The sequence below is a fragment of the Lepidochelys kempii genome, chromosome 7 (assembly GCF_965140285.1).
Source record: "Lepidochelys kempii isolate rLepKem1 chromosome 7, rLepKem1.hap1, whole genome shotgun sequence".
Taxonomy (NCBI): domain Eukaryota; kingdom Metazoa; phylum Chordata; order Testudines; family Cheloniidae; genus Lepidochelys; species Lepidochelys kempii.
The window spans coordinates 10,681,846-10,744,642 of NC_136386.1; the positions used below are offsets into that span (position 1 = coordinate 10,681,846).

At 42.2% G+C, this 62,797-nt stretch overlaps 1 protein-coding gene across 2 annotated transcripts; it reads right to left on the reverse strand.

Annotated features, from left to right (window-relative positions):
* Positions 1-12,692: 12,692 nt before the first annotated feature.
* EIF4E3 (eukaryotic translation initiation factor 4E family member 3) lies at positions 12,693-42,184 on the reverse strand. 2 transcript variants are annotated; one of them, XM_073351116.1, is made up of 8 exons: positions 41,937-42,184; positions 24,065-24,137; positions 19,808-19,902; positions 19,428-19,460; positions 18,363-18,423; positions 16,815-16,881; positions 14,317-14,472; positions 12,693-13,328 (listed from the first exon to the last, which is right to left on the reverse strand). In XM_073351116.1, the coding sequence occupies exons 1-8, from the start codon at positions 42,104-42,106 to the stop codon at positions 13,282-13,284; spliced, it is 702 nt and encodes a 233-aa protein (XP_073207217.1). In that variant the 5' UTR covers positions 42,107-42,184; the 3' UTR covers positions 12,693-13,281. The 2 variants fall into 2 exon arrangements, with proteins under 2 accessions (XP_073207217.1, XP_073207218.1); XM_073351117.1 differs by lacking the exon at positions 19,428-19,460 and having other exon boundaries at positions 41,937-42,183.
* Between the last annotated feature and the right edge of the window lie 20,613 nt (positions 42,185-62,797).

Genomic DNA, 62,797 nt, shown 5'->3' on the forward strand with positions numbered 1-62,797 from the left:
ACAGCACCTAGCACCTTGGAGTCCTGGTCCAGAAGTGCACACTCATTTTGGGTGCCCCCTACTCAAGAGGCAGGGCTTGTCTGCTTGTGGGGCTGAGCACCTGCAGCTCCTGTGGACATGAGCTGGATTTGTCGATTAGATGCTTGGCACCTCTGAAAATTGGACCTCTTTCAGATGCCTCCCATTTGGGCACCCAAACAGAGAAGCATCCAAAAACTGAATGAATATTTCTGAAACTGTGACCCTAAATAGTTACACTGGTGCTAGGGAAGCTACTAGCTTGATATTAACTTGGGGAGCGTATGCTGATACAAACTATGCCCCTGACCCTTCAATGGAATTCACTCATAGGGAGCCAAACCTGTATGAAGCCTTACTGAAGTCAATGGGGCCCTGCCTGGGCAAAAGAAACCATGCTAGTCGACCCCTTTTGCAGGGCTGGACCATACATTAAAATATATTTTAGGTCCCCTCCCCACAACACCAAGCAATCCATCACATAGAAGTGTGGTGCTGTAACTTGGGGATGTGCCAAATCATTGACTGAGGTTTTGGATCTGTACCAGCAGGCCTGAGAATCTTTGCAGGCTCCCTGATAATGTAGGAGTTTCAGAGTCATTTGCCACCTGCCACATATTCTAACTGACCCAGGCCTGTTTAGTGCAATTTTGAATCCGTAAAGGCACCTGAACCCCGTAATGACTTAGACCTCTTTGTGCCTCAGTTTTCTTACTTGTAAAATGGGGACAATATTTATCCCTTTCCAAGTGCTTTGAGGTCTACGGATGAAAAATGCCCTATGGGAGCTGGATGTTATCATTAATAGCACAGTGCTTCCCTATGGGATTTCAAGACAAACCTGTCTCCTGCAGTGGGAGATTTCCAAGTTCCTGCCATCTCAGATGATTTCCCTGGGCATCCTCAATCCTGGGAACGCAGCCAAAGGCATCCTCATGTGATTCCGGAGATGCTGCCTGCAACAGGGTGAAAGCTGTCAGTGCCTATGGTGTGTACAGCGGGTAAGGCTTTGCCCATCCCCTGCAACTTTGTATTAATGCTGCGCTGTTAGAAGCCAGTTGGCTTTTGTTTTTTTAACTGTTCAGCCTCTGCTATGGTATTTCCAGGCTGTGCCAGCCACAAGCAGGAATGGTCCTCCCTGTCCAGCAGCTGTCACGGGATGTAGCAATAAAGGGGGAGCGACACATACTGTGTGCTGAAGCTCACGGTCTCAGCTCTTTGTCCGCTGGGAGGAGCTGAAAGGTGTAGCCACAGAGGGATCTGGCAGGCTGTTCATATTTCCAAGCCCTTTGAGGAGTTAACACACACAAGCCACACAGACGCTTGGCCACTGTCTTGGTGGCAGGTGCCTGGGCTGGCAGAAGCACAGAGGTGCTGCACTAAAGCATCAAGACAATGAAAATGAACCTTTCACTTCTGCATTGGTGGGCTTCAGCAACGTGGAAGCAAAGGAAGGCTGCAGTGTGGCTTAGTTCCTGGATGCTCTGTTTTAAGTGCTTTCCTCAAGACAATGGCAATGTATCAGAAAAGAACTACCAGGCCTGGTGAGGGCATCCTGAGCTGTGGGGTGTTGTTTTATATGGGGCAGCTATCACTTGTAAACAGGGCTGGACTACCCAACAGGCAGACTAAGCAAGTGCTTAGGACACCAGCAAAGCAGCGGGCACCAAAAAAAATGCGATTTTTTTTTGGAAAAAATTTGATATTTGATATTTCAAAAAAAGCATTGAAGTAGTCATCATGGGAAAAATCAGAACTTTGTTAGACTTCTTTACACTCCACTACACACTCTTCCCCCATTTTTCTGTTCTCTTTTTTATTACTTATCCCCACCTAAACCAGGGGGGCGTCCTACTAACGTAGATCGAAATAATGAGAGGAAATCAGATCCTGTCATGTATTGCAATAAATTTATGTTTTATTATTGATATATTCTTCTGAGTTATACGTACTTGATTAGTTTTTTTCTTTCATATATATATTTTTATACACACACACACACACACACAGTGTACATTGTGTAATTTGTTTTTTGTTTTTTTAAGTTCAGATAACTGAGATAAGGGGCAGGGTGAAACGTAACCAACTGAGTGGAGCACAGAAATGTAAACTGGTGGAAGAAACAAAAAACTAGTGAAATTTTCCAAAATCGTCCAAAACTGACATAATTTTTCAAAGCAAATCCATCAGAAGCAACATCTTCTCACAGTAGCACAGACATCGTTCCAAAACCTGTTGGTGTTTCAGAGACTGACCCTTCTTCTATTGGTGAAACAAACACCATTCCAGAACATGTGGATGTGTCAGAGACTGTAACTGATCATCCTACTCCTGGTGGTAAAACAGACTTTGTTCTAGAAGGTGTGGATGTGTCAGAGACTGAACCTGCTCATGCTGTAAATAATAGGAGAAAAGATCCTGGTATGTGGGTTGATTTCACTACCGATGATGTAGCTTACTGGATAGATTGTGGACCAAATGACTGTCAACACCACACTGGGCCATTTGAGAAATCACGTTGGACTTTTACCAATGGCAAACAAACAAGATATTGTCCACAAAAAATATTTTTCGGCATGAAAGCGAATGGTGAGAAATACACTCGAGAATGGCTACTGTATTCACCATCAACAGGGTCTGTGTACTGTTTTGTTTGCAAACTTTTTGCATATAAACCGTCAACATCCCGGTTTGCTGCAGATGGATTTAGTGACTGGCGGAATACGGTTTTAATTGAACAACATGAAAATAGCACTAGTCACAGAGATTCAATGTTGACATATTTAAATCGAAGACAGGGCTTTGGATTGACACAAAAATTGGAAGAACAAATTAAAGGAGAGCGTGTTATACCTGTTATTCAAACATTAGCTGAACGTGGTCTGCCTTTCTGGGGATCAAATGACACATTTGGATCATTGCAGAATGGAAATTTCTTGGGATTGTTGGAGCTTGTGGCTCAGTTTGATCCATTTTTAGCAGGCCATATCTCAAAATATGGGAATGCTGGCAAAGGTAACCCATCATACTTATCCAAGACAATACGTGATGAACTCATTGGTCTAATGCGTGACAAAGTTCGTTCAGCTATTGTGGATGAAATAAGTACTGCTGCATACTTCAGTTTATCTGACGACTCTACACCTGATCTTTCACATATTGATCAGCTGAGTATTGTACTAAGATACGTGATTCCCACAGATGAAAACCAGTTGAACGATTTATAACGTTCCTCAATTTGAAAAGCCACACGGGTGACGAAATGGCAAATCAAGTACTGCATTATCTGTGCCACGCTTGCAAAATAGATTTCTCAAAGTGCAGAGGTCAATCTTACGACAATGCTGCCACCATATCAGGGCGTAATCAAGGAGTGCAGAAGAAGCTTTTAGAACAGAACAAATGTGCCATATTCACACCACGTGCTGCACACTCTCTCAATCTTGTTGGCCGCAGTGCTGGTGATTGTTGTCCGGTGGCAGTAAGTTTTTTCTCAACAGTCCAATTACTTTATACATTTTTCTCTGCCTCAACAAACCAATGGGCAGTTCTTCAAACATGTTTGGGCCATGATCGTGTGTTGAAATCTCTTTCTAATACTTGTTGGGAGGCACACGCAGTGGCAACAAGTGCAATTCTGGAGTCCTACTCAAAGATTGTGGATGCATTAGAAAGTATAGCTGAAGACCAATCACAAAAGGGAGAAACTATATGAGTGGCAGAAAACATTGCAAACAAGATGCAAGAACTAGAGTTTGTATTCATGTTGACCATATGGAATGAAATTTTACAACACTTTGACCACACAAGTCAAGCTCTCCAAGAAAAAGAATTGGATTTGAAAACATAAGCAGACCTCGGTCAATCATTAGCAGACCACTTACACACTTTGAGGAATGATTTCGAAAGATTTGAAGACATATCAAAAGATATCTTGCCTAATACTAACTACAAAGAAGCCCAGTCCTGCAAGCAAATCAGGAAAAAACAAGCAAATGATAGCAGTGCAACAGAAACAGCATTGAATCCTAGAGACAAATTTTGCTTATCTACTTACTACGCTATAATTGATACACTTGAAGCTCATATGAAGAGGAGAGGTGAAGTGTACAAAGAAGTATCAAGTAGATTTTCTTTTCTAAACTATATGGACTTATCTGATGAACAATATTCACAAGGCTCCCAAAAGCTAGTTGATTCATACCCTGTTGACTTGAACATGAATCTCTGTGGAGAAGTATGGCAGTTCCACGGTTATATGTGCACAAAGTTTAATGAAACAGGAAAAATGAAATTCAGTCACATTGATCTTCATGACACAATACGGAAAGATGGAATACAACGTGTATTTCCAAATGTAGAGATCGCACTACGTATTTTTCTAACATTGATGATTACTAACCGCTCCGCAGAACGCTCTTTTTCTCAGCTGAAAAGAATAAAAAACCCTTAGAGAACAACAATGTGTCAAGGACAGACTTGATTCACTTTTTCTATTGTGTACGGAAGCGGACATGCTTCGTCGAGTCAGCTTCAATGAACTTATCCAGAATTTTGCAATCAGAAAATCTAGAAAGAAGCTATTTTAATTTCAGCATACACGTAAGTTTTGTGTCATTTTGAAAAATAAAATTTTATTTTACGGTATAGTATTGTTTTTATTTTGAATTACATATGCGGGGGGGGGCACCATAATCTTTTCAGTGTTTAGGGCCTCTAAAGGTCTTAATCCGGCCCTGCTTGTAAAACTAACCACTGTTTTGATGCGGCACACGGACGTCAAGATTTTTTTTTTTCCAACTACGAAGCATTCCTAGGACCTCGGCCCTGGCTTGTAAACCTGGTGGTGAGTGATCTCTGTAGGAAAGAATGCCCCACTACATTATAAAAATTGTTTGATATGCTGATTACACAGATTCACAACCCAAGAGTAAGTGGATTCAGCCACTCCCTACTGATAACCCTGCCTTTCCTTGCAGACTAGGAGCATGAACATGTTCCAGGCCGCCTTGCGTTTCAACCTGTGGTCCGCAAACCGCTTGGGGTCCGCAGACTAGGTCTAAGATTTCAAAGGGGTCCGCACCTCCATTCAAAAATATTAGGGGTTTGCAAATAAAAAAAAAGAGGCTGGAAACCACTGGTCTAGTGCCATTAATATTGTGACTCTCCTGTTCCCATACAAATTACTCAGTCTGCAGAAGCCGGTATTAAAAAACAGCACAACATTTGAGAGAGTTGACTTGGAGGAGACAAGTCTCAGTATGCAGCAGTGTCCTGTTTAAATCCATCATAACTGCAGGTGTGTAGGGCCTCCTGTTGAAGAAAATGTAATGTGTTTTATAAGTTACATACAGGAATCACTTCACCTGGGTTTGAGCCTAGAGATGAGTAATATGTTTCATAGCGCAAAACTCTGCACAACACTTCAGTGCGAATTGTGTGAGAAAACTCTCTCCACCACTGAGTTTACACAGGGCAAGCAAAAAGCAGTTATTCAGACTGAAATCTGGCTAGAACACCAGGGCTAACGCCATTAAATTTGCAAAAGATCGGTCAGGATTTTTTGAACAAGGAATACATCCCTCAGTATTAACATCTGATGGCGCAAATAGCTCCGCAGAGTCACTTATAGTGCCTTCTAGCACCATGCTGGGACACACGGTTAAGGAGAAATACTTACTGTCTACAACTTCCTGCAATCCCCTGGATAAAAGACTGGCAGCCAAGTACTGTCTTGGCTTGATTTTGTTTAGTTTATGAGATCTGATAATAGCCAGAGGCAGTACTGGCTGCAGGTACCACGGCATAACAAGGCTACCAAGGTGAGCCAGTTGGTAATAATACTGCTCATCGAGACATTAGTGAACAAAGAGGTTAACTGATATCAGTTGATGGAGGAAGAATAACTTGTTCAAGAAATTCAAAACCCAAGAACCATTTAAAATGCTGAGAAGAATCCATACCGAAAGCTCTTGCTCCAACAGCAGGAGAAGGGGAATTCGTGGTCAAATAATATTGCTGAAAAAGTATACATAAAACAGACACAGCTAGATACGTTTACGGGGAGGGAGGATTAAAGGATAAGTGACAAGCGGGGAGTTGAGGTTTTGAGGCAAAGTGGCCTTTTCCTGCCTCTTCATTCTTAGGTCTTCACTGATTTCATCAAATAAGTGGTGTTCAGTAAACTGCTCCTTATTTATTACAGTAGAATCCTGTTAAGTAGGCTTCCCCAGAAGACAGCATTTCAGCCCCATGAAGTGAAACTTACAATTAACAGTCACCATAGTAGCAGTAATGCTGCTGTCTAGAGCGCTGAAGAGTCCCTTCAGAGAGGCCCAGGAAGCTGGGCGGAAGCACGACCAGAGTCACAGCTTAGAGCCTGGCCACTGGCACATGGCTCGGTGGGCCAGCAGCCAATAAAGCTGTGAAAACAACAGCTGTATAAGACAGCCAGGTAGCCAGCGATCCTCATTCTGCACGTATCCCCGCAGAGGAGGATTCACAGCTGATAGAGGAGCCCGGTCAGAACAAGCGTGAGACAAACACCAAAAATCCCACGTATCACTAAAGCATTCAGCAGGACGCTCATCAGCTTTAAACGCCGCCACTAAGAACCAGCTCTGCCGGGCCTCCCTCGGTCCTCTGGAAAAAGCCTACTACTATTATTTATTGTTTGTATTATCGTAGCACCTGCGGCCCCAGTCAGAGACCTGGACCCCTTTGTGCCAGGTGCTGAACAAACAGAACAAAAAGACAGTCTGTGTGTACAAGTGACAACAGATGGCTACAGACAGATGGGCGACTACAAGGAAACCCTGAGACCAGATTGTCTACAGTAGTCAGGACAGACACAGGGCGGGGGAGGAGCTGTAACAAGCAGAGTGATGGCAGCAAGTGTCATGGGAGTCCAGAATTTTCCGGGGTTGGGTGGGGTTTACTTAGGAGGGGATCAGCTAAATGGAAAGAAGAGAGAAGTGAAGAGTGGATGGGGGGTAGGGTAGAGAAGAAGAGAAGGAGGGGCAGATGTAGAGTGAAGCTGAGGTGAAGAGATGAGGGAGGGTTGGAGCAAATTGTCCATCAGCACAGGGCAGAGAAAGTCTGAAATTCCAACAGCTCTGCCCTGAATGCCCAGAGGCGTGGTATCCAGTAATCCCTGCTTTGGCTGCTCCTGTTCCTACGGGTTGGAGTTTATGCAGATTTCCCAGTTACCTCGAGCATAACGCAGAGGGACTTCTTGAGCTGCTCATGCATCACTAATGGTCAACGGGCGAGCTCTAGAGCAGGCGAGAGCCTGGACAGCTTCTCAAGAAGGGCCAACCTTCCCTTACAAGTCCCTGCCACCACCCATTCCTGGGGCAACTACCACAACGGAGTATACTTAAAAATAATCATCCACGGCTGTTCCTCTCACCCCTCTTCCTCTGTTCTCCTCACTGCAACTCCTTCGCCTTCCCGCCCACTTGCTTTGCTTCAGCAGCAGGCCACAGGCCCTTCCCCTGCTCTCTCCCACACCCCTGTGCTCCACAGCATGCCAGCAGGAGATCCGTGCTTCTGTTCCCTCTGCACACGGCAGTGCATTCCCCCCTCAGAACACCAATCCACGTGGCTCCCTTTCTCTGCCTTATGCATGTGGTTCCACACTTCTCCAGCCAGTGTAACTACTCCCTAGCTAAGCTCTTCTCTTCCTCCCACCCCTGCAGAGATTGCTCAGCTCCTGGGTTTCTCTTCCGTTGGAGGCTGCAGTGGTAACCTCTTACTCAGATGGTAAGAACAGTTCCCAGAGAAGGCAACTCGTCATCAGCTCCTGACAAGAGCAGCAACTCCTTTGCTTTTGTTTTTTTCCATTCCTCCCTTTCGAGAATATTTATAGATGATCTCTGGTGCTATTAATACTTAGCTGATCTATCAGAATTGGCAATTTGTTTTACTAGGAATTTGTTCATGGTCTATTTTGAGATTCTTTTGAATAGTCTGGGGTTATTTTACAGCAGTGCACTGTTCGTTTAATCATGTTCAATGAAGCTCAACTCTAGGTACAACAAGAAAAATACTTACGACACTTATGGAGTGTCCACTTTTCTGAACATTACTGTAACATATTTCAGAAAACATCAGATAGGTCAGTCTGAACTAAAGACCAATTGACTCAAATTCTGGAAGCTCGCTTGACTGAGGCCTGGTCTACACTATAGTGTTAGGTCTACATAAGGCAGCTTATGTCAACTTAATTATGGCAGTGTACACACTACAGCCTTGCTCTCCCCGATGTAAAGTGACTTACTACACCGACATAACTGCAGCTCCACGAGAGGCATAGGGCTTATGCTGGCTAGTTAGGGCGATTCAGGGTCTGTGGAGACACTGCGTTACTTACTTTGGATGGTGGCTGTCATTCTGGTCATAGCTCCCCTATCTCGCTTGCGCCTCCCAGCTCCCTGCTGGGCTGCTGCCCGGAGGCTCTCTGCTTGGACCCCCGGTTGCTGCCCAGAGTATTTCCACTCCCTGCAGAGAGCCTGGGTGCTGCCTGGAGGCTCATGGCTCCCCACTGGAAGCCCCCCGGACTCCAGGCAGGGAGCTCCCCACCGTGAGCCTGGCGAGGCAGCCAGGCTCCTGGCAGCAGGGAGCCGAGAGCCCAGGGCCAGCAGGGCTCCTGGAGGCAGGGAGCTGAGAGTGGAAGCTGAGTTCCCGTCTAAGAGGGGCAATGTGGGGGGCTGAAAGTCAGTGGAAGCGCTCCTAGTGAGGACATGTGCCACGGATAGAATAGGGTAGCGTGGGCATCAACCACTATAGTAATTGCTGCGGTGGTTGTAAGTCGACCTACCACAGGTTGACTTAAGTTTCTAGTGTAGACATGCCCTGAGCATTGCAAGCATAAAAATACACATAAAATGAACATCAGTGTTGTCATGTAGACTTACATTATGGATTTTGATCCAACCCTAATTTTAATTTATAGACACGCAATTTAATGAATTGGAGCCTAAGCACTACATTTTAGAATGAAAGGATCCTTACTAATTTCAGCCCGGGAACCAAAGTTACTCTGTGGATGTTATGGAAGTTATATATAGGGTTTATTAAAATCAGAAAGAAATGTGAATGAATGAAAGTGGAAAGGATACTGACGGTCTGGCTGAAATATTAAAAAACATGGAAATCTATAGTTAATGATTAAGCCTGTTCTAATTAGTAAAAACAGGAAGTAGTATACCCACTTCCTCCCAGAAGTATGCCCAATATTCAGCTATACTGGACAAACCGAAGATATATTATGCTGCTTGCAGGATAGCTGAATGTCTAACTTCCACATAGCTTCCAACTCATGTTAGCTCAGAGACTCAATGCAATTCCCTAAGTAGAAGCATTGTGCTAGGCTGGCAGTGTTCAATTGCATTATCTTGCAAACATTAATTAGTGTTGTCTCATTGAAATCAATGCACATATGCACTGTATAGAATAAGCACTATGCAGGACTGAACCCTATTTTACCAGTTTATGCAGGACTGAACCCTAATTTATCAATTTATTTAACCTTGTATTAAATAACCCAACGAATTATAATATTAAAGTAACAATAAGAATTTTTGCTACAAATCACAAATCAAGCAGAAAAAACCCAAAGCTGGTGAGTAAGCAGGAAATCATATACTAGGCCATTATATCGTGGGCATTCAGAACAATGCAATCTCTAATAAATTTCACACAAATTAGACACAAATGAGTACACTTCAGAGGGAGAGAAAGGTAAATTTCTTCTGCCAGTCAATGCATTTTCAGCACAGCCTCAAAATTCAGTACTAGAATAAGGTTGCTAACTACTTTCTTTTTAGGATGGAAAAACAAATACGAATTGCAAGCACGCTTAGGGACTGACATCAAAGGGAGTCTTTCCACTGACTTCAGTGGACTCTGGATGGCCCATATGGAGATATGAGATAAGGTGGGCAGAGGTAGGCCAAAATACGGACCTACTAACTGTGACAATGTCTCTTGCAATGTTCCAGCATAAAGACTTTTAAAATAAGAAAAATGTGGCATGCCAGGAAATGTTAAACTACATGGTATTGGCATAAGGACAGTTTGCTTCAATAGGATTAATAATCCAAAACGTCAGATTAGCAGATTCTAGTTATTTAGCCGAATTCTAGTTACCTGCTGTCAGTAGGTGCACTTCTATTAAAGTCAGCAGAATGGCAGCCAGCCGGGAATTTAGTCCACAAAGCAAATATGGGGTAGAGGGAATTTGTTTCCAACAGGTGGAAATAAATGAGGGGTGATGTGAGAGATTAATTTCTGACTAGAATTTCAGTCACATTTCCTCCAGAGTAATTCAGAAAAGTATTTCAGATGGGGGAGAGGTAATCATTTTTGAAAGTCACTAAGAATTTATTTGCATGAGTTGTCTGCCCTCCCTACTTTCTCTGAAATTGATTTGCAACTCCATACTGTACAGCTCAAGGTTTTTCTTTTTAGCTGTCCGTATCCTGCAAATCTGCATACATCAACCTATGCAGAACCAGGAGCTCTGGCTTTCCGAGGCTTGGCTCTATTCATTTCCTGGGGGGAAAAGCGGAGACTACTCTCTCATACAGCATAGGTAAAGATAAGGGCCTTTTAAGCATGTGACTAAATCAATCCCTATTCAGCAAGTCACTTAAGCAAATGGAATTTAAGCTGGTCCTTAAGTGTTTTGCTGAATCTGGGCCTAAGAAAATAAGCAAGACCCAGGTCACCTGGTACACAAAGAACATCTTTGAATTTCTACAAGACAGTCTCTTCTTTAAAGCTACTGTGTTATCAAGAAATCTTAGAAATAATTTAAACAGCTCCTTTAGTTTGAAGTCTATTGTAAGTTACAGAGTAACAGCCATGTTAGTCTGTATTCGCAAAAAGAAAAGGAGTACTTGTGGCACCTTAGAGACTAACCAATTTATTTGAGCATAAGCTTTCGTGAGCTAAAAAATGGGTGTTTACCACTACAAAAGGTTTTCTCTCCCCCCACCCCACTCTCCTGCTGGTAATAGCTTATCTAAAGTGATCACTCTCCTTACAATGCGTATGATGATCAAGTTGGGCCATTTCCAGCACATTGTAAGGAGAGTGATCACTTTAGATAAGCTATTACCAGCAGGAGAGTGGGGTGGGACGAGGTATTTTTTCATGCTTTGTGTGTATAAAAAGATCTTCTGTACTTTCCACAGTATGCATCCGATGAAGTGAGCTGTAGCTCACGAAAGCTCATGCTCAAATAAATTGGTTAGTCTCTAAGGTGCCACAAGTACTCCTTTTCTTTTTATTGTAAGTTAAATATTGAATTTTAAAATTTCTGAAACAAATTTAAAGATTTCAGACAGATATGGGGTAACCAAGAGAATTCAACTTAATGGAAGGAAATCCTTGAAATCTGTAACTAGACTTTAGAATAGCACAGGTGTTAAAGCTCATTTAGACAAACAGTAACTAGTAAATTTCATATTCTGAGACACTGAAACAATGCGAACTGTAAAATATCAAGTCATTAACATAAGCATAAAGTCTCTCTGCTTTTATTTCAGAACATCAAACTACATGCAAAGTTTAATAGCACATATAAAGAAATACAAGTCTTTCAAAATAAAAAAAATCCTAAAATCAGATTTACTACTGAAAATACGAGACAGTTCTGATAAAGATTAATCAAACATTCCCTTTCTTCATATGTTAACAAAAATATATATATTTGAATTTTTAAAAATAAAGATTTTGATGTATGTTCAGGATTAGATGTATAGTTTCTTGGAGACGAATTTTCATCTGACCATATCTAGTTTAAGAAAGCAGTTCTAGTAACACAATCTCAGAAAGCAATTATTGAAGCGAGTCTTTTGATTTTAGAAAAATTTTGTTTAATAATCCTCATTAACTGCACAATTATAATTCATAAATACAGATGAAGTAAAAAAATTCAAAGGGAATTTTTAATTTATAAGTGTAATTAATTCCAATGGTTGCCTCTTAATATACTAAATATGTGGAAATCAGTGCAATCTGAACAATTTCCAAACAAACACACCAATCCAGTAATACTCAGTGGAGTATACATTCATTTTTACTTTGAAGCTTCCTTTAGTAAAAAGAACTAACTCAATAAATCTTTGGTACTATAATAAAACATACTGAAACCTCCAATAATTAATATAGACAAAAACACACCTAGAGTTTAACATTGTAAATATTCACATTCATGCTGTAAAATGTTAATCAACTTCATTTTTCTAAATTAAGAACAACCTCACTTAAGGTGCCACCATAGCTTGAAACTAAATACAGTGGGGGTTATCTGTTTGCACTGTAGCCAACAGGAGTTTTGTTACTGACCTTTATGGGTGCAGGCAGAGGCCAAATATGATCAAAGCATAGTGAGAGAAGGATCTATTTAGTAAAATGTGTTAGAATTGACTTGTGAAACCTTTTTTTTAGTGAGTGCACCGAAAAACTTCATAAGAAAGCATACAAAACTATTTCAATATCATCTCCTCTAAAATAAGAGGTGAAGGGTTTTCTATTGACAGATCTCTCATTCTAGGCTGAATGTGGTTTTTTGAGATAGCTTAAATTAAACACTGGATAACAACTCAGAGAATTTAAGTCAGTCCCAATACAAATGTGCTCTTTGTTTCCAGGATCTCATTCAGTGATTATTATTTATTTTTACAGTATGTGTGCTCTTATCAGTGCATGACCACATGACCTGATATTAGAATAATGCAGTGCAATTTCTCTCTCTCGGGATAAAGACAGTGAGTAAATCTTAACATGATAGGAATGTTTCAAAACAAATATTGAAAACACGTTTGACCAAGCCAGGATTCCTCTATGTACAGCAACCTAGAAAAAGCAGCATATCATGTTTGTGCATATTTGCAATTTACTAAGTACAGTACAACTACTTCAAAAGAAAGGAAAGTCTTCTAAGTTTAACAAAACAGAAATACAAATACAGTCTGAACAAAAGAAAAACAAGCGGCCAATTTTCCCCCCCCCACAACAAGGAAACCAAACTGAGACTGTAGAAAGCTAAGAAAGTAAGGAGCACCATGTTTAGTAATCAAGGCAACCATTTTCCTCATTTTGAGTAATAATGGCCCAATTTGAAAGCATTAGAAACAAACTGAAAATGACGAGCAGATGTGGTGCTTCTGCAAGGCTTCTGCCCATCCATCTCCCTGCTTAGACCACTTCCCAAACTCAGACTACAAAGTATGAGTTTTTTACAGGGTGCAGTTAATGTCTTCTACGTCCACCTTCAAAAGCATGATGCTCTCTGTGAGCTAACAGGGGAAAAAAGGAAAAAAACTCAACTTTTAAATTGACTATATGAACAAGTACTAAGTAAAAAGATGCTAAGGGATGGAAATTTGGGGACTGAGGTATATTTTAATGGATAAAAAGTATTCCTACTGTTGCTTTTACTATTAGTAAGAAATAGTCTGTTTCCATTAAGGCATTAAGCTTTTTGTTACAAATGCCTGTACACTTAAGGCATAATGCAAGATCTAACATGACTGTACTTACGAGCCTGGCCCTGCAACCTTTACTCATATGGATATGAGTTGTTATATCAAGTCCTAAGTTTTTTTGTGCTGCAGCTTGATCCAAAACTCTCATTGACTTCTATGGGCTTTGGATCAGACCCCTGGAGGAATTCCCCCATTCTCTTCTCCTTCCCAGTCCAGCACCATGAATTAGCAAAATAGCACCCTGACTTCAACAAAGGCAAGAATTTCACCCAGAATCCCTACCTGGAAGAGTTTACAGTTTAAATTAAGATGAGAACAACAGGAGAAGACAATAATAAGGATGAGTGGTCAGGGAGGACAAGAGAAAAGACAACAACTATTTTTACTAGTGTGTTTATACAGAGCTTAGCAGAAGCCCCTCTCCTCCCCAAATCCTGACTGTAGTTGCTACAATACCAATAAATATATTAATTAACAATAGCTCACAATCTTGAGGGTTATGCAGGCATTTTTTTATTATTGCATTTGCAGACCAAAAATACCTTGTGAATCTGACAAACCAATTTGTTAAAACTTAACTACGAAAGCCATTCTCACGATTTTGTACAGAGGAAAAAAAATCTCCAATAATTAGAAAGTAAAAATCCTCATGCAACAAGAGATGCTACATTTCTGAATGCTAAAAATTCAGTCAGTCAGTCAGTCACTTAACAAGGTTATCCTATACTCATCTGCGATCACTTTCGCTAACAAAACCTGGAAATCCTGCTATGAGGAAATAAATTGACAAGATACTTACGCTTATAAAACACTGCTTTAAAGGAGGTGTGTGGCAGAAGTTCATAGATCTTTTCTAAAACTGTTGCTTCACTTGCCAAAGATGCATTCACATTCCAGACTTGAACAACATCTTCTCGGTCACGAACACTGACACTAACCCCTATTACTTCATCATCTGTATAGACGAAGAAGTGTTGAAGAAATAATCAGTTTTTTTAAAAGGGAGAAGAGTCTATTCTGGCTAGTTATGCTACTGTGGAACATTTTGTACAAATAAATCAAACATGAAATGAAAACGAGCGGTCTAGAATGAAGGGAATACCAGTGTAGAAACCATAGGTATGCTTACTTGCAGCAGTTATTGTAAATAGTACCTGACAGTGAAATGGTGCAGTTCATAATCTATAGCTATGGCTTTAATTCTGTGTTGCAATAATATAAGGAATTTATGCTGAGGGATTTAAAAAAAAAAATCTGTCACCACTATGTAGGAAGCTTTATTTTTCAAAGTATGATGGAGACTGTAAAGTTTCCAGAATGTAAGCTTCAATAGGGCTGCCACACAGTTTCCTCAAGCAGCAGCAGCAGCAGGATGAAATTAACAAGACTATGGTCAGTTTCACAGGGCTGCTCCCAGCATTCAGAACTTTGTGTTCTACTGCTGAATCACTGAGATTGGGACAGAATTCTGCACAGAGGATTAAGTGTAAAAGGCATACATGCTTTTTCACTTCCTGATGTCAGCTTAACTACGCATATGACTGAACAGGCACAGATTTTAAAAGTTTCTTACTGTGGAAGGATGTGGGGCACCTTTATTCTGTTTCCTATAATGCAAGCAGTCAGAGAAGTTTATTATCTGTATACTAGCTCAACAAACCGTTGCTGGAAAAAAATCCAAGACAATGGCCAAGCCAAACACACCAAAGAGAGAGATAAATACTACTTTTCTGCTCTACTGTACTGATCAGGCTGGAGAGAAATTCCCCGGTTTGAAAGGTCTTTGTTGAACTTCATTATGGAATTAAGAAACCAAATTATTTTCTACTGAATGATAAATCAGAAATGGAACAACTTCAGAATGTAATATTCAGGGCATTAAATAAACATCTGTCTAACCAGATGCTTGTGTTTAGGACATTTAAATGTAGTTATAAACATATATTTTTATTTTTCCTTGATCAAACAGAAAAGTTAGCTTAGTAACAATTTTTGAGCATTTATTTCCTAGCTCAGTGGACTGACAAGTTAGCCAAGCATTTGCCTTCTCCAGTAACTATGGACAATTCCTATAACTCAGCCTTATATTCTGAAACAGACAGACCTCTTCCAGTGTTTGATGACTGGAATATGTAAAATATGATAATATGTCTTAGGCAAGGTTACGCTCACAACCCCTCTGCAGTCCATTCCTAAATAAAGCATGCAATCTCAAGTATATTTTTAGGGACTAGATTTAGTTTGAAAATACGGTCATTAAATTATTGCATCTGAACAATATCACTTATTGAGTGAATTTAGTGGTTTCACGTAACAGGCAACCTATTTCAAGTACATTTTGTGTAAAATTAACACTAACAACTAATTTGGTTCACGCAATATCAAATGAGAAGAAGGGTGGTCCACTGATTAGGTTGCTAACCTAGCACTCAGGAGAGCCCGGTTCATTCCCAGCTCTGCCACAGAATTCCTTTGTGACCCTGGACAAATCATTTAACCTCTCTGTGCCTCCATTCCTTATTTGTTAAATAGGAAAACAGTACTTCCTTACCCCACAAAGGTGTTGCAAGAATAAATACATTAAAGATTGTGGGGCATACAGATACTACAGTAATGAGCGCCATAAAAGTGCTTAGGATAGATAGATTCTCAGCAGTAATGGTACAAAACACCCCATAACAAGCAAATGGATGCCTGCTGAGACTTCCAGAATCCTGGCACCATGGCATTAGTATTAAACTATTACAACACCTGCTGATACACAGATGTTTAAAACCTAGAGCATTTGCCAGTCCCCAAGGGATTCAAGCTGGGCCATTGGAGGCAGGCAAGAACAATAATCTAGAGCAGAGGTTCTCAACCGGAGGTGGGAGGGGGGTGTTGCAGCCTCCTCAAGCTCCAGCGGCACCTCATAGGACAGAAGTCCCAAACCCTCAGCCCCAGCCTCCCACCCCTCCTGGCTGAAGCCTGGAGCCCTGAAGCGTCCCCACCCCGGCTGAAGCATCTGTTGGGCCCTAGAATTTTTATAGCATGTGGGGGGGAGGCGGGGGGGGCTCAGAGAGAAAAACTTTAAGAACCCCGATCTAGAGCTAACTCTGTCCCACATAGCTAGCCAGGAAATCTTGTCTGTCCTCTTTTGTGTTCATGACAGGGAGAATAGGTATGCTTATATACTGTGACACAATTTTTAAGTGTTGGATGTTTTAATATTTTGAACAAGAACCTACTGCTTGGGACAGGGGCTTAAAATAAATCTACAGAAATAAGAAGAAAACACTAAGAAAATGATCTCTTTACCTGCTGCAGAGCAATCTGTAAACTGTTCCCCAATAGTTGCCAGCAATAACTCTTTCCAAACTGCAGACTAACAAGAAAAAAAAATCAGTTATTATTCTAGGTTATTGATCTTTCAGTGTATGTGTAAGGTTTGCTTGCTCAGCCTTGAGTGCAGTTTCTGAGGCTGTGTGTTATAAGTGCATCTCACGTTATACTATTCCTTATTTGCACAGAGTTGGAGCAAGAATTTATAATACTTATAGGTAGCATAACTTGACATTCTTCTATTGAATGTTTAAATATAAATTTACCTTCTTTAAATTTGTGACTGGGACTCAACCTAAATAGTTAATTAATGTAAAGTACAAACATAGATTTCTCTCAAGTATTTCTCCTGCTTATGCAACATAAAACCATTAAACCACATTTGTGAATGCTTGTTTCTATCAAAAATAAGTACTGTTCATTTTAAGAACCAATCTGTACTAGAAAAATTGATAAATTTATATATAAAACTCATGTCTTACTGTCCTTTGACTATGAAAAAAGTTTCTTTCAACAAATTCAAATGCTAACTAGAGAATTACAATTTTTTAAAAAAGTCTACCTATCACACAGTTGTCTTTGGCTATGTTAGACAGATGTTACTGTTATTTCCTTTTTGTTACTATCTAAGCCAAAAAAGCATTCAAAACTTGGAACCCTATTGCTGATAAATCACATGCAACTCTGGGCTAATAAATTAAATAATATGCTTCAAGGTGTGTGCTTACCGGGAAATAATCATATTTCTGGAGCATATGGCAACATCTATCTTTGTCTATACAGCCATAATGGCTTTTGCATATGCTGCTTTTAAACAAACCATGGCCTCACAATTATTTCAATTTAGTTTGTGCTTTTTAGTACTATTAAAAATGATAAATTAAAACAAAATAAGGTTAAAACCACAAAGCACAAACACAATGAGCCAAGAAAACTTTCCCTTTGTTTCTGAACATTCTTATCCACCTTTGAGGATGCAAAGACTTAGCATAAAACATTTCATTGGTTCATTATCAGCCAATACAAGGTACTGTATCAATCTATAGTAAGGAAAGACAAATTGGAGGTCATGCTTCAAGATGCAGTCTGAAGATGTCAATCTGACAATCTTTGACTTGATGTGTTTTTTCTGTCAATGGAGCGATTCATATATTAATGTACAGACTGATCCTGCAAACTCTCATTACCAGCGCAGAGCATAAGCCACCAAGCATAAACTCACTCCTGTGAGTTGTCCTATGGTCTTGTGTGCAGGAAGCATTTCATCCTGTAAAAAATGTTTGCAGGATCAGGCTTATGAGAATAAAAAGCACATTAGGTTGTGTGTTGAAAAACGAATATTATTATGCAGTACTTATGGCAGTGAAGAACATGACTGGCTAGTGACAGTGTGGTCCTCGCTATTTAGGCCCTACTCCTAAAACACTTACCTAGATGAGAAAAGAAAATTGTCATCATTTTATATATGGAAATTAAGCTGAAACCCTGACTAGTCATTTCCAGATAGAAATGAACATTTCATACCGTACTTTCTTTAGGGACCTTCATTTTCCATACACCTCCTTTGGCGTTGCTTTCCTCTTCCCTGGTTGTGGGAAATATATCAAAGAAAACAAACCATTCAAAACCATATGTAGGTAAAGTTTACATACAGTGTGCTTTTCATAGTATGATAAAAATTTAAACTTATTTATGGGGTTAATTTTTCCAGGACAATCCCAAAAATAGATTGGTATTTATAAAAACATGGCCATAATTAGCCAAAAACCACATTTTAAACCCTAATTAATCTGAGAATCTCAATAAGACCCTTGCTTCCTCTGCAATAATTTATTAATACTTACTAAGACAGCGACTTAGTGATGAGATCAACATTGCGCATTCCTTTCCTTAAATATAGTACACTGAATTTCTTTGACAGAGGAGTTTTAAAATAGACCAGCATCATCTTCAGAGAAGGTCTTTGAAGTGCACCCCCTCCCCAAAATCACTGACCAAATCAAAACTAAAAATAGAGAAGAACAAAACCAGAAAGTTTCTCTCGCTTATCCTTTGACATTGCCAGCAAAAATATCAAGGCTGGTGTATGCATATCCCAATGTCGACATTTACTTAAAACCAATTTAACCTACACTGTTCAGCAGTAATATCTTTTAAAAGGAGTTCTTGTGCGGACTCGCTAGTCACTTGAACCTACAGTAGTCTGTCAAAATTCAGTGAAACATTTTATGGTCTATTGTTAATATGTAAAGAATTGTAATTCGATCACAAGCCAAACTAATATGAAACCATGCAAAAAAGTAGCCAGCCTACTCAGAAGATTCCTAATCCTAATACACTAAAAAGTGCATGAACTATATGAGTGGGAAGAGAAATTAAACTCAGTTTATAAAGAAAAAATTGATGGTTTATAGTTTTGAGTTTCCATTCTACGAACAATAAGCTATCAAATTGGAATGAGCTGCAATGTACTGTTAAAAAACTTGATAGTCAATCTTCCCTGATCTAAGCCTAAAGGAATGCGCGTGTATGTCTACAGGTATGTGCATATGTGCACATATGGAGCATACTTGGCACAGTGAATATTACCAACGAATATTAGTCAGTTGCATTAATGTCCCCCTATTTTGTGTGGAGAGAAAAGAAAAATCAGTAAATTAAAAATAATTCACATACAATTAATCAACATAAATGTGTACTATACTATTAGCCCATATTTCTTTTTCTTATAGCCCATATTTCCACATGCTAATTTTTAATAAATGCTCGATTTAAGATAATTAGCTTTTAAGCTGAACAAGATCTTTAGTGATATATGAAAGTTATTTTTGAATCCCAAGTCGAGCTGATTAAAGGCAGTACAGTACAGACATGCAACTCTTTACTCTCTCCTTCCACCCATTATTTATTATTTCCACAACAACATAAGTGTCCCTATCCCCAGGAGCTTACAATGATAAGATACTTACCAAAGTGGCCGTCTTTCTCCCCGCATTAAATGGTAACTACATCTCAGAGGCAAATTTGTCACAGCAGGAATATTATTATAGACACTCCAGAAAATCTTTAAAGAAAAAAAAAGAAAGGTTCTAGTATCATTCACGTATGACAGTGAACTGTATACAGATTTACTTGCTTTGCTTGTACTTCATAAAATTATCAAGATTCCTGCTCATAGAAAACTATAATTTACCCTGGTTATGTATTTAAGCTCTTTAAAGTTAAAGCTCATCACAATTTCACTTTCAGCTTTTTTGTTGAAGAGAACATAATTCAGAAGTGGTAATATTTTAATTACAAGTCACTAAAACTATGACAAGTTGTGTCCTATTAGGAAGCCACTGTTGCTTAGCAAATGCATATTTCTATGGAGGGTGAAGGTGGAGAGAAGGGAAACAACTGCTCTGTAATGAAGTTCCCAAAGTGCAGAATACTCCACACTCCGTGTCCTCATACGTGAATGTGGAATAGAAGTATCAGCTCTTAAATCTACTATTTTAACCGAGGCTATGTCTACACTACCATGGTAAGTTGACCTACGCTACGCAACTCCAGCTACGTGAATATCGTAGCTGGAGTCGACGTACCTTCGGTCGAGTTACTGTGGGGTCTACACCGCAGGGGGATGGGAGAAGCTCGATGGGAGAAACTCTCCTGTCAACTTACCTTATTCTTCTCGTAGGAGATAGAGTACAGGGCTTGACTAGAGAGTGATCTGCTGTCGAGTTGGCAGGTCTTCTCTAGACCCGCTAAATCGACCGCGGGTGGATCGATCTCAGAGCATCAATCCCGGCTGTAGTGTAGACCTGACCCTAGTAGCATGCTGTATGTGCTGAAGCGATGTGTGCTGTATCACAACCTCCAACCGACACCTTTTTACCCTAACAACAGAGCCTTTGATACTAAAGCATAATGGGTGTGAGGAATAAAACCAATATATTAAATATTATCTAAATCTGAGTTACAATGGAACATATATCCAAAGCAGTTTGAGTAAAACTTCCTTAACGTGCTTTTTAAAAAGAAACACTTATTCTGTCTATTTACTAAACAGAATACCATAGAACAGTAATCCTCTAGCTCTTCTGTCTAGAGATTCAGATCACACCGCTCGTCATGGTAACTTGTATCACAAGATTACATTATAGCTCTTATGAGCATCATGCCTAGTTGGTGATCCACCTATTTTGTCAGAGCTCAGGCAGAAAGAGTACTGCCTATGACAAAATATGATATAGCATGGTAATGCAAGATTGGGGATTTCTGAACAGACCAAGTAGCAGGGGAACCATCAGACTCTACTTCTCAGAGGCAGGTAAGAGAGGAAGCCACCATCGAGGGGATGAGGTGGAAAAAGAGCAAGAATAATCCCATTTCAGCCCCCAGAAGTGGTAGTGGGGGTTGGAGGAGAACAAAGAGATCCCTCCTTCCCAGCAGACAGGTAAAGGAGAAGCAACAAAGATGTTAAGTCATTATGTTGCATCATAATCATGCATTAGTGCAACTTTACAAAACAAACTTTGCAACATTATAATATGATTTTGTGGCTCTCTGCAATTCCATCTGAAAGCTACTTTGTTATCCAGCTGTTAAAAGTTGAGTACTACTACCTAAAGCCATGAGAACTGATAATAGAAAAGTCTGACAGAAACAGAACAACTGGGTGAGTTTAGATTGTCTTCTGTGCCCTGCTTTCACCAGTCTAGTAGTAAGCAATAATCTGCCGAAATTGAAAGAATAAGGGAAACCCTTTGTGTCTCCAAGGTTTTGGCTCACACCTATAATATTCTTGAACTTGTATAGGCTACTATGTTCTGTACCAACTACCTTTGATGAGATAGCAAATTCTAAAGAGTACAGAGAAAGTCACTGAACATTTCTGTTGTTTTCCACAGGGCAGTCTTATCAGATATAGGTTAGTACATACTGAGGCTAAACCCATCAATAGACAAGTTATAGGCCAAGCTGCTGGCCTGCGATAATTCATCTAGTGGAAACAGCCTTCTCAGGGGACCTGAAGGAATTCTCTAAAACTTTAACAACCTGATGGGAGGAAACCAATGTAGCTCTTCAATACAATAAGGTCCAGTTTAGTTAATTGTGTCTGGATTAAGAGCGGAAAAGGCAATGATAAGTGATGCTATGTACACCATACTCTGGGCTTAAGCAGTGCTCTCTTCAGTTGTCAGAGTAAGAACCATTTCAGCCAGTTTAAACAGGGGCATAATTATGCTGTTAAACTTAATTCCCTGGGGAGAAACCTCTACAGAAATCACCTGAACGATGTGCATATTCTCATTCGTAGATTGGACAACAGACACCTGCAATAAAGGTCTGCAAAGCACAACCGCAAGCTATCCAGTTGCACCCTGTTTGCCAGAGCTCTGACCGACGCCCTCATTTTCTGAACATTTCTAAAGCTAATTGCCTCAGAGTGAACAGAGGGAAAGTGTGGCTGGGAAGGGACAACTGATACAAGGCATAAACAAAACAATACAAATGTCAAGGCAGTTTTATTTCAAAACATAGTCACCAAGACAGTGTCCCTTTAAAGACAGGGTTCTAGCCTCATCTCCAAATTGCCTGGCTTTTGTCACACAGCCCTTGTAAAGCCTTCTCTCCTTGACATTCACCAGGCTGCGATGTATGGGTCCCACCACACTGGGCCCAGATAGTCTTAAGCTTCCCTTGGTCTGAGGAGGCTGCAGCGCTCTCGCTCTCTCTCCTTGGTCTCTCTGGCATACTTCCTGGACAGACGTGCTCTGTCTCTATCCCTTCACAGAAATTGACCCTTTTGGTCCAGCTGGCCTAGGCCTGCAGGACAATGTGCTAACACTGCTCCCCCTCACCCTGCTGGATGCCCCAACACATGATAGTAGAAGCAAACCAACACACCAAGGATTTGCCAAGGGTTCAAAAGCTAATCCCTCTTCAGGTAGCACAAGAATATACAGACCTAGACAAAACAATAAAATAACCCTCTCTCTTTACTCAGCTGTCAGTGCCCAGCCTCCCTTACTGCCTGCCAAAAAAAAAGACTGATGAGAGACCCTTTCTTTTATAACCTCCTGTCCCTTATGTCAGGTGACCCTCTCATCAGCCTTGTTATGCGATAAAGTCCCCTACTAGATGGCCCTTTGTTTCATTACTACCTTCTGGAGTTCAGACTTGAAAAAAAACTAATCTGCCCTGAGCGGTATCCACCTAAAGGCACTCCATTTGAATGGGCAATCATCAAAGTTTAGCAACCATCCATTGTCAATCTTGTGCCAGATGCAAGAACTTCTTCTGCCACCTCCAGTGGGTTTTAGCTCTATATGGAGTTAAAAGACAGCAAAAAAGGTGAACAAGATCCACATTCAAAAGGGAATCTGCAGTCTGACACACATATGCAGAATCTCCAGTATCAACCAGAAGTCATAAGCTGTAAATAGATCCCCCAAATTGCCACCACAGAGTTTTAGCCTCATATCAGAATATCCTGGCTTTTTGTGAATTAAAGCCAGACTTTTAACATTATGTAAGAAAAACCCAACAACAGATACTTCATGCCTGCTCCAGCACTAATATGGACCCACACTCCTAATAAGGTTATTTCCATTCAGAATACAGAGTGCAAGTGTTACCCTCTGACTTTTTGCAGATACAAAGTTATATATATGACAGGTAAAAGGGAAAACACGGAATGATATTATGCAGAATCTCTCATCTGTTGCAAGCGTTCTGGAAAAGAGACAAAGCCTTAACATAACAAATCAGTTCACAAGAAAAAAAGTCACAAACCGGGTACTCAAAGAGAAGACTTCAGTGTACTATATCTTCCATTGCTCATATAATAATTTATTACACTGGAGAATAGCTGGAGAAAAGGCAGACAAAAGGCGGAGATTTAAAGTAAATCAAGTTTCATGATCCAATTTAGAGGCACAGCCTGAGGCTCTGAAATCTTCTAGAAAGACAGAGTATCTGGCAAAAACAAGTGTATTACCCTGCAACTCACCCCTGTATGAGCCTTAGAAACCACCCAGGAATCAAACACGCCACCAGTGAAATTCTAGGGAAGCCTAAGGAACAGCATATACTATCAACTGATACTTACATTTTGTACCTCAGAGAAGTGAAAGCATGAGAATTACTCATCTGGCACATGGTTGCCAATATAACCTCATAACTTGAGTGTTATTTCTCGTGCGTAGCAATTTCTGTAGTTCTAATTTTAATCTTACCTGTACTGTCTGTACTGTATAGATCTTCTTGAGATTCGATGCACATTCAGCTGCTGTGGTACCTGGAAGTGACCTAAAAAAAGTTTATGTTAATAAAATACTTTATCCAAAAAATGATTACTTGATTGTCTTAGCAAATGACTGACACATTTACAAACATATCAAAGTTATACAATCAACTCCAATCACTATAAAATTACTATAAAAAGTTTTAAAAGTAAAGGCTGAGCGTTCTTATGTTTAGTTTAATTTGAGAGTTGTCAGGATATTTTAAAAATATTTATGTTCTAATTAAACTGTACATTAAATATTTAAAACAAAGATACAGCTGCTTGTTCTAAAAAGGGACCCACCCACTTTAATTATGCAAGAACACTTGTCTGTAATTATAGGATTGTTCACATTTGCTAGATTACTGGTGTGGATTTTGAGAAAGGGAAAGAGTAGCTAAGTGGGTTTTCTATTTGTTTATAATCAAAAGGAGTCCTCGGAAATAAGAAAAAATCCAGATCAAATTTTGAACCATGGGTACTGAGAGTGTTCCTTTAAATGAAATTTCAGGGTTAATGTTTTTAAATTTCAACTAGATTTACATCTGATTTATCTTTGAATACTTATTAAAATATTTAAATGTCATACTTTAATGTTCTCTTATTAAGGAGTTTTAGCTGTATTAACAATGCAGTTCAAAGCAATAATTATGATTTTTTTTAAAGAAATCACCTTTAATTTACATACACACCCCACTAGATGGCAACATATTACAAACTCTCACAAATAATATAGTACCTGACATTTAAAAAAAAACAAACAAAAAAACGACACCACACTTTAAAAAAAAAAAAAGGCAGCTAATTTTACCAACTGTTAGCTGTAATTTCTCTTAGGGAAAACAGAAGCACTTTTAGTCAGATGTCATATTTTAAAAATGGCATTGATTACACAGAGATCAAACAGGTAGATCCAGCACATAGGGCTACCTCTTTGGCTGCAATGCCAGCAGTTAAAGTTGCAGAAAATTTACACAGGGTCTTGCTAGCGTTATGCTTAATTATTTTGAAAATACACTGACATTCCACCAAAACCTTGATACTTAAATTCTCCCTCAATTGTGCACAACCAAATGATGAAAGATAAAACAGACATACATAGAGAAAAGTGGAAAAGAAACAAATGATACAGGAAGTCTCCCTGCAAAAACCAGGCAGAGTTCACATTAACAAGAAACATACAGTACATATGCATCGATGCAAGTATAAACCCTAAATGGTCAGCTCTCTAGTTTTTCCTTCTTGTGATCCATGCAATGCATTCAGTCTGTGTCTACACAGAGAATTTCAGATAATTCTCCAACCATTGGCCTAATGCTGATACAGCTCCAGCATCAACACCACCAACTAGCCCACTAGCATTTCACACCCCCCCCCCTCCGAGTTGTCTAGCCCTTTATGACATGGAGGTGAAACACCTTAGCCCTGCATATGTTGGTGTTTACACCACTGCTATCACAGATACAGTTGCATTGTTGATAGCAGTTGCAGCTGTAAAGGCACTATCTTCATCTAGTGAAGCCACAGGGCAAGGTCCTCAGCTGATAAGAGTCGGTGTAACCTCACTGTAGTAATGGAACTATGTTGATTTACACCAGGTGAGGAGCTGAACTAATCCCTCTCAGCTTCTCCAAACAACTTCCATACTATTTTCATTCCCTTAAAATAGCCTTAAGATTTTATAAGGTGAAATGCATGCAAACTCAGACGCAAAAGACTGCAGAAGCTTGAAACAAAACAAGTAATCAGGAAAACAGGAGACAGTGAACAGAGTAGTCAATTCGCATGGCATAGGAGACTGTGGGCCTGTACTGAGAGGATCAGTTACAACGGTGCAAATTCAGCACTAATGGTTTTTGTGTACATTAGCACCACAACAATGCCCAGTGACCTAATGCAGGATACGAGAGTGGTGTATCTTGCAGGCTGAGCCTGAACAAGTGAATAGTGTAGCTATTATTTCTTTAAAAAGAAAAGGAGTACTTGTGGCACCTTAGAGATTAACCAATTTATGCTCAAATAAATTGGTTAGTCTCTAAGGTGCCACAAGTACTCCTTTTCTTTTTGCGAATACAGACTAACACGGCTGCTACTCTGAAACCTGTTATTATTTCTTTGCGGCTCCACAGCGTAAAACACTCAAACAAATATCACTGAATGGCAGGTGTGTGTTTTCTGATATTGCTACTGCCGGTGGAGCTGCACAAGTGCTGTGCAAAACTGCAAACAACTGTGTGTGCGGATGATACACGTTACAAGCATGACAGGTGTGTTCAATGGACAGAAGGCAGAGAGAAGACAGCACATTGCTCTGTCTGTGCTTTTGTCTATCTTGCCTCCCAAATCCTGAAATGCTTTGTCTTCTTCTTTGATCTGGACAACTCAAATTGGTCTCTCTCTTCAAACCAATGAGTGCTGGCAAAATTCTTTTTTCTCTCTTCTTACTGGCAGTAATACATTTTACATTATTTGTGTCTTTAATCACCACTGGGTTAAAATGGTAACTTCACAAAAGTCATACTGAGAAAGCAATAAGGAGAAAAGAAAGATTGTACTTTGTCTCTGTTTCAGGAATACATGCTGAAGATACAGCTACAAAGCTGAATGTTTTTTTAAGAACACACAAAAGATAGCTTAGAACAATTATTTATTTCTTCAATGCAGAGCAGACAGCAACGTATGTTTGACTCTTTTATCTGTTGATGACAATGGCATAGACATTGCATTGTGCTGATGGACCCAATGAGAAAACTGTGTTTAAATAAATGAGTTAGAACAGTTACACTGGTGTCTCCTTGTTTCTAAAGTAGTCATGGATTCAGTACAATGTAGATTATTTCTAATGGCAGTGTGTTTTATACACTATGAAAAATTTACTGGAAGTGACATTCTGTCAGCAGATCTGCTAAATTAAAAAGAAATATTTGCCCCATGTCCCCTGAATGAATTATTACAGTGACAAATGAAGATTTGCTTCACATAGACACACCACAACTTACTTCTCAAGTATTTTAAGTCCAGTGAACCTGGTCTTAATTGAGCAACAAAAATCATTTTCATGACAGAAAGATTTTTCTAATAAATGGAGAGTAGGCTGACAGCAATATATTTGGCAATACACAGAAGTAGTCTCTGAGGCCAGAAGATTGCTTAATAAGGGTAGTAGTCCTTTCACAACTTTTACTGCATTCACACAGCTCTTTAATAATCAGTGTAAAATACTGTGGCTATACATTTGAAACAATGCTATTTTGCCTCTTCTCACATCTTAAGAGTCTCTAACATTTTGTGTTTCTTACATTGTAATTCTGTGGTCAAAAGACATGGGTGGATTGTTTTGTTTTTAAATGTATCAGATAGATAATAGTCTGAAAAATTAGTTTTGACATGCTTTCCTTTTGCCTGTTTCCTAACTTCACAGTCATACATGGACATAATTTTGCCTTACTATACATTACATCATCATCCCCACATACGTTCACTGATGTTGCTGTTGGAGCGTTGTGATAAGATGAAAACCTATTCCCATGAATGGTAAATAAGCATTATGAAATAGTAAACTTCAAAAGCCAGCAGGGTGTCAGCAGTGGATATTTATCACATTTTTATGCCACTTCAGGAATCTCTTGGGGAATAAAGAACGGAGTACTCCACTTTGGGGCCATAAAATCATTCATTTTGATAGCTACAAATCACATGTTCCAGAGAAACAACATTCACAACATTACAAGCTGGCAGAGAACAACCACCAGCCACCACATTACTCATTTTAAGGTTTAGGTGGAAGACTATTCACTGCTTATTTTTAGCAACTTGACTGACAAATACTACAGGTGCTGTGTGGACAAGCTTGCATAGCATATTTCAGCATTACACCCAAGTCTAGCAAATGACATCAATCTTCTGTCATGAGCACGAACACAAACTAAAGAACAGAAAAATATCTGAGCTGCAAAGAAAAAATTAACACTTAAAGAAAAGCGATCACCATAACTATATTAAAATGACCCAGTAATCTTGGTTGAGTTGCTATCTAACTCACTTTAAAATAATTTTCAAAGTCCTTAAGAATACGCCTCTGTACTTCTAGATTGTTTACTTGTGAAAATTTTGTTTTTCTACAAAAAATCATTATTGGATTAGTGAGAAAAAAAACTGCTGAAAGTCCTAAAATGCAAGCAATGGTCAATCTGGAAGTTTTAGCTTTGCACTAGTTGCCACACGAAATGGAATTACACATTTGTTTATGGGACAGAAAAGAGTAGCCCAAGCCACAACTTGGAGAAGAAGAAAAAGTATCCAAAATACAGACAACAGCTAGAAGAATGGAGAAATGTCTAATTTGCTGCAAAATGTACAGAAAACACTGACAGAATTTGGGGTGCCTTTTATCGTGTTTCAATACCTGGAAGTGCAAGAGCTCAGTCTAGATTATCAGAATGGTTCCTCCTGGGCCTTAAATCTATTAAACAATTAACTTTTGTTACAGAATGCACAGGAAGAAAGTTTAGATCATTTATAAATTGGCACAAACAATTATGAAAAAACAAACAAAAAACTTAGAAAACTCCTTTTTCTGAGTTCTTCCAACAAATGATGCAACATACAATTACACTGATTCACAAATTTACAGATTATAAAGCCAGAAGAGACCAGTGGGATCTAGTCTGACTTTCTGCATCTGAACTAATGGAGTCTACATACAGAAATAGGAGCCCTAAGGAGATCTAATTGCCCCTTTCATATAAAGAGTTTAATACTGGAGCCTAATGTTGATAAATTAATAGCTATTAGTTACCTTTCTACAACTTGAATAAAGTCCCACCAATTTCTCCTCCCTAGTTCTTATTAACCTTGAAGCACTGCTCCAATCACAATCTTTCTCTATACAATTTTAAAATTTCCCTCATGGAATTCTTTAGTTTTGCTTCATGTTTGTTCTCACACAAGTTAATATAAAATTATCTAGCCCTTTAGTTACCTTTCTTGCACCTTCTCTTGATAAATAAGGCCCTTATGCCAGAGAAGTTTAAATAGCTTACATAGGAAATTACTTTTCCTTTCTGTGAAAACACAGAAAAACAGCTGGTCTAACCATAAAATTATCAAGACTATTCCTATAACACTGAGGTCTTTTGATTTATTTAAGGCTATCATCAAGTATTGAAAAAGAGGAGGTCATTTCCCTGAATTCATATGATAAATGTGTGACCCTTAGTATAGTTTTCCACAGCACATCAGAGACAGAAAAGTTTTGTATCAGCTGACAAATTCTAATTTTAAAATGTACCCTTGACTTTCTTTGAGGTTGCTATAGTAGGCTCAAACCAGGGCTCTCAATCATCTCCAGACTCCCTCAGGGTGTGTAATGGATGGTCAGAGCCACGGTAGTCAGGTCAGTCAACAATGTAACAGATTTATGATGACTACCTCTAATGTATCTATGTTATAAACTGGACAAATTGCAAAAATATTCCTATGCTGGATAGGGAAGATGTGAGGTTCTAGTCAGAGGCAATGAGAGCCTCTATTGGTGTTCCAACAGTAGGGCAACTGTCATATGCCAAGACTCAACATATAAGCCTCCTCAATATCCATTCAGGTAGACTCAGCATATCGTATTCTGACCAAAAGGTTCTTAGACACCACAGAGATGATTACTAGATTAAGTTATGTTAGTTATATGTGTTATAGGCTTTCTTTAGAATCGTAGAATTGTAGGATAGGAAGGGACATTGATAGTCACCTCCTCCCCTGTCCTGCACTGATGCAGGACTAAGTATTATCCAGACCAGTGATACTCAGACTGAGGCTTGGGAACTGTAAGTGACTCTTTAATGTGTCTCCTGCAGTTCTTTGCAACACATGATATTAACCAGTCAGGAGGCTTTTACTCTGTTATTAACCAATTGTAGTTGATAAAATAATAATACAGGGTCAGTCATGTTGCTATGAGATATATATAAACTAAATATTTCCCAGCCATACTATAGTAAATGAAACAACGAATTCTCACTATTGTGGCTCTTTTGGGTAAGGCTGATCACTAACTTGGCTCCTGAACCACTGAGGTCTGAGTCTCACTGATCTAGACCAGTGATTCTCAAATGTCTTTTTTACTGGTGACCCCTTTCACATAGCAAGCCTCTGAGTGAGACCTCCCTATAAATTAAAAACACTTTTAAATATATTTAACACCATTATAAATGCTGGCGGCAATGCGAGGTTGGGGTGGAGGTTGACAGCTCGCAACCCCCCATGTAATAACCTCGCAACCCCTGAGGGGTCCTGACCCACCATTTGAGAACCCCTGATCTAGACCATTCCTGACAGGTGTTTGTCTAACCTGTTCTTAAAGATCTCCAAGAAGGGAGATTGCACAACCTCCCTAGATAATTTGTTCCAATCCTTACAGTTAGGAAGTTTTTCCCGATGTCTAACCTAAATCTTCCTTACTGCAATTTAAGCCCATTACTTTTTGTCCTGTCCTCTGTAGCTAAGGATTTATCACCCTCCTCCTTGTAACAACCTTTTATGTACTTGAAGACTGAAAAAATTGGGGAGGGAGGAATATGATAATCTTTCCTCACAGGTCATGATTTCTAGACCTTTAATAGTTTTTGTTGCTCTCCTCTGGGCACCAATTTGTTCACATCTTTCCTGAAGTAGGGTGCCCAGAACTGGACACAATACTCCATTTGAGCCCTGGTCTACACTAGGACTTTAGGTCGAATTTAGCAGCGTTAAATCGATGTAAACCTGCACCCGTCCACACGATGAAGCCCTTTATTTCGACTTAAAGGGCTCTTAAAATCGATTTCCTTACTCCACCCCTGACAAGTGGATTAGCGCTTAAATCGGCCTTGCCGGCTCGAATTTGGGGTACTGTGGAAACAATTCGACAGTACTGGCCTCCGGGAGCTATCCCAGAGTGCTCCATTGTGACCGCTCTGGACAGCACTCTCAACTCAGATGCACTGGCCAGGTAGACAGGAAAAGAACCGCGAACTTTTGAATCTCATTTCCTGTTTGGCCAGCGTGGCAAGCTGCAGGTGACCATGCAGAGCTCATCAGCAGAGGTGACCATGATGGAGTCCCAGAATCGCAAAAGAGCTCCAGCATGGACCGAACGGGAGGTACAGGATCTGATCGCTGTATGGGGAGAGGAATCCATGCTATCAGAACTCCGTTCCAGTTTTCAAAATGCCAAAACCTTTGTCAAAATCTCCCAGGGCATGAAGGACAGAGGCCATAACAGGGACCCGAAGCAGTGCCGCGTGAAACTTAAGGAGCTGAGGCAAGCCTCCCAGAAAACCAGAGAGGCGAACGGCTGCTCCGGGTCAGAGCCCCAAACATGCCGCTTCTATGATGAGCTACATGCCATTTTAGGGGGTTCAGCCACCACTACCCCAGTCGTGTTGTTTGACTCCTTCAATGGAGATGGAGGCAACACAGAAGCAGGTTTTGGGGACGAAGAAGAAGAAGATGATGATGAGGTTGTAGATAGCTCACAGCAAGCAAGCGGAGAAACCGGTTTTCCCGACAGCCAGGAACTGTTTCTCACCCTGGACCTGGAGCCAGTACCCCCCGAACCCACCCAAGGCTGCTTCCTGGACCTGGCAGGCGGAGAAGGGACCTCCGGTGAGTGTACCTTTTAAAATACTATACATGGCTAGTGAAGATTAGAAAGAAAGAAAAAAACGCACTCGAGATGAAATGTTCTCCGAGCTCATGCTGTCCGCCCACACTGACAGAGCACAGACGAATGCGTGGAGGCAAATAATGTCAGAGTGCAGGAAAGCACAAAATGACCGGGAGGAGAGGTGGTGGGCTGAAGAGAGTAAGTGGCGGGCTGAAGAGAGGGCTGAAGCTCAAATGTGGCGGCAGCGTGATGAGAGGAGGCAGGATTCAATGCTGAGGCTGCTGGAGGACCAAACCAGTATGCTCCAGTGTATGGTTGAGCTGCAGCAAAGGCAGCTGGAGCACAGACTGCCACTACAGCCCCTGTGTAACCAACCGCCCTCCTCCCCAAGTTCCATAGCCTCCACACCCAGACACCCAAGAACGCGGTGGGGGGGCCACCGGCCAGCCAGCCACTCCGCCACAGAGGACTGCCCCCAAAAAAAGAAGGCTGGCATTCAATAAATTTTAAATTTGTAAACTTTTAAAGTGCTGTGTGGCATTTTCCTTCCCTCCTCCACCACCCCTCCTGGGCTACCTTGGTAGACATCCCCCTATTTGTGTGATGAATGAATAAAGAATGCATGAATGTGAAGCAACAATGACTCTATTGCCTCTGCAAGCGGTGATCGAAGGGAGGAGGGGAGGGTGGTTAGCTTACAGGGAAGTAGAGTGAACCAAGGGGCAGGGGGTTTCATCAAGGAGAAACAAACAGAACTTTCACACCGTAGCCTGGCCAGTCATGAAACTGGTTTTCAAAGCTTCTCTGATGCGTACTGCGCCCTCCTGTGCTCTTCTAACGCCCTGGTGTCTGGCTGCGCGTAACCAGCAGCTAGGCGATTTCCCTCAACCTCCCATCCCGCCATAAACGTCTCCCCCTTACTCTCACAGATATTGTGGAGCACACAGCAAGCAGTAATAACAGTGGGAATATTGGTTTCGCTGAGGTCTAAGCGAGTCAGTAAACTGCGCCAGCGCGCCTTTAAACGTCCAAATGCACATTCGACCACCATTCTGCACTTGCTCAGCCTGTAGTTGAACAGCTCCTGACTATTGTCCAGGCTGCCTGTGTACGGCTTCATGAGCCACGGCATTAAGGGGTAGGCTGGGTCCCCAAGGATACATATAGGCATTTCAACATCCCCAACTGTTATTTTCTGGTCTGGGAATAAAGTCCCTTCCTGCAGCTTTTGAAACAGACCAGAGTTCCTGAAGATGCAAGCGTCATGTACCTTTCCCGGCCATCCCATGTTGATGTTGGAGAAACGTCCCTTGTGATCCACCAGAGCTTGCAGCACTATTGAAAAGTACCCCTTGCGGTTTATGTACTCAGCGGCTTGGTGCTCCGGTGCCAAGATAGGGATATGGGTTCCGTCTATGGCCCCACCACAGTTAGGGAATCCCATTGCAGCAAAGCCATCCACTATGACCTGCACATTTCCCAGGGTCACTACCCTTGATATCAGCAGATCTTTGATTGCGTGGGCTACTTTGCATCACAGCAGCCCCAACAGTAGATTTGCCCACTCCAAATTGATTCCCAACTGACCGGTAGCTGTCTGGCGTTGCAAGCTTCCACAGGGCTATTGCCACTCGCTTCTCAACTGTGAGGGCTGCTCTCATCTTGGTATTCATGCGCTTCAGGGCAGGGGAAAGCAAGTCACAAAGTTCCATGAAAGTGCCCTTACGCATGCGAAAGTTTCGCAGCCACTGGGAATCGTCCCAGACCTGCAACACTATGCGATCCCCCCAGTCTGTGCTTGTTTCCCGAGCCCAGAATCGGCGTTCCACATTATGAACCTGCCCCATTAGCACCATGATGCATGCATTGGCAGGGCCCATGCTTTCAGAGAAATCTGTGTCCATGTCCTGATCACTCACGTGACCGCGCTGATGTCGCCTCCTCGCCCGGTATCGCTTTGCCAGGTGCTGGTGCTGCATATACTGCTGGATAATGCGTGTGGTGTTTAATGTGCTCCTAATTGCCAAAGTGAGCTGAGCGGCCTCCATGCTTGCCTTGGTATGGCATCCGCACAGAAAAAAGGCGCAGAACGATTGTCTGCCGTTGCTCTGATGGAGGGAGGGGCGACTGGCAACTGACGACATGGCTTACAGGGTTGGCTTACGGGGAGCTAAAATCAACAAAGGGGGTGGCTTTACATCAAGGAGTATTTCAGGCAGGACTTCACGGAGGGTTCCAATAAGCAAGGGTGCACCTAATTTATTGTTCTTATTGGAACAAGGAGGTTAGTCTGGCCTCTGATTGATACATGGCTAGATTCACCTCGCTGCACCTTCTCTGTGAGTGACTGTAGTGTGACCTAGAGGAATGAGTCCCCTAGACGGGGGAGGAGGCAAACGAGTACAAAACAAATCTGGTCTATTTCTTGTTTTGATCCACTCCATCTATCTTTTACATCTTTGGCTGGCAGCAGACGGTGCAGAAGGACTGCATGCCATCCACATCTCATGGCTGCTCGGCAGAAGATGGTGCAGTGGGACTGCTAGCCATCCTCATCTCTTGCCTGCCCGGCAGAAGATGATGCAATAGGACTGCTAGCAATCCATGTCGCCTGCCTGCTCACCATAAGACGGTTCAATAGGACTGACTGCAGGACTAAAGAGAATGACCTGGTCAAGTCACTCCAAATTTAGTCCCTGCGCCCATGTCTGCCCAGGCGCTCATGGCCGATGTGGCCAGGAGCACCTCGGACATGACGATGACGACTACCAGTCATACTGTACTGTCTGCTGCCCCAAGGCAATGGGTTGCTGCTACTGTCTAGCAATGCAGTACCGCGTCTGCCAGCACCCAGGAGACATACGGTGATGGTTACCTGAGCAGGCTCCATGCTTGCCGTGGTATGGCGTCTGCACAGGTAACTCAGGAAAAAAGGCGCAAAACGATTGTCTGCCCTTGCTTTCACAGAGCGAGGGAGGGAAGGGGGGCCTGACGATATGTACCCAGAACCACCTGCGACAATGTTTTAGCCCCATCAGGCATTGGGATCTCAACCCAGAATTCCAATGGGCAGCGGAGACTGCGGGAACTGTGGGATAGCTACCCACAGTGCAACGCTCCGGAAGTCGACTCTAGCCTCGGTACTGTGGAAGCACTCCCCCGACTTAATGCACTTAATGCACTTAGAGCATTTTCTGTGGGGACACACACACTCGAATATATAGAACCGATTTCTAAAAAACCGACTTCTATAAATTCGACCTTATTCCGTAGTGTAGACATACCCTGAGACCTTATCAGTGCTGAGTAGAAGAATTAATTCCTGTGTCTTGCATACAACTCTGCTGTTAATACATCCCTAAATGATGTTTGCTCTTTTTTGCAACAGTACTACATTGCTGACCCATATTTAGTTTGTGATCCCCTACAACCCCCAGTGCATCAACAGCCACTTTCTGAAGCATACGGCAAGAGGGCTTATCAGGCTTATTTACCACCAAAAAGCTGGTGGTTTTTGTGCATGTGGTTCTAAGAATCAGTGTATTTTATATAAGACATTGATGCACTGAGATATATCCTTGTGCTCTCTATCGTCCAGTTTATGCACCAACTTATTATAATATATGTGCATCAGTATTTATTTTGTTCTAGGTTAGTACCACAGCAAATATCAATTCTAAAAAATGTTTGTGGGGGTGATTTTGCTAGTTATCACAACTATTATTGCTGTTCAATATGGGGGTGGCGACCAATTGCCCACTGTTAATCTCCCCTAGATCTTTGATGCAAGACTAAAATACAGGACAGCTTTCCAGCTCTTAATGTCTAATCACCTTAACATTTTCAAAATAGGTAAAGCAAAAGTGCCATTCACTTTTCTGTGAAGGCCAGAAATTAATCTTTGTAGCTCTTCATTGCTAAATTCTATGTATTAAGAAACAACATAATTTTTAAGCACCGAAATACAGAAGTTTAAGGATAAGACTAATATTAGGCCATTCAGATCATCTATCTGGCAATGAAGGATTTATCCTAATTTTAATAATACATGCAGACAAGAGCAGAGATTGACAACAAATGCCTTGAAAATTGTTTGCGATGGCAAAACAGTGCCTTTCATTTGCACCTCTTACGGAAGTAGTTACAACATCCCTTGCCCCACTCCTATCGGTTAGGATACTGTTTTATTCCCTTATAAGGTGGCACAGACAAAAAGTCTCTCTCATACTTATGTGAAAAAAAAATCTACTATCAACAATGTTATCATTAATAAAAAGTTAGTAACTAAAATATTTACTTGGCCAATAAGACATCAACTGTTTAAACACAGGATGTTTCATGATTTTTGTTTTTGGGTCTGGTTACTATCTTATTTCACTTCTTTATATATGCCATATACGTGTTAAATCCACAATTGTATAATTTCAAAATGGTCACTAAAATACACAGATTTAATTGATTGGTGGAAATATTTAAAACTATATTTTAAACTCCTTTATTTGTAATTACAAAGCTCATAATAACGTTTAAGGGAAAAGGGAAATCTAAATTTTTGACAGGATAAGTGCTGGAAATAAAAGTTTTCACTTCCCTGGAGTGGACTAACAACACTGCACTAAATTTGTCTATGTTTAGTCACAAGAAACTACAGCCACTGATATTTTTTCTTTTTTTAAAACAAAAAAGGTTTGTGGTTTTTTGGTTACAGTAGTATTAATCTATGCTTATAACGTAAGTAATTTAGCTCAAAAGCACTGCTTTTGCAGTCATGCAGGAACAGAATTAAGTTATGATCCTACCATCTAACCTACATAGCAGATCCTTGTACCCATGTGGAGTTCCACTGAAGTAACTGGGGCTCTGGAGAAGTTACCCACAGATCAGATTGCTGGATCCAGCTGCAGTCTTTTCCTAGCACAGCTTGAAAACTAGCAGCTAGTGCTACTAGCATATTATTTTAGTTATTCATTAGAAAGGTTTTTACTCGGGGTATGTTTACGCTACCCACTGGATCAGCGGGCAGTGACTGATCCAGCGGGGATCAATTTACCGCGTCTAGTCTAGATGCAATAAATCGACCCCCGAGCGCTCTCCCATCGACTCCTGTACTCCAGTTCCGTGAGAGGCGCAGGCGGAGTCGACGGGAGAGTGGCAGCAGTCGACTCATCATGGTGAAGACACCATGGTAAGTCGATCTAAGTACGTCGACTTCAACTACGTCATTCATGTAGCTGAAGTTGCGTAACTTAGATCGATCCCCACCCCCCAGTGTAGACCAGGCCTCAGTGTAGCATTAGCCATAAATTGTTGTACATTGGTCATATTATAGGCTGTGTTCAAATTTTCTGGGGCTTATTAACTGCTATAAAATTTGCTCAGTACTGACATATGAAATTGATATACATGTGTAAATGGGTATATATATTAGTTTCAGTTGTAGCTTTGTTTTTTATACAAAGATGATCTGCAGATCTAAATTCCAAGATCAAATGAAACAATTGTTCTGAATGCCTCCAGCCACCTTAGTATTGGGGGCATCCATGCTCCTTACTTACCATTTTCTCTTCTTTTTCTGCAAGACCCAAATTCTTTGGAGCTGTCGAATTCTCATTTAACACAATAACCCAGACATCACACACACCAGGAAACTGCTAACTGCCTAACGAGAGTCTTCAGTTTTTAAAGCATTGTTTTTAAAATGCTTATACCCTATGAAATATGATCATTTTTGAAAACTTGCAAGACTGCAGATTATTGTAAAAACCACAAGACTTCCTTTCACTCAAAGGCTCAAGATCCTGAAAGCTGATTCATGTGGGCAGAACCCTACACCTGTGCAGAGCCTCGGCCCCATGTGGGCGTAAGGGTGCATTGCTGAGTTGGAGTGACAGGCATCTGTAAGACCCAATGGAGGTCCGTGGGCAATACAATGTCACCAACACAGTTCATGCTGCAGCATTACAACAAACAACAAAAGCAGGTAAACTACAGCAGGTGCAGACTAGGGATCCTGCAAAAGGAGGAGGAAAACAGTTTAATTTTCATGTGCTAAATGCTCCTCTCTAGTTTCGGAACACTTAGAACATAACCTAAAAGTAGAATTTAGCATCACTTTTTAAAAAGTTATATCTTTTTTTTTTTTTTTTTTAAAAACGCTGGAAGCTACCTTGATCTTTTATGATGCAGCTGAATTATTAACATTTGAAGATCATACACATGACCTTCCTTGTCCGACTGCTGAATAATAATTTTCTCCAAGATACTTCCATCATTTCCTAAAATAAATATGGGGCAAGATATCAGCACACAATATCTAATGAGGAATACTGTAGTCAAACATACTGAAAAAGGCTTACTGCCTGTGAGAATTGCAAGTGTACAACTTTACATATATGAATGAGATAATACTCAGTTTCTAGGCGGAGTAATGGCCAGGCAGCTCTGTGTACTATCTCCATCCAGAGTGCTGGCTTCGCAGCTCACAGCCCGCACCACCCTCCTTCAGACCCCCCGTCCAAAGTTTTAGTTAGGGGTATAGTAAAAGTCATGGACAGGTCACGGGCCATGAATTTTTGTTTACTGCCCGGGACCTATCCGTGACTTTTACTAAAAATACCCATGACTAAAACGTAGCCTTACCCATGTTTCAGCTACAGAATAAGGTAAAGCTCCTAAAAACAGTCAAGCAGGTAAAATGTTAGGTGACCATTAGATATTCACTTTGCTTAACTAATGTAAGATTTAGCTACTTCCTCAAAAAAGCTCACTTCTGCTGGACCATCTACAAGAAGTGATGCAGTTTTTAAAAGATTACAAATTTAGGCCACAGTCCTTCAAATAACTCAGTGCTGGTAGATCCCTGCACCCACATAAAATCACGCTAAAGTCGGGGGAGGAGGCATTGCCCATGTTGAGTCAGTTTTTCAGGATCAGGGCATTAAAGAAACTATAAAGGTGTGTACATGACTTAAGTGAAATAACAGCACGATCTTATAAATATAACCATTAGCCTACTATTATTTCCCTTACAACCATTATGTCTAAATTTAGGGCTTGAAACAACACTATTACCTGAATCAATGTTTATTATACTATGAACAAAAGGCATTTCTGAAATATATTTTCTTAATGTTATGCCTACAGTATTAGAAAATGTTAAAGCTACCAACTAGTGGTATATAAAAATGTTTCATTTATTTAATGTCTATACTACCTACATATAGAAAGTTTTCCCATGTGTAGTACACATGAAAGTCAGGGTGAGACAAATAACTCATCATCGTTCAACCTGTGTTACAAAAGACACTGGTGAAGATCAGAGCTGTTTTTGAAATGTTTTTATGCTTATTTTTAAAAAGAACATCATATCAAAACCCTAGAGTATTCTGTGAGTAATAGCAGTGATCAATGGATACCTATTTGCCAAAATACTCTAGGTTGTTTACCATAAAACAAATAAAACTTAAATTGCTAAAACGTTATATATAGACGGCCTGTAGCATCTGAACTGCATTGTCAGTATTCAATTTAGATCGTAAACACTACGGCACTGGGACAATTTCTTCTTCTGTACTGCACTCAGTGCACTGCAGGTGCTCAATAATTAGCAATAAGAGTATTTCAGGAAACTTGGTGAGCTCTTACTCCTTTAAAAATTCATTTATGATCTTAAGTGTCAGCATTACAAACAAGTTTTGTTTTTATTACTGTCGTCCTTCACTTCATGTTCTAATTTGTTGTGCTGAGAGCTGTTGTGCACATGTTAAACAGCTGCCATAAGCATGGCAACATTTCAGCAGCAGCTGAAATGATCCCAGCATTCAGGTTGAAGATTCATTTGTAAAGCCCTGTGGGGGGAAAGGTGCTAATGAAATCCAAGAAGTTGTAAGAAATTGTATTAGTTTCAGGCCACAGCTGACTAATAGGAAGAAGCTTTTTATTTATGGCTCCTGGACTCATTCTCTGTTTACAACCCAGTTCTGTAGGATAACAAGCCAATCTCACATTATGAAGTTTGGGTACAGATGTGTGTATTAGAGGGTGGGTTTCAGGATTTCATTCTGACATGGGGTAAAAGCAGTGAGGGTGAACCAGTTAGGAATGGGGTGAAGGGATCAAGCTTTGACCTTAGGGTGAGGCAGTCAAAAATGGGGGCAGGCATTAAACTTTGACTCTAAGCTGGGCAGTCAGGAATGGAGTGGTGTCAGGCGGTGAGTCTGGACTGGGGCAGTTAGGAGTGTGGGGGTGAGTGGGCTGGTACAGTTGGGAGCAGTGGGGGGCTTGTACTCTGCACTAGGAGAGGGTCGTCCCCGCCCCCCGCGGCTCAGCCCCATGTATTTGCAGTTGGCGGTTATGGAGCTGGTCTCTCCCCCCCAGCAGAGCCTGCAAGGCAGAGAAGACCAGACCCACCACCTCTCCCCGGTCTGAGAGAGACAGCAGCGCTGGGCCCTGGGCCTGGGGGTCGAGCAGGGCCCTGCTCAGGACAGGGGTCTCTATGCTGGGGGGGGTCTCATGAGGCCTGGCGGAGAGTCCCTGGGCCCGGGGGGAAGCGGGGAGTCAGGCAGAGGGTTCCTAGGCCCAGGCGGACCTTGCGGGGGGCCGGAGGAGGGGGGGCGGTGGTATTGCGGAGGGTTCCTGGGCAGAGAGTCCCTGGGCCCCAGGGCTAGGGGTCAAGCAGACAGTCCCGAGGCCCAGGCAGGTCTGATGGGGGGTATCGCGCAGGGTCCCTGTGCCCTGGGGTGGGGGGGCTCATAGGGCCTGGCCCGGGGGTACCGCACAGGGTCCCCAGGCGGGGGAAAGGGAGAGGGGCTCATAGGGCCTGGTTAAGGGGTACCGCGGAGAGGCCTCGGATCCAGAGGGGCTCATAGGGCCTGGCCAGGGGGTACCGTGGAGGGTGCCAGGGGGCTCATAGGGCCTGGTTAAGGGGTACCGCGCAGGGTCCCTGGGTCCAGAGGGGCTCATAGGGCCTGGCCAGGGGGTACCACGGAGGGTCCCTGGGTCCGGGGGGCTCACAGGGCCTGGCCAGGGGGTACCGCGGAGGGTCCCAGGGGGCTCATAGGGCCTGGCCAGGGGGTACCGCGCAGGGTCCCTGGGTCCAGGGGGGCTCATAGGGCCTGGCCGGGGGGTACCACGGAGGGTCCCTGGGTCCGGGGGGCTCACAGGGCCTGGCCAGGGGGTACCGCGCAGAGTCCCTGTGCCCAGGGGCAGGGGGCTTATAGGGCCTGGCCAGGGGGTACCGTGGAGGGTCCCAGGGGGCTCATAGGGCCTGCCTAGGGGGTACCGCGGAGGGACCCCGGGTCTGGGGGGCTCACAGGGCCTGGCCAGGGGGTACCGCGCAGGGTCCCTGTGCCCAAGGGCAGGGGGCTCACAGGGCCTGGCCAGGGGGTACCGCGGAGGGTCCCCGGGGGCTCATAGGGCCTGGCCAGGGGGTACCACGGAGGGTCCCCGGGGGCTCATAGGGCCTGGCCAGGGGGTACCGCGGAGGGTCCCCGGGGGCTCATAGGGCCTGGCCGGGGGGTACCGCGGAGGGTCCCCGGGTCCAGGGGGGGCTCATAGGGCCTGGCCAGGGGGTACCGCGCAGGGTCCCTGGGTCCAGGGGGGGCTCATAGGGCCTGGCCAGGGGGTACCGCGGAGGGTCCCCGGGGGCTCATAGGGCCTGGCCAGGGGGTACCACGGAGGGTCCCCGGGGGCTCATAGGGCCTGGCCAGGGGGTACCGCGGAGGGTCCCCGGGGGCTCATAGGGCCTGGCCGGGGGGTACCGCGGAGGGTCCCCGGGTCCAGGGGGGGCTCATAGGGCCTGGCCAGGGGGTACCGCGGAGGGTCCCCGGGTCCAGGGGGGGCTCATAGGGCCTGGCCGGGGGGTACCGCGGAGGGTCCCCGGGGGCTCATAGGGCCTGGCCGGGGGGTACCGCGGAGGGTCCCCGGGTCCAGGGGGGGCTCATAGGGCCTGGCCGGGGGGTACCGCGGAGGGTCCCCGGGGGCTCATAGGGCCTGGCCGGGGGGTACCGCGGAGGGTCCCCGGGGGCTCATAGGGCCTGGCCAGGGGGTACCGCGGAGGGTCCCCGGGTCCAGGGGGGCGCATAGGGCCTGGCCGGGGGGTACCGCGGAGGGTCCCCGGGGGCTCATAGGGCCTGGCCGGGGGGTACCGCGGAGGGTCCCCAGGCCCCGGCTCCGCACTCACTTGTCCAGCCAGAAGGTCCACGGCGAGTGCAGCGGGATCCCGCCCGGCTCGGGCTCCAGGCTGCGCAGCTGCTGGTGGTTGATGGGCACCGGGTCCTCGTCGCCCTCCTGCTCGGGCGGCGGGTGCGGGGGCTCCGGGCCCGGCCGGCTCTCGGGGGGGCTCAGCGCCATCGCCCTGCGCTTCCTGCCGCCGGCCGAGGCTGCCAGGGCCTCCGCTCGCCGGCGCCAGCCTGCCACCCCCGCGCCGGGCAGCAGGGGGCGCCGCGCCGCAGGGACACACGGACGGGGAGGGGCGGAGATGCGGGGCGGGGGCAGCCATCGGGACCCATAGAAGGAGGGGGACAGACACACCGACGAGGGGACAGGCAGGCAGACAAGGGCGGGGGGGATGCCGGGAGAAGAGGCACACAGGCAAGGAGGGAGACTCAGACAAGGAGAAGGACAGAGACCCAGAGCCTCGTAGCGTTGCCAGCCCTCCAGGATTTAAAAATTAAAATCTTTCCTTAACGATTATGTCCTGTGATGAAGCCTCCAAGGAATGCGTCCAACCTAAATGGGCAACCCTAAGCCTAATGGAAAGGGACAGACAGACAGACAGGGAAAGGGGGGAGGACACACCGACAGAGGGACACAGACCGGTCAGTGCACCACGCCAGGACACCGACCCCTACCGAAAAGGAGAAAGACACACAGACACCCCCACAAAGGCAGGGACATCGAAGGGTGCACACGTCACTGTCCTCATAAATAAGGGCGAACCATTTTTTAAAGTACATGATCCATTTTCCATTATGGCACTTCCTGTACCTGGGAAGTTTGCTAGATGCATTACAGGTGGAGAAGACAGATTCCCTGTCCCAAAGAACTCCCAGTCTAAGGCCCTGATCCCGCAGTAGGCTCTGTGAGCAGGCCAATTCACACATGTTGACCTCATTGTCAATGGGACTTTAGCTCCTAAGACCCCTTTCAAAAATGAGACTTGGGGTATATCTAGACCCTCATAGGGCAGACAGCCTATATTAACAAAAGGATTTTTCCTGTTAGTGTAATGGCACCACCTCCCTCAATGATATTAGGTATAAGTACATTGATGGAAGAACTCTTCCATCAACATCGCTGCATCTGCAATGGAAGTTGTCAGCATAGCTACAGTCAATAAGAATGCATTTTTTCCCCACCCCTGATGGATTGTAACTATGCAGATATAACTTTCAAATGTAGACCAAACCGTAAGCTCCTAAATCACTTAGATCTTGCAAGGCTGAGCAGAGCCGTGCCTAAATACCTGTAAAATCTGGACTTTAGGGCCTAATCCTGCAAACACCGGGGTAACAAATGCATGTTTCATCCCATGGAGTGAAACGGGACTGCTCATGTGTATCTTCAGGATAAAGGCATAAGTAGACCACATATAGGCAATGGGAGGGATACAGCATATGACAATTCTCTATATACCTTTTTGATCGAATGTATTTACCTTTGTCTATGGAAAGCTGTTCCTTATGTTTCAGAAAGCACACATGCTAGAACCTTACTCTAATAAAAAGTAAATACAAAATAATTTTACTCATAGTAAAGTTAAGCAGGTGCATAAGCAAGAGCACGACTGGAGACTATGAATCATATCAGATTCTTGGAAAGCATATTTAATGGGCTGAATAATTTCATATACACCTCATCCTAAAAGAACATCAATAAAATCATGTTCCTTTTAAAAAACGAATCCATCAGTAAGGTCACCCATAAAAAACAGGATGTACATTACCAGGGAAACAAAGTTAATGATTATACTGTGCAGATGGAAACTGCTAACTGCTTTGTCAAATCAAATAAGATCTGGAAAACTAGTTGCATCATCTCTTGTTATTTAATTTACTCTTCAAATAGAAGGCAGAAGATAATGACCATTTGGAATAGTTTGGATTCCTGTATCCATAGATATGCCTGCTGTGGACTCTCCTTTTATTTTGGCAGGGAACATCAAAAATTGTAATCTTGCAAAAACAACACAACATGGGGCTTTATCCAGCCAAAATAACCCATGTGGTGTTTTTCTCCTCAGAAGGAGTAGGGGATGAGGAAGGGGCCAATGTCTCTTGACCTAGAAGGACCATATCAAGGCCCTATGACTGCAGTAGTTCAGTCACCATGCCTATTAAATTATTGGTATGCCTTTCTGAGATTCCCATCAAACATGTCCATCGGTGCCAATAGATGTGGTGATTTTCTCATATGCACAGCTGTTACCCTAGAAACGAGGCTGAGACCACCAACTCATTTCACAAAATCCAGCAGATTACTAGCTGTTACTAGCCATCAACCTAGACCAGACTGGTTTCAGAGTAACAGCCGTGTTAGTCTGTATTCGCAAAAAGAAAAGGAGTACTTGTGGCACCTTAGAGACTAAGCAATTTATTTGAGCATAAGCTTTCGTGAGCTACAGCTCACTTCATCAGATGCATACTGTGGAAAGTGTAGAAGATCTTATTATATACACACAAAAAGCATGAAAAAATACCTCCTCCTGAAAAAGTACCCCACTCTCCTGCTGGTAATAGCTTATCTAAAGTGATCACTCTCCTTACAATGTGTATGATAATCAAGGTGGGCCTTTTCCAGCACAAATCCAGGGTTTAACAAGAATGTCTGGGGGCGGGGGGGGGGTAGGAAAAAACAAGGGGAAATAGGCTACCTTGCATAATGACTAAACCACTCCCAGTCTCTATTCAAGCCTAAGTTAATTGTATCCAATTTGCAAATGAATTCCAATTCAGCAGTTTCTCGCTGGAGTCTGGATTTGAAGTTTTTTTGTTGTAAAATAGTGACTTTCATGTCTGTAATCGCGTGACCAGAGAGATTGAAGTGTTCTCCGACTGGTTTATGAATGTTATAATTCTTGACATCTGATTTGTGTCCATTTACTCTTTTACGTAGAGACTGTCCAGTTTGACCAATGTACATGGCAGAGGGGCATTCTGGACACTCCTTGATGAAACCCCCTGCCCCTTGGTTCTGACTCTGGCTGGGGAGGGGGAATGCAGTCAGATGATGCACTGGATTAGAGCGTCCTTTATCTACGAGGCTTGTATGGAGCCTCAGATAGAAGCTAAAGCCACCTTCCTGGGTTGGATCAAACAAAGAACAACTATGAAAACACTGCCTGTCCCCTACAACCGTAGGATGAATCCTCTGTGCATCACAAAAAGCACCTCCTTGCACTAGCAGGTTTGAATTCAGACCAATGAGGAAACATCTAGGGAAATAATCATTGAAACATTTAAAGAATTTTACAGGATTTTGCTTTAAAATACTGTTTTAACGTTTGTCATGTAGTTAAAGAATTTATTTTTAAAGTGATACACAATGATAAAAGCCACCCTGTGCCATCTCCTCTTACAAAGTAAATACTGGTCTGTACTGGAAACTTCTGATTTCTGTATCTGTAAAGCCGGTAAAGAATTTGATAACAACCCTTAAGCCATAATCAAATTGAGGAGATATATGAGTATGCCATAACCTCAGTTCTCTTAACTGATAGTTGGAGAAAACAAAACGGCTGGGAGTGGGACATATACTTGTCCAGGTTCCTTCCCCACTCTGAACTCAAGGGTACAGATGTGGGGACCTGCATGAAAGACCCCCTAAGCTTATTCTTACCAGCTTTGGTTAAAAGCTGCCACCATCAAAGTGTTACACAAAGAACAGGGGAACAGCCCACTTGGAAACATCTCCCGCCCCCAAAATATCCCCCCAAGCCCTACACCCCCTTTCCTGGGGAAGGCTTGATAAAAATCCTCACCAATTTGCATAGGCGAACACAGACCCAAACCCTTGGATCTTAAGAACAATGAAAAAGCAATCGGGTTCTTAAAAGAATTTTAATTAAAGAAAAAGTAAAAGAATCAGATGGTAAATACCTTACAGGGTAATTAGATTCAAAACATAGAGAATCCCTCTAGGCAAAACCTTAAGTTACAAAAAGACACAAAACCAGGAATATACATCCCATTCAGCACAACTTATTTTATCAGCCATTTAAACAAAACAGAATCTAATGCATATCTAACTAGATTGCTTACTAACTCTTTACAGGAGTTCTGACTTGCATTCCTGCTCTGGTCCCAGCAAAAGCATCACACAGACAGACAGGACCCTTTGTTTCCCCGCCCTCCAGCTTTGAAAGTATCTTGTCTCCTCATTGGTCATTTTGGTCAGGTGCCAGCGAGGTTATCTTAACTTCTTAACCCTTTACAGGTGAAAGGGCTTTTCCTCTGGCCAGGAGGGATTTAAAGGTGTTTACCCTTCCCTTTATATTTATGACACACACCCCCAAATCACAGATAGGGTGAAACGCTGGCTAGGATTTCTTCCTGGAGCGCTAGGAGAAAACAGAGTTAATAAGACACATGCACCTCTAAATATACTACCAAGTATATAAAGACTAACAATATTTTCCACATCTCAAGGAAGATTTTAACCACTTGATTCTGGGAAACTTTCACGGGAGAGTGTATCAGCCACTTTGTTAGAAGCTCCTGAGATGTGTTGGATGTCGAAATCAAAATCTTGGAGAGCTAAACTCCACCGAATACGTTTTTGGTTATTTTCCATGGCAGCATGAAGCCACTGTAGCGCAGCATGGTCGGTTTGCAGGTGGAAACGCCGTCCGCAAACATATGGGTGTAGCTTTTCCAGAGCGTAGATAATGGCGTAACACTCTTTTTCACTGACTGACCAGTTGCTTTCCCTCTCAGACAGCTTCTTGCTGAGAAACACTACAGGGTAGAATTCTTGATCCGGTCCTTCCTGCATTAAAACTGCTCCCACAGCACGTTCGGACCCATCTGAGGTTACTAGGAACGGTTTGTCAAAGTCTGGGGCCCTTAGCACAGAGTCAGACATGAGTGTCGCTTTAAGCTGGTTACAGGCCTTCTGACACTCTTTGGTCCACTGAACGGCATTTGGCTGTTTCTTTTTGGTTAAGTCTGTCAGTGGGGCGGCGATTTGGCTGTATTGTGGTACAAATCGCCTGTAATATCCGGCCACGCCTAAGAAGGATTGGACCTATTTCTTTGACTTTGGGACAGGCCACTTTTGGATAGCATCCACTTTGGCCTGTAGGGGGTTGATAGTTCCTTGACCCACCTGGTGTCCAAGGAAAGTCACTCTGTTTAGGCCTATTTGACACTTCTTAGCCTTAACAGTTAGTCCTGCCTCCCTTATGCGCTTGAAGACTTTTTGTAGATGTTCCAGGTGTTCTGCCCAGGAATCCGAAAATATGGCCACATCGTCAAGGTAGGCGACTGCATATTCCCCCAATCCTGCTAGGAGACCATCTACAAGTCTTTGGAAGGTGATGGGTGCATTCCGCAGCCCGAAAGGGAGTACATTAAATTCATACAGTCTGACATGTGTGATGAAGGCTGACCTTTCCTTGGCGGATTCATCTAGCAGTACCTGCCAGTACCCCTTGGTTAAGTCCAAGGTAGAGATGAACTGGGCCTGTCCCAGTTTCTCTAATAGTTCATCTGTGCGTGGCATTGGATAGTTGTCTGGGTGAATTACAGCATTTAGCTTATGGTAGTCCACGCAGAAATGTATCTCCCCATCTGAATTTACAAAATTACGTATCATGGCCCCCAAAGTCCCATTAAATTTCTCTACCAGGCCATTTGTTTGATGATGGTAAGGGGTGGCAACCAAGTGATTCACCCCATGAGCTTCCCAAAGGCTTTCCATAGTTCCTGCCAGGAAATTAGTTCCTGCATCTGTGAGGATGTCGGAGGGCCAACCTAGCCTAGCAAAAATTGTTCGGGGGAACCAGACTGAGGCACTGGGACTTGCTGGGGCGTCTGAAAAAGTTAGAACTGCCTAGGTCACCATCAGGTGATAGTAAGGCACAGACATGTGTAGACTGTTTTAAAAAGCCTTTTTTCTTTAATGTTTTGTTCTTCCTGCTAAAATAACTAATACTTTGGTTTTAAGAAAGCTGCCTTGATCGCTGTACGTCACAGATGTTGAACAAGTTAGACCAGCTGAATAAGCACAGCTGATACATAGGCTACTGTAGCCAAGGGTGAGACTGAGAGAACTTCAAAATTCCACCCTGGAATAGGTAAAGGCCAAGGCCTGGCACCACTCAGAGAGATCTGGGACGCAATAGAAGCTCAGCGAGCTCTGTAACTGTAGCAGTGTGCCTCTAGCATCACTTTCCTGTGCCTAATTTGAGTTCTTGCACCTCTCTGCCATAGCAGAGCCTCAACCAATTTCATGCTGTGGGCAGGTGATTAGACACACACAGTGCTGGAAGCATCTTTGGAAGCATCAGGAATGACTGATGTACAGTCAGTTGGGAAAGACCTTTTGTGATAGACAAATGTAACCTAATTGTGAGCTCACCTGTAAAAAGTATATGAACGTTCATTAGATTTTACAATAACCTACAAGAAAAAAGTTGATGGAAAGTAGGTCAAGTTTTTTTCAGTAATGAATGTTATAAACAGGTGCAAGAGAACCAGACAGAGACTAAATCAATTCAAACAAAAAGGGCCACATTGTTGTAATTCAAGACTATCTTGAAATCATGCTTGGTAAAAACAGAAGATGTGGAACCAGAAATTAATGAACCAATACTGGTGTGTCAGATTGCACTCTAGCTAATTGCTAGAATGATTACTGTAATACTACCCTATGTATTATTGTGCATTCATTTATTTTCCACAGCACATATCTAGTAATATTAGCACTTAATTTAACTAAAGACATATTATTAATTTTACATAACATATTTAAGGACATGAATATTATCAGTGATCTAAGAACATTTATTCTACACCATTTATTCTACCGTCTATAGACATGGTACCAAGTTATTTCTTAATCTACCTAATCATGAAAGATCTGCAACCCTTGTTTGGAAGATCCAACATTACTAGTTTCAGGCCCATTACATGATGGTGGACTACATTTGATCTATTCTGGCCTCTGGTTGTTTTTTCAGGCACATAACACTATATAAGTTCATTAGTTTCTTTTTAAAAGGCCTCTGGTTAATGAGTTCTATACTATTCAGTTTCTAACTAGACATTAGTTGGTTTTACTTGCAATATACTAGTTCTCTTTTCCTCTTTGTGTTCTCAGGCCTACATAACTGATACCTGCCAACTAACTGAGGCTGAACCCTTGTTAAAATTGCTTTAAAAAAAAATAGATGTCACCTCCATTCTAAGCCAACTTGGGGTCTCCTATCATCAATGGCCTGAAGTCAAAGAAAACATCCACTGACTCCAATGAGACTTGAATCAGGCTTCAAGTTGAATGGATCCTCTTGCTGATACCGCTTACAATTCAGTTCCTGATTCTGGTATTCTTGAGGCTCACAGAATGGGCCAGCAGCCATGAAAGCTAATTTCTACTGGATATAAACCTTATGTTACAGTCACTACTGAATCATTGACTGCGACAGTGCTGTGTGTTGAGGCATTGTGAGAAATAAAAGACTTGCTGATGGTAGGTGGAAAGAGTGACAAGCAAACCGTCCAAAAGCCAAAGCAAAGTTTAGAATATAATAAAAGCATCCTTTATAGCCCATTATATTTACTTCTAAAAGGTTAAAGGAAATGTTTTTAAATGCCTAAAAATATGTATAATGTTGAACTGCACTGTTTTTGGCAAGAGATCCCCCATCTAGGAAAGATTTCATAGCCAAGCTGTTAAGCAGAGGTTGTCATGGAAACAGAATGTATTCAAGTGATATGGGAAGTGATATACTCTATTTAATGTGTTCTTCATTTGCTGCAAATTGGGAACATGGCAGAGCTAAAATCCATTATGTAACTTTATTTTGTTAAAAACAAATGGGCTTCCCTTTATTTTGTTACAAAGTATGGACTCAGTCCTGCATAGTGCACTGTTTCCCATTGGTATATCTAACCAGAGGTGCTCAGATTTACAGCCAGGGGTGAAAGTAAGGCGGTACGGGCCGGTACAGCGTACCAGTAAAAAGTAGCCGCCAGTCCCGGCCCGTGCCGCGGCAGTGCTTTAACGTTGCCGCCCCTTTTGCACCCCCCATTGACGGTCCTGCCAGGTTCCTACCAGCAGCGACAACCCAGCAGGGCCACCGACGGGGGGTGCAAAAGGGGCAGTGATGTTAAAGCATTAAAGTTAATGTCGTTGCCTCTTTTGCCCTCCCCCCCGGCCGCCAATGGGTGGGGGGGGAGGGACGGACTGCAGCAGGGGTGGTGGGAGCCCCGGGCCCTTTTAAATCATGGCCCCAGGTGGCACGGGCCAGGCAGCTCTGATGGGTTGGCTGGGGGACGCTGACCCCAGCCCCACCCCTTCCGCCTGAGGCCCCGCCCCTTCCAGGGGGGCCACAGCAGCCCCATACCAGTAAAAGCTCAATTTTAATTTCACTCCTGGTTACAGCTGTGGTGCAACCTTAGTTATGGCATTTCCTGACTTTTGAGTACCTAGCCAGGCATCCTAAATGTAGTTTGGAATTTACTAGTTTTTTTCCTTAGGAGAAACTAAGGATGCTCACAGCTGGGCTCCCTCTTGCAAAATTTGTGACGTGCCTAGTACTCATCTTTGACCTTTACATCCTCTAGACTAGTGGTTCCCAAACTGGGGTTCATGAACCCCCAATACAGGGGGTTCTCAGGAAAAAATTCCTTTAGGGCCTTAGGGACCCCGGACAGCACGGGGCCAGCAGCCCGGAGCCCCTGGACTTCCAAGAGCTAAGCAGATCAAAACAAGCATATCTATCACGCTGAGGAGATTTAAACTTCAAGACTCCTTATAAGAAAGGGAGGTGGGGTTTTTTGCTGTTTATTTTTTATTTTTTGCTGTTTTTAAAATTAAATAGGCAGCTAGTATTGTTTTTAAAATTATTATGAAGAACAAGTTTAAGCTTTGTTGTAACATATGTCGTTTTCCTGGACTGCTCAAGACCTGAATGCTTGTGTAGGGGCAACTCTGAGTTGGCTTCTTAAATACCTTCATGCTGTTTCACATCTGATGCTCCTATTTTTCATCAAGGAGTCTTATTCAAGGTGATACAAGCTACAAAAGTGAGATCTTGTAAGAGTGTTGCTGATTTCATAATGTAATTAAAATACTGTAATGATAAATAATAATTAATAAATAAATGGTGCGTAATAAGCATGTCATTAAAACAAATTTTATATTTCTGGGATCACTGCTTTTATAATTTATACTCAGGTAAAGGAGAAAATCCCTGGAAATATTCATTTTTAGGAGGGGGTTTGTGAGACTTGACATTTTAGTGAAAGGGATTCACAAGTTCTTAAAGTTTGGGAACCACTAGACCCCTTGGTACGTTACAGAGCAAACAGCAACCCACTTCTCAGAACTCACGGCTTCTTCAGTACATTTTTCACTGTAGAGCATGTAAAAAAAAACCAAAAATCACAAGTATGTTTTTAAATACAGTGAGAAAGGAAACATACATATTTAGAACACAGAAAAGGGACTGAATTGGTTTTGTTCAAATTTAAAAAAAAAAAATCACCTTTGGGAAGGACAGCAAGCTTGGAAAATTTCCATCTGGAAAAAAGGTGACCCAAACTGACCTTGCAATGGAAACCATTATAGAGTTTTTGCTATAGCAGTTGCTGCCACTTCTATTATAATTGCAAAGAAAATTGCCCTTACAGTTACACTATGAAAACCATTAACATGCCACACATAGATTATAGAAGATAATGCATTGGAAAGCGTTCAGGGGAAAATGTCTTAATGTCTTAAGTGATGACACAAGGGAGCGGGAAATTCTGGTTGCCTGGTACAGGTTGATCTTCAGGTAAAAGGTTAAAAAAATTCTCTCAGCACTTCAGTACTGAAGGTGTTACATAAATGAATACGATGTAAAATGATCAGTGGAATGGTTATGGTATTTCACAATCTCCTGTTCTTGTGGTTATGAAAACTGGCTGAAAGTTTCTTTTTTTCTGGGGTGGAAGAGCCCGTCTTTCTTTTTGGACTTTCCCTGTTGTTTAGCTCCTGGAGGCAAGCCCTAAGGTGAAAGATGTGGAAGGCCAAACAGCTTACATTGGCTGAAAAAGGCTCTGCAGCTAAAGAAGAGGTTAGAAGAGTAGCTATGGGGCAAACATCTTGTGTTCTAAACAGGCTAGCTCTTCCAAGCCAGCATCCTAATTTGAGCTTCTGATACCTTCTTTTCATCTACCATAATGTATTATCTATTGCATGACTCACAACTGGTAGAAAAATATGCCTTGATATAAATCTATCCTGTAACCTTTTGAAGACAAATATCTTAATGATAAATAATGACCATTCTTTCCTGTTCTAGATCACCTTTGATTCAAGCATCCCAAAGTGATTTACAATGCATTAAGCCTCAGTTCCTATGGAGCAGATTGGAAGGTTAGTACTAAGGGCATAGATAGTGCCGCTATAGTATTCTCCTAAGCAAGATGCTTCAAAACTATTTTGGGAATTTGCAACTGGACAGAGGGAAGGTTGAGGATATAACAGGGGAAAATACCTTCCCTTCCATACTCCAATGGAAAAGGTTACAGAAAAAATCTGGCCCTGATCCAAAGCCCACTGAAGTTAACATAAAGACTCCCGTTGACTTCAGTGGGCATTAGATCAGCTCCTTAATCCTCCCATGACCAGTTCTACTGGCTTTGGGGCAACACAGCTTCAACACAGCACAGAATCTTTGCCTCAGAGTTAGAGCTTGGTATGGAACCCAGATCTCCAGACTACTGTCACTGCTAGACCGCCAATGCTCACTTATAGAACATCTCTGCTCCCACTGTCATAAGGCACTGGATCAGGCCCTGAGACACTGAAAGGAACAAGTACTAAGCAGGGCAGGAATTTCACATGCAGAAATGCAAAGAAAAAAATTTGATCCGAATAGTGCCTTAAAACCAGGATTGGTTAGAATAGTGCCTTAAACCAGGTATAAAGAAAAAGACCCTCCAAGCATCTTTCCTTTGTCTCATGTCGCTAAGAAATATCTGTAATATGCTTCACTTATTATATGCATCTTCCCAAATATGTGTTCTTTATTTTGTTACTGATGTCCTCCGTTGGAGCAAAGATTTGACTTTTTTTTTTTTTGGAGAAATGCTGTTGGCACTGCAACTAACAGCTCCTGAGCTGGTGTCAGCATAAAGATGGAAATCTTTTCATGTTGTATATAATATGGTTCATAGCTGAAGGGAACAATATGCAGGAGAGAGATCCTACAAAACGGGCAAAACATTTCAATTTGTGTGCTAGAGTGGATTTGACCTGGGAACTGCAAAGTTTGGGAGCAGCATCCGTAACTTAAATAGTGAAGAACTAAACAAGATTCCACAATAAAGGGAAGAATATGAAAAAGGAAAAGAAAAGATATGGTGGAGTCTATTCTCATCTTTTGCAGATTATGAGCTAGAATCTGTTTGATGATTCAGCCAACAATCTTCTATACCAAAGTCAGCAACTTCCATCCCCTAGGCTACACCAATATACTTAAGAAATGCAATACAATAAGAAAGCAAAGCCGTGGACCTCTGTGTAAGTTAGCCCCCAGAGGCAGACTATCTTCATGGATGTAACTGAAACATGCAGACTTTTTAAAAAAATTATAAATTTAAAAAATAAAAACTATAGAGTTCAAACAAAGTGTGTTCCTTAGTTCAGATCAAGATTCTACCTTATGTAACACAGACTTCGGTGCAAACATTTTTTCTTCACATAAAAAGGTGAGGCTAAATCAAATGGGTCAAATTTTGCTCAATTGTGTCGATGTAAATTGGGGTTAACGTCATTGAAATCATACTGAAAATGAGATAAAAAACAGGCCCACAGCCTCCTATTAAATATTAAAGGTCCTATTAACATATTGTTTGTATATTAGAATGAATCTATTCAAACAAAAAAGAATACTAATGGTTGTTAGTATCCTGGCAACGCGACAGATTCCATGAAAACTTGGATTGTAATAGTAATCCTGTTTCACCAATATGGTAATGCTTTATTTCCAGCTTGTTTGAAATAGTTTTGTGACTCTCAATACCATCAATAGCCAGATAAAACTTATTTAAGTGTTTATCGTATTACAGAAATGGATTTGGCACATCAATCAACATAAAATGGAGCATTGCATGCTAGGACTCAGTTGTCATGGAGTTCAATCCTGCTCCGACTGAAGTCAATGTCAAACTCCCATTTTCTTCTATGGGAGCAGTATCAGATCTTGGGTGCCTTATTGAACTTGGTGAGCCAAATTCTGCTCACAGGACTCAACTCACCCCAGTCTCAATGTCCCTTTCCACCATGTAAGCCCTTAAGGTGAAGCTTAAATGGGTGTTAAATGGCATGGAAGGTTTTAAATGGCATGCACCCTCACTTGAGGGATGGATTTTACTTATTGGGCGTACTTGATTCTCCCCTTTTTAAATCTAACTACAACATTTAAAGGGCAAACAAAAAATCATAAATCTATTTAGGTCCGTTCCCACAGCACTCACTCACCACAGAAGTCCCATTTTCTCACATGAGTGAGGATTGCAGGATTAATACATAAGACTCTCAACCATTAAAAATAATATTCTGAAAGATTAAAGTACCCTGTTTTCTACGGCACTGAACAAGCTGCCTCTCCTTATTTTTACCCATGTGTTTGCAAATTTTATGCTGGCTATTTTAAAGAGCTTCCCCCCCTTATTCTGACACAGCTCTGGCCTCTGGGTCATCCTGAAGTGGAACTTCTGTTCCAAACACTCCCGTCAAATTGAACCTACTTAGACAGAATATGAGAACCAAGAATAAAAATAAAAAGTCCCAATACACAAAGGCTTAAAACATGGGTAAGAGAACAAAGAAAGCAATCCATTATGTCTGACAATCCGAATGGGCATCTGGGAGTTCTGGGGCATTTTGACATTTAAACTCCGCTCAAATTTTGGTTACGGAATTCACTCGTCTCCATTACGTGTCACAGCCTTCCTGTCAATTTCTAGCTGACATTTCAAGTTCTACTTACTTCAGTAAGTGAGTAAGTCCTCTTACCAGAGAGCGAGCTATTAAAATAATAGATTCCCTTTCATTAGACAGTCTTAAAAGCTAAAATAATAATATAGCATGATAAAAATGTTTTAAAAGCCTTAGTTAGTAGCCCACAAAAGCTCAGTACAGACCTATGAACTCATAAAAATGAGATACCCTTTTTCTGCACTGTTTTCATAGCATAATTTTTTTTTTTTAATGAGATAATGTTGGAGCAGTCGTTTAAATATAAAAAGTGCTGGATAGGTTTACTTAACCCCCCATACATGAAAGCAATAGGGGCGAGACTCTACCCTAGGCACAGGCCTGAGCAAACTGCACCATCCCAGACGTAGTCTCTGGAGGCACCCGAGCTCAGACATACACCTCTTGAGTCCCTTTCCTTAATTCCTCTTTTCTCCAGGGGGTCATAGCCTATAGCAGACGATGCTAGCACACTGGCTTAGGTCTTGTTTGAACACAGAAGCTGCACCAATTTAACTTAAGTCAATTTAATTAAACTGGTGTGACTGTTGTATGTGCACTCTCTACTATTGGTATAAATCTTATATTAGGTTAGCTTGTGCCTGAAAATTTACCCATTTCTCACCCCTCCCGTTCCATTTGTTCCAAGCATCTTGATTCAAGATCTGGGTAGCCTGTCCAATGATGTAAAGGATGTACGAGAGGTGCAGGGCAGTGTCTTGCTTTCTTTTACTCAGGCACATAGGCCACATGAGACTTTCTAAACCCAGCTTGTTCACAGCTATCATTCATAAATCACCTGAAACCTAATATACAAAGTATAGTCTAACAGTAATATCAGATTTCAGGTATTATTATTTGTTCAAGTTAAATGATCTTATAACTTGAGAGTGAATGAGAGAAGTGTAGCAATTTTGAAGAAGTACAAATAAACTCTCAACCCTTTGATGGTTTAAAATAAAAATATTAAAGTTTTAATTTGAAGAGATTCCCAAAACGCTTTCTGAATTCTGGAATCAATAGGAATATAGAAATTAATGCCCGTAAGAAGACTGATGTCTGAAAGCATTTCTTCTTTATGACAACAGGATTATCAGTAGAAAGCATTAAGCTTTTATCTAAACAATTATGTTGTGAAACTCTTACCAGAGCACTTTCTGTATCACTGGAAAAGCAACATTTATCAGTACCACAAAAAACACCGTATAAATATATTTAAGTAATTATTATTAGGTGGAATAATACCCAAGCAATAGTAGTGGTTAAAGATTCTTATTTGTGATATGCCCCATTATAACCTAGTGACAACGTACAACTCCATTATTACTGCTGTCATGCCAAATAATTCAATTAGGAGATCAAATCTACAGGTATTCCACGGAGAGTAAGTGACTTCAAAATTTAAAAGACACATGGGGTGTGTTCCAAATTCTCTTCTCAGTTATACTAGTGCAGCTAGTCAGAACTGGGCTCACTTATTTTTAAGCTAAAATAAGGCAAAACAAAGAATAAAAATAAAGGAGCTTTGACTAGCCAATTAGAAATGTTTTTATTTCTAAAATCCTGTACCCACAAAGAGTAGCAATTACTGCCAGGAGTCACCCCATTGATTTAAATAAGACTATTCGTTGTAGTAGGCATTAAGCTTAGTAAGAAGTGGGTGGAGAATTGGGTCCTTACTATATTGCTGAAGACTTGTGTACTCATTCCCTCTGGAAAAAAAAAGACTTTGTTGAGGTTTCCCTTTTTTAGCTAATTCTCCCGTGTGTGGAAGTTTGTGGTGATTCTTTCTGGTGGCAGATGAAGGAATAATTAGTGTTTCCTATTTTGGTAAAACATGATTCTATGTTTTGATTATGGAAATTTAGGTCAGATATTATAGTAATACCTAGAGATCCCAATCAGGACCATATTATGTGCTGTACAAATAGAATGATAAGAAGCACATCTTACATTTTTAAACAAATAATTATTACTACAGTATCCAAAAGAAAAGTCAAGCTATATATTCAGTATTGTAAAACAACTTCCATTTTAACCTGGTTTCCTACCATGGGCTCATAACATTTCAAAAGGGTTCTCTGAACCCTTCCATGCTTTGTCCCTGCTGAGAAGTGAATTTGTTTTTGTGGAAAGCTTGAGCAAAACCTTTTGAGCCATTAAAAAAAAAAGCCCTTTTCACGTGATAAAATTACGGTGTCCACTTGCTTTTAACAGCAATATCTCAAAGATTATGGTAACACACTTGCTTTCTGTTTCTATTCTAATCAACGGATATTTTACCATTTATTTCAATGTTAACAGGTTCAGCCCATGGTCTCTAAATGGACCTTTCTGCAGAGAGAACATGTTTTGCTAAGTCTGAATATGGAAAAGGTTTGACAAAGTTAAGAATGTGGAAGAGAACATGACGCACAAGGCTATATGCTAAAAGACAAATTCCCCCTCAGACTCCGACAGGTGAGGAGGGCCCTGAATTCAGTGGTCAAAAGGGTCCTCCTACACCAAGGACAAAATTCAGGGAGCTCACAAAGGGGGTCTACTCCTTCAGACCATACAATACAGCTCCACAGGAGGTTATGGCACCCCACCTCAAGGGCCTGGTTTGGAGAGGGACAGAGGTAGAACTAGAAGTAGATCACCCGTTACCCATATGCATTGTTGTCACAGGGGGACAAGAATTCCTTCCCTTCTCAGCCCCCTATTTCACAGCCTGTATGTTCATCTCTCTGCTCAGGTGACATCCAGTCCTTAAAGAAGGATGCAGATAATTAATAGCACATCTATTTAGTCACAAGAATTTATAACCTCTCCTACTGAAGGAGGGGATTTTGAAGTTGAGAGGCATAATAGCTTCAGAACAAGAGGCTGGTGGAGCGTCTAAGTGCAGCAAGCTACTTATCTCTGGACTAAGGAGCTTAAGCACCATCATATCTCCATAAGCTCATTAGCTCCAGAATAAGGAGCTGAGGCTTTAGGTGCACAGGCAGAATAGCCCTGATTCAAGGTAGTTAGGTTGCTACTGACAAAGTCTGTGGGGTTGGTATGTTGAGGGAGCCAAAGAGTTATGGTTCAAGGAACTGGAGAGCTTCAGTTATTTCCTCTTGTGGGACATTATAAACAGATAGTATCTTTACACTGCTCCAACATACCTGCTGGGAGGTTCAGGTAGTCCTTACTAGCCAGTTCTGCTAGCATAAAAACAACTTGCTAAACCCCAGACTCAGCCCTTTCTCCTCTGACCAAGGGGGGGTGTTGTCTACCTCTCTTATACTCAGGGTGAGCCAATGAGCCACATCTGCCATAATGATCAGGGCTCAATTAGCTTTTCCTTGCAGGCTTCCAACACCTGTTTAATATGGCAGGTGCCAGACCAGCATCAAAAATCAAGACACTCTTTCAATCAGATACAGGGCCTGAGTCCCCACTATCTTACACAGTGATTAGTCAGTTACACATGTGCGAGGAGGGTAAAATGCTACCAAATCAGACAAGTTGTGGCCCAAAGAGAGGGTAACATGGCAAAGTGGACTGAGGCAGGAAGAAAACTTGCATGCACATAGAAGTTTCCTTAGAGATTTTCATACGATTACTTTTTGCAACTTCTCAACATGTGTCTGGCAGGGTCTGGAAGAGCTACCAAAAGCTCATACAGAAAGACTTCATGGTGCTGGTATTTCCTGCCTTGCTACTGCTGTGTCCTCTGTCACAGAGGAACTGATCTACAAAAGCTCAGTTTCTAAAGAACAGCACGTTATCAGCAGCACAGAATGTCAACCTTAGAAAAGACAGTGATAGAACTGAATTCCAAATGCCTATTCTTCCTGCCTCCTTTTCTTCCCTCTCCATTAAGTGAGCTCTTAAAAGCTAACGTCTGTTGTAGGGAACGCGAATGCTAAAGAACTTTTAGCAAGTGGCATGCATGGAAGCAATCACAGTCCTGGTAGCTGGGTCTGTCTGGTTATTTCCAGTCAAAATAATCTTCTGTTCAATTATGGAGAAGAATAGAGAAGCCAAGCCTGACTCACAATCACATGAGGGAAAATGCGAGTAGCTGTTCTAGTTCAAAACATCCAGCTTGCTGTGGAGGAGGATTAGTGTCAGTGCAGAGCTGTGCTCTCTTTTTCTATTCAACAGCTACAGGAACTCAGTAGTTAGAGATGGAATAGACCCATTAAGTCAGAGACCGTTTTCCTGTCAGGATAGAATATACTCCCCCAGTATGGAAATCTCAGGTATTAAACTGTCAGGGATAACCCCTTCAAAAATTGGATAGCTCATCTCTAACACCTTTGGACCAGACCTGCATAACTATATGCATGTTTAGTGGCTTGGTGGAAGGGTATTGTGCTGGATTCAGTAATACTCAGTCATTCTCCATTATCTCAGAGACACTGAGGGAGAACCTCCTGGTCAGGTCTAACTTGCATGTTTTGCACTAGTGTGGCAATACTTCTATGAACAGAGACAAGCCAGAAAGGCTTAAATCTAGTTTTACTGGCTGCAAATCTTTCCTGTGCTAATCTATTCCACTGTCATGGGAGTCCTGAATATGCCACCTCTGTGACCTGGCAGTTGGAACTCCTAAAAGTGGAGTTAGGGACTGATGTTGGGAGGAGCTTGTTTTGCTTTAAATCACCATTTTATTCTCTACTTGTTAACTATTTGGGAGCCAATGCACTGTGTGTTACAGGCTACAGCAGGGAAGCATGGTTGCTGTGCAACCCACTTAAGTCAGGTAATACTATCAAGGTTTACAATTCCTTACACTATTGTCATGGTAATGTCCCAATATTACTTTAATGTTGTGTCACTTTCTGTTTTACAGTTGTCACAAAGTATTATTCCTTGGGGGATCTCCCCATAAACATCCACAAAGCTACCTCATTATCCTCCTTCAAAATCCCTCCTTAAAACTCTTTGCCATCATACCACCAAAAAAATTGACACCGGTTATGCTGCCTTTGCATGGATACCACTGCTATCATGCTGATCAACACTGTCTCGTTGTTTCCTTATACTCCCCCATCTATCTATACTCATCTGTTGTCTCATCTTATACTTGGACTGTAAATTCCTTGGGGGCAGTGGCTGTCTTTTTGTTTTGTGTTTACATAGCGCCTAGCACAATGGGGCCCTGGTCCATGAACAAGGCTCCTATAATCTGAATCCTGCCCACTGTATCAGATGGGTTTAGATTATGGAAAAAGCTTCACCATCCCTGTCTAGCCTGGGCTGCTCTTTTCATGGATCAAGTCCTAGATATTTTCCTCTCAGAGTAGTTTCTGATAGAGTTTATTCTTTCAGTACGTCACTCCAGTTGCCCAATTATTTGTATTTCGGTAGTGTCTGAGAGCACTGGATAACTTCGCCAGTAAAGTTATCCCGGATTCCTGGGTGCTACCCGAATATAAATTATTCTTCTCTCTGAACTAATCCAGACAAGAAGCTGGAAATATCTGGGACATGTATTAAGGATCAAGCCAGATCATCTGCTGTCCTGGGAGGACACAACTGTGTGACTCAGGATGAGATATAAATTCTCAGGGCCAGAGTCTGTGCCAGTGGAGAGGCACCGCACAGAAAGCAAAACCCAGAAGAAGAGGAGAGACAGGTAGCTTTTTAAGCCCTGATGACTGCTGTAATTCACACCAGCCCCCAACAGATGGCGCTACAGCCCAGACTCCCCTTACTGCTCTGTGCTACAGGCATGCTCTCTCCAACCCACAATCCACCCCCAACACCAGGGTAACGTATGGACTCTTACACCATGGAATTCTCCCCCAGCCCTCTGTGGCCCCTTTGCAGCCCCTATACACCGCTGGAGTGGCGTGTAGCAGTGAGGGCCAGAATCTCCCCCTCCATTTTGCCCAAAGAGAAAGTCCCACCCAATTCCTTCCCTGTCTCTCCTCTACCCACCACGTGCTTCATTCCAGGATCACTGAGCACTATGGGGATTCTGGACTGCAGTGCCACCCATAGGCATTGTTTGGAAGCTGGTGTAAATGACAGCAGCCATCAGGGCTGCTCTAACTCCATGTCAGCCCCTGCAGCCACCAGGCAGGGCTAAGATATCTTAAAAGCCACCTTTGTTTCCTCTTCCCCGAGCTGAGCCGTCTCTGCGGTGCCTTTCAGGAGGTGTGGTAAAGAATCTGGGCTTGAGAATTTACATCTCACCCTGTGTAAGGGGCAGCACGTAGCTGTGTCATCCCAGGAGCAGCAAAGGAAGGAATTGTTCCTCTGAGAACCATAATTCCTTTCCTGCCTCCCCCTTGCTCTGGGGGAGAGAGGCTAGCAGGTGTGTGGCATCCATTTACTCTTTAACCCTGAACCCAAGATTCAAGTAGCCTGCACAGACACCAGAGGTTTTAACTCCTTCTTACTCCCCTGCCTAGCCCTGTAGTTGCACTTGGGAAAATGTTTTGTTTATCTTCTGACAGCCTACACTTTGTTGTGCCAGAGTCCAATAGCTTAGCCCTTTGTTGTACTGTGGAAAATTAGGATATCAAGTGCCTTAACTCCCTCCTGGAAGGCACTGCTTCTGCTAACTTTGGAGCCAAGGAATGCAGGACCATTTAGGCTCTATAGGGGAGACTGCACACCATATACTCAAGTAAACTGCCTGCTGTACAAATATGAGAAATGCCTTGAAACCTGTGCAGAATACTAAATGACCCATAGGCACAGTAAAACTTCTGTGCAAATGAGAAACCCAACAGCTGAAAACAGCTTGGATGTATCGGTAATAAGCAAAACGCAGACTTAATTACCTGCATTTTGCTATCAGGGTTTCTCTGCTTGCCTAATGATAGCAATATATAAAAATACAAACCAGAACAAACCCACAGGTCAACAAAATCTATGTGATGAATTAGTGTAAATTGCCCCGGCCACTTCTTTGAGTGAGCTTAATCTCAGTTTCACCAATCATGGGATTTCAATGGAGTTAATCCAAATGTACAGTGATGTAACTGAGATCAGAATCTGATCCTCTGGCACTAAACCCAACAGTAAAATTTTAGGCAGAAAGTTCTATTCAAATAGATTATGTCTAGCCTAATATTTCAATTTTCTTGGGCTGGTATGAATGACTAACTATTTTCTATGGTTTTTGACAGCCTGAAGAAGAAATAATACTGAATAAAACTGAACTGTTTTAGTATTATTATTTAGTACTATTATAATATAATAGTATTACGTCCTATAATTTGTTTACACTTTTCAGGAAGACTTTGACAAAGGCCCTCACCAGAGGCCATTAATAAAACTACATAATGTTGTAATTATTTATATTAAAGTTGAACCTATAGGCCCCACCCGAGAACAGGGCTTCACTGTGATAGATGCTGTACGAACACAAAGTGAGAGAGAGAGTCCTGAAGCTTACATTAAATAGGTGAGACAGACAAAGGGTGGAAGAGGAAACAGAAGCACAGCAACTTGCCCTAGACTACACTGGCTCCCCAAGACAACACTAACCGAACTAGTACACATTTTATATCAATTGTCACCAACAGTTCAGTTGTAGCAGTGTACGCACATCTAAGGTGTGTTCACCACCTTGTCACAAAAAACTTTCTGTGACTATTCTGAGCTGGTGGATGGCTCCAAGGTTGCTGTAACTTAACTCTGGAGCTGAGCAGAACCCTAGACATGAAAACAGCAATCATCTAGGTGTTTTAACGCCACTTTTGCCCACCATTCCTGTCCCTCAGTTCCTGTGAACAGAACATTAGCCCCAAGTCTTTCAAAGAGCACTTGAGCCAGATTTCTGAATTCACTCCCATTACTAGGGAACAGCCTTTATTTTGTACCTCCATTTACCTATTTGCCACACAAACCTGCTGTAAA

Excerpts from the sequence above, each read along its gene's own strand:
- EIF4E3 (XM_073351116.1), bottom strand. The coding sequence starts at position 42,106 with ATGGCGCTGAGCCCCCCCGAGAGCCGGCCGGGCCCGGAGCCCCCGCAC. Across the intron at positions 16,882-18,362 it reads AGGTCCCTAAAGAAAGTACG|TCTGCAGTTTGGAAAGAGTT; the intron begins GTATGAAATGTT and ends TTTTCTTGTTAG. Across the intron at positions 13,329-14,316 it reads TAAAGCAGTGTTTTATAAGC|CTCACAGAGAGCATCATGCT; the intron begins GTAAGTATCTTG and ends TTCCCCTGTTAG.